At 44.6% G+C, this 71053-nt stretch overlaps 5 protein-coding genes, 1 long non-coding RNA gene, 1 other non-coding gene and 1 pseudogene across 9 annotated transcripts; 5 read left to right on the forward strand and 3 right to left on the reverse strand.

Annotated features, from left to right (window-relative positions):
• Positions 1-2202: 2202 nt before the first annotated feature.
• Positions 2203-3958, forward strand: LOC133911080 (3-ketoacyl-CoA synthase 12-like). The gene has a single exon (XM_062353298.1). The coding sequence runs from the start codon at positions 2291-2293 to the stop codon at positions 3674-3676; it is 1386 nt and encodes a 461-aa protein (XP_062209282.1). The 5' UTR covers positions 2203-2290; the 3' UTR covers positions 3677-3958.
• A 3102-nt stretch (positions 3959-7060) lies between these two features.
• Positions 7061-7132, reverse strand: TRNAW-CCA (transfer RNA tryptophan (anticodon CCA)). The gene has a single exon. It is a non-coding gene; the product is annotated as a tRNA-Trp (tRNA).
• A 12632-nt stretch (positions 7133-19764) lies between these two features.
• LOC133912607 (formin-like protein 5) lies at positions 19765-24711 on the reverse strand. The gene is made up of 7 exons (XM_062355440.1): positions 24407-24711; positions 24235-24310; positions 22316-23689; positions 21388-21585; positions 21135-21286; positions 20157-20663; positions 19765-20065 (listed from the first exon to the last, which is right to left on the reverse strand). The coding sequence occupies exons 3-6, from the start codon at positions 23682-23684 to the stop codon at positions 20202-20204; spliced, it is 2181 nt and encodes a 726-aa protein (XP_062211424.1). The 5' UTR covers positions 23685-23689; positions 24235-24310; positions 24407-24711; the 3' UTR covers positions 19765-20065; positions 20157-20201.
• Positions 24712-27287: 2576 nt separating this feature from the next.
• LOC133912608 (uncharacterized) lies at positions 27288-30170 on the reverse strand. The gene is made up of 2 exons (XM_062355441.1): positions 29890-30170; positions 27288-27613 (listed from the first exon to the last, which is right to left on the reverse strand). Exons 1-2 carry the CDS (start codon positions 30004-30006, stop codon positions 27479-27481), a joined length of 252 nt encoding a protein of 83 aa, XP_062211425.1. The 5' UTR covers positions 30007-30170; the 3' UTR covers positions 27288-27478.
• Positions 30171-30863: 693 nt separating this feature from the next.
• On the forward strand, positions 30864-31647 carry LOC133910588 (uncharacterized). The gene is made up of 2 exons (XM_062352933.1): positions 30864-31123; positions 31206-31647. Exons 1-2 carry the CDS (start codon positions 30864-30866, stop codon positions 31645-31647), a joined length of 702 nt encoding a protein of 233 aa, XP_062208917.1.
• A 6790-nt stretch (positions 31648-38437) lies between these two features.
• On the forward strand, positions 38438-41257 carry LOC133912609 (non-specific lipid transfer protein-like 1). Its single transcript, XM_062355442.1, has 3 exons — positions 38438-38975; positions 39279-39302; positions 40885-41257. The coding sequence occupies exons 1-3, from the start codon at positions 38618-38620 to the stop codon at positions 41031-41033; spliced, it is 531 nt and encodes a 176-aa protein (XP_062211426.1). The 5' UTR covers positions 38438-38617; the 3' UTR covers positions 41034-41257.
• A 786-nt stretch (positions 41258-42043) lies between these two features.
• LOC133912610 (uncharacterized) lies at positions 42044-44702 on the forward strand. 3 transcript variants are annotated; one of them, XR_009908833.1, is made up of 5 exons: positions 42044-42418; positions 42510-42597; positions 42704-42879; positions 43489-43563; positions 43658-44702. It is a non-coding gene; the product is annotated as an uncharacterized LOC133912610 (long non-coding RNA). The 3 variants fall into 3 exon arrangements; XR_009908832.1 differs by having other exon boundaries at positions 42045-42418; positions 44590-44698; XR_009908831.1 differs by having other exon boundaries at positions 42048-42418; positions 43489-44702.
• A 23339-nt stretch (positions 44703-68041) lies between these two features.
• LOC133910589 (uncharacterized WD repeat-containing protein C2A9.03-like) lies at positions 68042-69329 on the forward strand (annotated as a pseudogene).
• Positions 69330-71053: the final 1724 nt, after the last annotated feature.

Genomic DNA, 71053 nt, shown 5'->3' on the forward strand with positions numbered 1-71053 from the left:
CGTAAATAAGATAAAGAGAGCAAACTTGGTATAAGAGATTTTTATCACGTGATATCAGTGGCACACAAGCCACCTCTAGTCTACGTTGTAGCTCCACAAAGAATATGCTCTCGGTCGTCAAGACATTTCCGGTCATAGCTCTTGATCTACCAAGCTACCAAGACAAGACCTCAAGCACGATGAGCAACCAAGCCACCAAGACGAGGTCTCACCACTAACATCTCTTCTTGTCACTTATACGCCGTCTTCACTTCGAAGTTTTAGCCACCAAGGCAAGGACCTTCGCATCCCCGTACACGCTTTTTGCTGCTGCTCCACACCAAGTCAGAGCATTTTTATGAAGAAGCCAAAGTGGAGTTAAAGCACCAGATGATCTGGTGCGGTGCTAATGCTAACGCTAGGGTTTCCAGTTTGGCGGCAAAATTTGAAATAGGCATCAGATGGTCTGGTGTTGGCTACTTGTGTCCACCGGACTATTTCCAGCAGAGAAGGATCCAAACTGAATCCTGGTGAGTTGTACTCACTGGACAGTCCGGTGATGAGCTGTGTGAATACCAGAGAGTGCAACGGACATTTTCTTGCAGAGAGCAATTTTTCAGAACATGGGGGACTTTTGTGCACAGGTTGTCCGGTGGTGGACAGTGTGCACACCGGAGTATATCACCGGACTAATTCTTACAGAGAGCAAATTTTCAGTGCGAAGAAAGAGCTACACTCACCGGATGGTCTGGTATTTAGACGGTGAATACATTGGAGCATCTGGTGTTCACGATTTCTGCATGATGTGTTTTCATTTGAGGATTTTTGTTTTGAGCTAACCTGCAGATGGTTTTAGAGTGGGAGAAATATATTTGCTTATTTCATTGTTTGAAGGTGATGGTTGCAACTTGGTGGTCGACGACGGGATGATCGAGGACAAGCAGGAGGCTTGGTACCGGACGATCAAGGAGGCTGGGCAGAGTCAAGAGTGATCCTAGTGATACACGTGGAGGTCAAGCAAAATATGGATGAAGAAGAATAAAGATGACGTGTTGACAAAGTTAAGTGAAATGGATATCGATGCAAGTGATAAGGCGGTCCAAGGGATCGGGAGCGGGAGAGGCTTGCAGTGATCAGGATTGCAAGATGAAGTACACATGTCGACATCAGAGCGCTTGCTGAAGGTGTAAGCTAGTAGCGAGTCACGCTTTGATAAGCGTGTAGAGGGTTTCACAGTTGGGCCTCAAAACCGTAGAAGGATTGGAGGAGCATGTGGCACCATCGTGAAGCTTCCGTTGATGCGAAACTAAGTCGTGAAGACATCACGGTCATTCGATGGACGAAGCGAGAAATAGACCAAAATACTCTCGATGGTAGGTAGAAGTGTACTACAAGATAGCAGTATTTTGTAACAAGCTCGGAAATTTAGAGGTTAGAGGTCAAGTTTCTAAGCCTATAAATAGAGGCGTAGGACTATGAGAGAGGGTGAACTAGACACTTGAGCCCCTTGTACCGTCCATTTGAGAGCATAGTTTTAAGATTTTAAAGGAGAGAAAGATGAGTGCTTAGCCTATATAATAAATGAAAGTTTTTGGGAGAAAATTTCATGTAATCTGTCTAAAATAGGGCTGACCTCTCTGAGTAATGATGTTTATGTTTCTTACATATGCTTGAATTCCTCACCTTAGTCTCTCTCTATTGGTTCCCTTGCAAGTTTGCAAGTTTTCCTCTCTTTTTTGTGATTTTTTTATTAATTTTCGTTTTTGCCTTTGAGTTATGATTTTTGAACCTTGAGAAATTGTTTTTTTGGTTGTTAGAGGCATAAATGTTCATATACTTATGTATTTGAGAGAGTCTTGAATATTCTTGTCTCTAGACTATCAACTTGGAGAATTGCTTCTTTTGATGATTGTCGTTTTGCATTGTTCTTCATTAAAGTTTCAAACTTTTGTACACTACGATATATAAAATAGTCTTAAATAGAGCATATAATTCATATTCTATCTGTAGAGTCATGCTGTTTTGAAAGTTTTTTTCTCGCTATGTCTCTCTAAGTTATATGCTTCTATTTATATATTTTTTTAAAACATTGATTGAATCAGAAATATACTATCTATTTTCTAAGAAATTTAAAAAACATATATTCACCTCTTTAATCATCTATCCCAGTCCTACTTATAGTCGTATACACACCCCGGCCCACGCTGGTGTAAGCATGCAAGTAACACACCACCCAAGCACTAGCAGACCAACGTGCATCACACTGGCTTGACACTACGTGCTTAGTAGCTAGATCGAGCAAGATCCATCGATGGAGCTGCTTCCTCTGCTCACGGTGTTCCTCCTGGTGCACGCCGTGGCCATCCTGGCCTGGACAGCCGCCGCGCGCCGCCGGCAATCACGGTGCTACCTCCTGGACTATGTCTGCCACAAGCCGTCCGGCGAGCGCAAGGTGTCCACGGAGATAGCCGGGAACGTGATCGAGCGCAACAAGCGACTCGGCCTCCCCGACTACCGCTTCCTCCTCCGCGTCATCGTCCGCTCCGGCATCGGCGAGGAGACCTACTGCCCGCGCAACATCCTCGAGCACCGCGAGGACTCCCCGACCCACCAAGACGCGCTCGACGAGATGGACGCCTTCTTCGACGAAGCCATCGCCGAGCTCTTCGCCAAGAGCGGCTTCGGCCCCCAAGACGTCGACGTGCTCGTTTTCAACGTCTCCATGTTATCCCCGGCGCCGTCACTCGCCTCGAGGATCGTGCGCCGCTACGGCATGCGCAAGGACGTCGCGGCGTACAACCTCACCGGGATGGGGTGCAGCGCCGGGCTGATCTCGCTGGACCTCGCGCGGAAGGCGCTGAGGACGCGGCCGCGCGCGCTGGCGCTCGTGGTGTCGTCAGAATCGATCGCGCCCAACTGGTACTCCGGCACCGACAAGTCCATGATGCTGGCCAACTGCCTGTTCCGCTGCGGAGGCTCCGCAGTGCTGATCACCAACGACCCGGCGCTCCGGGGGCGTGCCAAGATGGAGCTCCGCTGCCTGGTGCGCGCCAACATCGCCGCCAACGACGACGCGCACGCGTGCGCGCTGCAGCGCGAGGACGCGGAAGGCCGCGTCGGGATCAGCCTCAGCAAGGCCCTCCCGAAGGCCGCCGTGCGCGCCTTCGCCGTCAATCTGCGGACCCTGGCGCCGAGCATCCTCCCCGTCGCCGAGCTCGCGCGGTTCGCCGCCCGCCTCATCTCCAAGAGGCTCTTCCCACGCATGCACGCCAGCAAGAAGACCGACGGCGCCCCCAAGATCAACTTCAAGACCGGCGTCGACCACTTCTGCCTGCACCCCGGCGGCACGGCCGTGATCGAGGCGGTGAAGCAGAACCTGGGCCTGGACGACGACGACGTGGAGCCGGCGCGGATGACGCTGCACAGGTGGGGGAACACGTCGGCGAGCAGCCTGTGGTACGTGCTGTCGTACATGGAGGCGAAAGGGAAGCTCAAGCAAGGGGACAGGGTGCTCATGCTGACGTTCGGGTCGGGGTTCAAGTGCAACAGCTGCGTGTGGGAGGTGACGGGCGACATGGCCGACAAGGGCGCGTGGGCCGACTGCATCGACGCCTACCCGCCGGAGAGCCTGGCTAACCCGTACATGGACAAGTTCGGCTGGATCAACGACGTCGACGGCGACACCTTGGTGATCTAATTGCTACTTGGTATACATATACCTGCATGCTACTCAAATTGGAAACACCGAAATGGAAACGGTTACTCTAAATTACACTTGTGCAGCACGTACTTAAGTAGTAGTGCACTTAGTTTCTGCAGATTTTACAATTAAAGATGCGTGCGTGGTTTTCTTCTGAAGATATCTATAGGTTGGAGTCAGCAGCACCATGTTTATGGGTATGGGTTTGTTATGTGATGCGGTCCACCATATCACAAATGTTTGGAAAAAGTGTAATTTACCCCTGAAATTCTATTCTTTTTTGCCATTTCACCCCTTCAACTATGGTACCTAGCTAGAGACTAACCTTGTGAAGTTTCACTCAGCAACTATCTACAGAATAACCCAACGGTTGATCAGCAATTTTAAGAGCGTTTGATGGAAACCTAACGGTTGGCATCTTCTGCCTCCTCCCTGGCCACTTTGTGCTGCATCGTCAATAGGAGTGAAAACCGCTCGGAAACGGCCAGAACAGGGTTCTAATGTATTTGAATCATTTTTATTGTTAAAAATAGATTCGAATACGGATAGTTCAGATACGTATATGATCACAGATAATATCGAAAGTGAATATAAAATGAATATGGATTGAAAACGAATACGGCCGGTGAATATTTAGTGGAACCTGAAAGACTACTCATATTGTATATAAGACTATAAAAAAACAAAGAGCATATTCATATTAGAAAGTTACTACACAATAGCTAAGATAATATAGTTCATATACTTGGTCACTTAGATAAAAAATAACATAATTTAGTTCTTCACAAATTCACACGTTATGCTTGATATAAGTTCACATAGACACACAATATTTAGACTTAATACATATTTAAACTTAGTTCATCGTAAACTTAAAAAAAGACTAAAGCTAACATATACATAAATGGAAAGGAGGGTCTTCTTTAGACGAGCCTACCGTCCTATGGACAGCGCCCCAACGCCATCGTCAGGTAGGATGGAAACCGGTAGACAACCACATCCATGCCCCTTGATCAACGTCCTATATGGTGGCTAACGATCGAGATAGAAACATCTTATTTAAAAAAGTAAACATATTGTCCTTCCAACAGGTGACACATTTAAAAATAAAAAATAATTTATTCTCTTTCTCTCAAAATTCAAAACACTATCAAAGTTATCATGAAAAATTCTGAACAATTTTGGTGACGTAGTGAATATTATGATTTAGCTCAAAAAAATTCAGATAAAAATATGATCGGTACAGTGAGAAACAAAAAAGACAAATTTTATTATACACAGTGAGAAACAGAACTGTGATGTAGCTAAAAAAAATTGATATAAAAATATGATCTGTACAGTGAGAAAAAAAGAGACAAATTTCATTATATACAGTCATGTGTACAATAAAATTTGTCTTTTTTTGTTTCTCACTGTACGGATCATATTTTTATCTGAATTTTTTGAGATATTATAAGATCATCTACAACATATATATTTTTAGAATTTTTCATAATTATTTTAATAATGTTTTGAATTTTTTTAGCATTAGAATGTTGTTTTAGCCCTAGGTTTTGGATAATATGCGAACTCAGGAAGTCTGGATATCCGATGCCGATGCCGATGCCGATACCGATACCGATTTCGTCGGAAACTGTTACACCAATTTTGTTAGAGATTCCAAAAAGATTATCCGATTCCAAGCCGAAAATTTTCAATGCAAGTTAAAAACAAACTACCGGTTTCTAGTTCCAAACTAGATCGGCTAGAAACTATCCCAGCCGTTTTCATCTCACTCGTCAGCACTACAAGGAGTACCAACGCCCCACGATCTCCCACTAATGTAGCCACCTCATGCGACCCATTGCACCTTCGCCTCGTTCCAAATCAAACTCTGGACATTTAAACCTAGTCATCAAATACATTTACAGGCATGGGTTGCCATGGTCCCTACTATCTTCCGTCCCTGAGTAATTCAAAAACTTGATTGGATTCCCAAATTTTTGTGCGATACATTCATGTTCACAAAACCAGAATTCCATACTCCTGTCGTTGGAGAAAGAAGAAGAGAGTGAGAAAGGTGGATAAGCCCCTATCTAGTTCCTGTGCGACCGGCACTGCATGTTTCCTGGGCGTGGAGATTCAACGCCATCCATGTTCGCAAGTTGCGGCTAATCCAGCAGCATAGCACCTGCAGACGGTACACGCTAGCTAGCTTGAACACTACGTCTGCCACCCGGACTGAAAACTAAGTGTCGGTCCGACCTGCCCCGGCGGCCGGCTGCTGTTGGTTTTGATCTCGACCCTAATTCTCCTTAACGTTTCCTAACTAACAATCGAATCCTAAGGGGAGCTCGTTTCTCACATACGCACCGTGATTAGGGGTGTAACCAACGTATTGGTTATGGTCTTACCTCGTGCAGCATCATATAAACAGACGTGAGGGAGTTCGGCTGGAATTACGATCCATCTCACGAAGTCAGCCGCCTCTCCTCATATCTTAACCCCAATCCGATCCTTAAGGGTGCTGCCAACGAGGTGAAGACCGTCGCCTCTTCATCCACTACGTGCTGGTGATCAACTACATCAGGCCGAAGCCTCTTCACCACGCCGGCGACCACTTCACCCTCATCTGATGGCATCACCGAACGCAGATAAACACCTCACGCTTCCGCACTTAAGAAGTTTGATCTTAAAGTTAGTAATTATGTTGATTAAGTGAAGAATTGAGGTCTAACAGCTGCCTCACGATCCACGCAAGTCTCCGGGCTGCACGCGCATGCATGGAGCCCGCCAGGTGCATTGAAGGCGGTGGTGGAGCTGTGGGAGAAGGGAAAGGGAGACGCCCGGCCGGGGCAGCGCGCAACTTGCAGCGCCGACAAGGATGTGCATGTGCACCGTAAGTAGGGTAGGGTAGGGTAGGGAGACGCACGCAGGCACATGCGAAGGTATCGTATCCTTCGCCTCGCCGGCCGGTCAATTGGTTGCTCGTCGTCGTCGCGGCGCGTCGATCGAGCTGTGTTGTTTAAAGCGAGACAGGGAGTTGTAGGCATGCATGTGCAGAGGAAAACAGAGTAGTAGTATGGTCTGTCTAAAAGACCAGTAGTAGGTTTATAAACGTTCTCGTCTACTTGCATCCTCAATGTCTTGATGTCTTTATAAGAGGTTAGAAAACAGATTAGTTGCATGCGGAGACCGGACAGCAACATGATCCATCACGACTCCCTTTAGGTGTCGCTACAGTCTCGCACACAGCCAGCAAGCAGGCACGCACTGTCTGGGCGCCTGGTTGTGTTTCTGATGGCGCTCAAGCTGAAAACGCGAGGAGGAGCATGCCAGAATGACAAAACTAAAATAAAATTACGGGGCCAAAAAAGGAATCCGGATTAGGATCGGGGGTATTGAACCCGACGTGAATCGAACACGCAACCTTCTGATCTGGAGTCAGACGCGCTACCATTGCGCCACGGATCCGGCTGTGATCGTCAAGGTCCCGAATACTTGCTGTACTTTTGTACACCTGAGATTCTCGGTACTCTCTATTAATAAGCGTAGCGGTGTCCACGAACCGGAAACTGCCAATAACATGAACATGGTGCGGTAGGTAGCACACAAGTTGAGCTCGTGTGATTGCTACGTTTGGCCGCAGATGACCAGATCCAGCTTAAAAATCAACATGAGAGACAGCAAGGTACGGGGCACACAGTGTGGCCACGAGCACGAGTCAGATGGAGCAGCACGCATGCATGCAACCATGCACACACGAGGAGCATGGTCAACTCTCCTGTAAAACCACCCTCCTGGGCCTCCACGCACCAGCACAGCGTATGTCTTCATCGCGTTATGTTTGATGATCGACTTCGATCAGTTTCTCGTAGTTCCAATGCCAACGTAGTACACCTCAGGTAATCAGGTTTGGCCCGATCTATACTTGCAGCACATACATAGACAAGAAGTATATGTATTTTATTCCTTCAGCATGTAGAGGCGATATGTCTCAACTGCCGCATTGAATATCTGGACAACCGATCGAGTCACCACTCACCAGTGACATGCTACTCCTGAGGGGTGACGGCTCACCGTTCTGAAATAAGTATTGTTTTAAATATTGACATAGTCTTAAAATACATTTTTGATAACTAATTTTTGTTATAATATATTGATAAAATATACTATTATAAAAGTATTTTTTAGACAAGTTTTTCTGTATTATTTTTTAAATATCCAAATTCAATATATAAAAGATAATTTATAGCTAAAATTTGAAACAGTTGAGTATATCAACGTAACCTAAAACGACATTAATTTTGGACCGGAGAGTAGTATACCTGATAACCAATTGACAAAACACTACTGCTTACTTATATCGATCGTAAGGAACAAGAACTTATGTTGACCATACAAAATAATCATTTTCTACGATTGCTGAGTCATACTAACCTGGTTGACAGATCGATCGGGTGATTAGCCGCCGTATTCAATGTCCTGGTGGTTGGAACGAACGCAGAATGTTGAATGTTGTCAGCTTCAAAAGTCAAGGCAATCAGGATCATCCAGGCCCAAGTTATAGTACAATATATTATGGAGTAGTACTGTATTCGATCGTGTGAGTCAGTAAGTAATTCGTATCTCGCTACCTGCATATGTGAGATCATGTATGATAAAAAAATTGATTAATGTTGAAATTGGTAATAGTAAAGTATTTATAATGATCCTAAAATGATATTCATGTGTTGTTATGATATTGTATGGATTGATGTGAGTCTAGTTTGAAGAAACTTGTAGTTAGAATTAGTTGTTTATTTTGTTTGTGTGTAGGTGTGTCTTGAGACCAACGTAATCAGTGATAGGACTAAGACTAGATTTAAGGTGGAACTAAGATTAAGACGGTCTGAGGACATGCAAGCCGTTCGGGCTACAAATGATACATGTGAAGATAATTATAACATGAGATGTTTAGATTATGGTGTGATAGAGATAGAGTGCACTATAAAAAATGGTCCTGTGAGGAGGTGCACTATAAACTTGTGTTTAGAATTAGTTGTTTATTTTGTTTGTGTGTAGGTGTGTCTTGAGACCAACATCATCAGTGATAGGACTAAGACTAGATTTAAGGTGGAACTAAGATTAAGGCGGTCTGAGGACACGCAAGCCGTTCGGGCTACAAATGATACATGTGAAGATAATTATAACATAAGATGTTTAGATTATGGTGTGATAGAGATAGAGTGCGATATAATATGGTCCTGTGATCAGCCCTTACTTGTCACGGGACGCCGATACATAACATGTCTAATTGTATTTATTGGTGTCTACTCAAGTGTTTTTCTTTTCGAAGCACCTCCTCCAGCGAACAAAGTCATGACCGGCACAGATGGGCAATGCCTTATCTCGTAGCATTAATTGCTATGGAGTAGGGTGTTACGGACCAATTTGCGCCACTAATGGATGGGACAGGATCTGCAGAATGACCGGGCAAGTGGATGATTTTGCAGGTAGACTCACAAAACGTAGGGACGGGATGGCTTGGCAGATGAACTCGCGGTGTTCCATGGATGGGACGGATAAGCAGAGCTCTCAGGGCAATTTGAGTTCACCCGGTTCTCCATGATAATGAGCTAAGAGTAGAATATTGTAAGTTCTCCTTCTTTCTAGTATATAAAGAGAGGAGGACCCGGTTTTGTAAAGGGGGAAGAAACAGTAGTCAAGAAAACTCATCTGTAACCAATTCACAAAACATTGATAACAAAATATATAGGACGTAGTGCTGTTATCCTTAGGGATGCATGAACCTAGATAATCCCCGTGTTGTTTAGTTCATCACAAATACACACTACATGAAAAAAAACTCATGGGTGATGGGTAATTACCCTCATGGGTGACGGGTCTCGCACCTGTCACTCTAAACGCGACACTGATGACTAGTTATTCGTGACGGATAAGGACTCATCACCAATGATATCATCAGTGATGGGTCATACCATTACCTATCACCTATGAGTGTCTGTCATGTGCTCGGAGGAATACATAAGTGACGGGTAAGATAGTTACTCGTCACTTATGTGTATGTTATCCTATGAGAATGTCCTATTTTCAGGTTGCATCCTGGAGCGTAGCCAGGATTTTGCAGTTGTCTTCTCCCTGCAAATAACAGCAACACATCCAAATTTATATCGACGAACACGCATATAACAACTCGCTTCATCACATAATCGCAAAGCTTACAAAGTTCCAATCAATTTATTATAGAATCACAAATATTACAAAGTTCTGATCAACTCATATTACATATATAAGACCTCATAACCCAGGAATTCTATAGTGGAACTCACCGTATGGGCTTATGACTTCAGCCACCAAGAACTCTGCGATTCGTCGTCGAAAAAAAGATTCAGCCACCAAGAACTCTGCGATTCGTCGTCGAAAAAAAGAGCGTCAAATTCTTGAATAATTTAACATGTAACCAATTACTCGCGTCGCTAGTTCTTGTGTCGATTGTTCTATGGCATTGGCGTCAAGGAGACGCCGGAGGTGGCAGATACAGGGTTAGCGATCCCTGAGAGACATTCTGCTCTTTCTCCTCTTAGGCTTCTCGATCGATTCTTCCTCATCAGAAGAAATAGTGATGACTCCTTGGGGAACCATGGCGAGGGGCCTTGGGGTGAGAAATCATATCTCTTCACTTTCTGGACCGAGCTTGGGAGACGACGGTGGAGTGGAGGTCATGGCTTTAAGCACTACGAGTTCTACTGGGTGTGTAGGGAGAAAGGAGGAAGATGGGGTGAAAAACAAACGGCCTTGAGTCCCCTCTATTTATAGCGGTGGGAATGGGTCGCATTGTACACACAGAGTCATCAAGATCAGACATCGTTGGGCGTGATAGCAAGGCCGCCTCAGTTGCGCGGCATGTCCGGCAAAAGTTGAGGCGTCACTGCAGCATTATGACATGTCTAATCTCTATAAAGAGAAGTGCATAGTCGTGATGGCGCGTCAAATCAAGAGTTGCGGTGAAAACAAGCACAAGGGGGAGTGGGATTTCAATGCTCACCTACCCACCGGTTCGACGTCACTCAATGATTGTGGAATAAGTCACAGTCGTAAGCTCGGGGGTCAGCGCTCTCGAGCGTGTGCTCGAGAGTAATGTGTCGATGCTTAAGCCCTTTTTCCATCTTGATTATCATATCGACCAGAAAGTTAGGGGCTACATCACACGTTTTTTGATGCTTATGCTCTACTCTCCACTCGATTCAATCATTGAGTAGAGAGCCAGGGGCTACATCATATAACTTCAATTTGATGCTTTTGCTTCACTCTTTGTCTCTGATGATCGCACCATTCAGAGAGCCTGAAGCCATTGTAACACCCTGGTTTTTATAATTTCATAAAATATTCCTAGAATTAAATAGGGTTTAAATAAATAGAATAGGTTAAAAACCTATTTTCTAAAGTAAATTTATTTTGGCCATAGGTTATATCATGTGTTAGGCATTAGGGTTTTATTGTGTGAAAAATGAATTTTGAAAACATTGAGGCACGCCATTTAGATTTTTCAAAAAGTTTGAAAGTGTTTTGTAAAAGAAAAATCTCCTCCTTCTTGTGCCTAATCTTCTTTCTTCTTTTCTTTTTTCTTCCTTTTCCAGGCGGCCATCCTTTTCCTCTCCCGGGCCAGCCCGTCCTCCCCTCCTCCTTCTCTTCCTCGCCTGGGCCATTCCCAGTCCCATTCTCACGTCCGCCTCGCCACCTGGGCCAGCCAAAGGCTAGGCCCAGCAGCCAGCTGCCGCCTGCCTTCTGCCTCCCGGTTGGTGCACCTGGTGAAAGCCATCTTCGCCAGTGCATTGTGCCCCACATGGCCACCTCCTTCCTTGCACTGTGTCGAGTTGAGTTCAAGATGAACACGACTATCGCCGCTACTTTCCCTGAGCTTGAATCCCAATAACCCCCAACCTTATCTAACTCTTGCACGCATTTCTCCTGCCTATATAAGTCCATGCCCCCCCTCCTTTCGAGCTGTTTTGGCCCCAAACTGAGCCAGTGACTCCCATTGCCATTACTGTTGGTTGAGCTCACCGCCGGTTGTTCCTATCGCCCTTTGCCCCGCCCGAGTCACATGCGAGCTTTGTCGACATCCACTGAGTGTGTCGGTGTGCTTGTCTTTGCGTTGCAGCCACCGGAGCATCTTCCCCACTGAGAACCTGTGCACCGCCACCGTCACTCTAGCCATTGACCTCCCTCCCACACCGTGCCGCCCAAGGTATGCCATCAAACGTGTTCGATGTAGCCTCATCATCGTTTTATGCCACTGTCGGTGACATGGGAACCAGGGATCCCCGAGTCCCGAGGCCGGAACAGCAGAGTGCCACGTGGTGCCCTCCCTCGGGGGTTATCTCCCCGAGGTCCGAGAAGACCAAGTTCCGGAAGAGGGTGCTCGGGGCCATGAATAGTGGTCCCCGAGTGCCCGAGTTCCCCGATGATCCGACAAGACTAAGTACCGGAAAGAGGGTGCTCGGGGCCATACATAGTGGTCCCCGAGCACCCAAGTCCCCCGATGACAAGAAAAGCCAAGTTCCGGGAGAGAGTGCTCGGGGCTGCGAACAGTAGCCCCCGAGCACTCAGTTCCCCGAGGGCCTGAGAAGTCCTTCGCCGGTGGTCCCCACAGAATCCCTGCGGTGAGGTGTCAACTGGTGAGAGGTCCGATGCTGCATTTAAGAGGGCGCGTGGCATGTCACTTCCAACTGCTCCGCCCATGCTTGCTGACAGTCCCTGCCACAGCCTGGCAGGGAGGCGTGGGGACATTTAATGCACGGTTTCCATCGCGTGTCATCCGGCGCGCCTCGGGATAACGTCATAGAGCTCAAGGCACCCCGCCTGCCACCCTGCTGTGTCAGACCTGCTCTGACCAGGCGGGCACGCCGGGCTGCTCGGTGGCTGCCCGGTGGGCCCTCCCCGCGGCACCCGTTGAAAAGCGGCATGATGACAAATAAGATCGGAAGGGGGCGCGTTTTCAACCCTCCCCGTCACCTCGCGTAGCTGCCCATGATGGTTGCTTTCTATTTATGGTGCCTTGGAACTCGCGCCATCCTTTCTGGGCACGCTACCGCCCCGACGGGTATATAAGCGGGGCGGGCTCCCTGGAGAAAGGCAGTTGAGATCGAGACAACAGAGGACAAGTCTAGGAGCCTTGACGAACACCAAAGCACAGAAGACAGATCAATCGAAGAACTAGGAGCACGAAGCTCTAGACTTAGACAAATATTCTTGTAACACAACAGATCCTCAGAGAGACATTCTCAGAGCATTTATAGTGTACACACAGGAGTAGGGTGTTACGTTCAGTGCGCCCCGAACCTGTCTAAAAATCCCTTGAGCATTTACTCCTTCCTGCATCCGATCATTCTACCTTCACCTGCATCTCATTTACTCCCATTTATTTCATCTACGAAGCGGATTCAGAATCATCCCCCCGGTCGAATCTCAAAGGGGTCCCTCCGGATCCCCGCTTGAGGAGTTCACCCTCCAACATCCACTCTCCATCGTCTTCCGTGCATGGCGATGAGGTTTTCACCTCTCTCCGGCGAGTCCGCCGCTGCCAATCCCCTTCCGCTGTCGTGACCAAGCCTACTACCGCCGGTCGCCCCTCCCTGGCTACCCTTTTCTTCCCCAGCCATTGGATCTAAAATGTCCGATCCAGATTAGATCCAACATAACTCGTCACCATCCAATCAAATGTCACCACGTGGCTACATAATCCCAGTCAGCTGGTCTGCCACGTCATCGTCCACATCAACCACCACATCAACCAATGCGCCGACGTGTCAAGCTACATCAGCAAGCCCTTTACCTAGTCAATTTTTCTATTTAGTTTAATTCAGGAAAAGTGGCAATTGTGCACTTTAGCCCTTGGACTTTTCTATATTTACCTAAAAGCCCTATCTTATTACAGTTTATTCCTTAAACTTTCCAATATTTACAAATAGGTCCCTTTGTTTCTACACAATGGCCATGTCCTCTCTGTTTTTATTCAAAATAGGTTCTTTCCTTTTTTGAGATTTAACCCTAAACTTGTTTTTAGCGTAACTTTCTTGTTTTAGCTCCGATTTAGACTATTTTCACGCTCACGTGCTCATAGTAGTGTGTACTCTCTTTTAGTACCTTTTTTATAGATGTTAGCTATTGTTTGGTATACTATTCTTAGATAGTTTTGTTTTGTGTGTTTCCTGTGTGTTTCGAGAGCAAATGAGGAGCAGTTTGAGAATCTCCAGGACCAAGTCTTTGAAGAGTCTGAGCAGCAAGTTTAAAGAGGCAAGTGTCCTTGAACATTCTGATCCCAGTTTTTCAAATGCATTCTTTAATTCAAATATGCATGTTGTTAATTTTGAATTTTATTTACTTATAGCACCCTATTCCATATATTCCTTGTCGCCTAGTTGTTAGTAGTGGTTACGATGGGTAGCTTATGCTTAGCTTTGCACAAAGGTATGGATAGTTTATTGGTTAAATATGACTAATGAATTATGCAACTATGAGTTGGGAAATTCTGGTAATGGTATAGCAATATGGAATCTTAGGCCTTGAGCAAAGAGTGTTAGTGATGGTGGTTATAGTTATGTTGTTGGTTTGGCATTTGCTCAAGTGATCTAAGTAAGGATCGGTTCATGGAGCGACAACATAAGAAGTATCGTATCAACCACGAGGCCAGATATGAGACAGGCATGGCCTATTAATTAGTGGATCATCAACATAGAATGAAGCACTAGTGGTGTAGTGGAAGGGAAGAATGAAACTTTCTAGAGCTACAGGCATAAGAGGGGGCTTCTGGGTGGTCTGATGCCACTTTAACAATAGAAAAACCTTAGCGGGCTTATTCTTGTTGGGAGGATGCTTTGTACGGCTTTGTAGTAATTTTCCATGTGACACACCATAGGCGTGTGTTAAGTGTCTTGCAAACACAGTAACAGAAATCATGACTCATGGGGAAAGTTAGACAACCCCTACATAGTGTAAAATCTAATATATCAACTATGCTCACGGTTATGAGAGACATTTATTCTCACATGATTTGTTGGATGGGTTTGATTCAGTTTGGTTGGTTGGTGTGTTTACCTGTGATAGGTATCAAGTTGGTTTGTTTGGGAACCTGATGTGGTTTTCAGATAGTTAGGAAACATATGAAGATATTTTTAGGAGATGAAAGTCTAATGATGAATCACTTAGTTAAATAGGATGCTTTTATAACTCTATGTTAGCATAGTTGGTATTTATACAAATTTAACATGTTATAGTATGTTCCTTTATTTAAGCTTGCATGTTATTTATTTCTCACACATGCGGAGTACAACATATACTCTCACTTGCTATTTCCATCCAAATGTACATCAAACGTTGCTCAGGCAATAAAAGAGAACTAGACCACTACATCGATGAAGATGAAAATTGCTAGGCCTAGGCTGGTGGACCTCCGGTCAATTTTCTGTGGAAGATGGGAGCTTCACTTTGTTTTACTAGTGTGCTTTAATTAAAGACTTTAGGGTCTTTCTATCTTGTTTAAGTTAAATGTTGTAATGATGGCACTGTGTGTGATACACTGGTGAAGTCGCTGCATGTATGAAACTTGATCGTGACATACATGTAGTTTACGTCTAGTTTTGTTCCTTTATAAAATCGGGTGTGACAGTCACATTGTGTGAATACTTATGCTCCATCTTTTACTCGAATTCAGTCATTGGGCGAAGAGACAGGGGCCACGTCAAGTATATTTTGATGCTACGGCTTTACTCTCTACTTTGATTATCACATCAAGCAGAGAGTCATGGGCTACATCGCATACTTTCGATGCTACGGCTTTACTCTTCACTTGATTATGTCATCGAGTAGATAGTCGAGAGCTATAACAATATATATCTTCAATGGTACAGGTATGTCCTTTTTCTACTCTTAGATCGAGTAATCTTCTCCTCGACCATAGAGTCGAGGGCTACATAATAATACCATACTTTTCCTAAATTTTATATGTTTTTTCCAAAAGTTTATCTGGCTTTGCATTGACTGCTTTGGATAAGATCCAGTAGAGGCATATGTCGAGTTGATGATGGACAACTGCATCTAATAAAGCATATAAGAGATTGTTAGACATTTCGCTCTTAACGGCTAAAAAGGGTTCTAAAGTTCTAGTTGATCCCATGTGTGCCCTCTGTTGAGTTCATGTCCGAACACTGGTTAAACACGCAAGTCAGTGAAAGTTTGCAAAAGGCCATCATGTTTTATGTTTCTAGTTTTATGCTAGTCTTTTCATTATTATTACGGTCTTCTCAAGTGTTCACTCGAGGGCTGCACATTTAATGGCTTGTTTAGTTAAGCTTTTAGATATCACTCCTTTGGATCAAGATTGCATCTACTCGTGTTAACTCTATTTCATCGATCAGGAAATAGTGATAATAGCATGTTAGATAGGAAAAATATCAGAAATGTTTCATGGCAATCATCAGACAAAGGCATACCAAAAAGCTTACTAATCAACTAAGGAGAAAGTTTCGGTGATATCCATTTACAAGAACGCCATTTGAAATTCCCCTCAAGAGTTTTTATGGTCCTAGAAACATCATCATGATAAGAAACTTCGAGCATGTCATAATCATCCTGGTTGTAAGCTGAGTTCATTCGATGGGAGCTGAGAATTCGACCAAGGTTGGTAACTTCGGGTACTGATGGTACAGCTTTGGAGGTCATGCCCAGCAAAATTGATCTTTATTTCGCCCAAGAAACAACCTCCCATTCTAGTGGCTCCCAAATATCATTACTGAACGCGTGGAGGGAGACCAGCGTCAATGCATTGTTCTCAGCTGGATTATCAATTTGTTCGCCAACCTTCAGGAAAAAGTGTGAGATTAGACCAGGAGCAGTCGAGAACCATTCATACCAGGTTGACAGATCTCAAACTCAGGCATCGATTGTTCCAATGTCGTCACAACTCCCAATGGATCCTCTGAAGCCACTCCATCCAGAAAATCCGAAATACGCCACCAAAACCTGCCTCTAGAGATCTCAAACCACCGTGGTTGTCCGTTGATAAGATAAATGTGCACTCCTTTTGCCATATGAAGATGAAAGCATGACATCCTTGACACAATGATGATGAATAATTTTTCATCCTTGCACACTGCAAACCCCTCCAAGTTCACTCAGAACGCATCATAGGAAAGCGATGGGAGATCACAGAACCATCAGGTCACCGGGTTAATTACCCTACCTTTGATCTGACGTCCTTGCTCGATGATGATCAAGAGTCTGTTCGAGGCCTTGATCATCTCCCAGCTATCGCCGACTAAACCCCAGAGACAAAGATTGAAAACTGCTTCACTTCCCAGGTGATGGACCTCCACCAAGCCATCCCCGTGCACGAACGGTCCTTGCAGGATCTAGCGAGCGAATTCTGCCATCCTACACACTTCACGTCTAGAGGTGCAGACACAATTGAAGAAGGCAAAATCTTCTGGATGTCGTAGCTTGTTGGAGATAATGTTAAGCACCCCTAAGGGCAAAGTCACCCAATTGGGGGTTTCCGCCATGAGATCCAAGCAGAAAGGTGAAGTTTTTTAGTAGAATGCAAACAATAGTGGATGAGTTTGAGGGGCAAAACTGCAGAGGGAGCAATGGGGATAAGACAATGGAGCTCTCCCCTCAGATAATTAAATAGGTCTTGCTTCAAGGTGAGATTCAGAAATCTTTTCCGCTTCGGACAAAAATTGTGGCGTTTTGATCGGCGTGAAAGATAGAATGATGGTGACGTGCAAATCTCTGCACGCTCATCTGTATTCTACGAGCACTAAATGCTCCTATACCCGTTGTTTCAAACTTTGAAAGGTTTTTTAACTCTACTCAAAGACGAATGTCAAAATTTTGATATTATTGGACCTTATCGAGTCTCGAGTATAGATAACAGCAGGGTGCTCGATCCAAAAGTGTTTCCACTTGATACTCGATATAGAGCATCCTCTTGCTCGATTCTTTCGACTACGAATTTGATTTACCTTACTTGACCAAGCTTGGACTTAGCGGCACTCGAGTGGGCGCTTGCAGAAATCTTCTCTACTGAGTAGAGTTAAGGGGCTACTGTAGAATATCTAATTATAGAGTATATACGTATAAGGAGTATACCATATACGAATATGGTATACCGTATGCATACCTAACAACTCTGGATATTACGAAACCGAAATTTACGATACCTGATACTCTCATAACCTAGAAGGTGTATATTAGGAAGGCCTCGATTGCTTATCCAACTCGAGAAGACTAGTATCTATAACAGATTTATCTACTTGTACGATAAGAAGTACTCTCTATCGACTACGGATGAATATGAAGTGATACATCACCCCTATATAAGGCGTGGACCCAGATCCCCAGAAGAGGCTCTTTTTTGGCTACTCGAGGTAAGCATCAAGACCTTAACGTAGGAGGAACTCGGTGATTTTAACACTAAATTAGATTAGATCTAATATACTCTTTATAATAGGTTAGTCATATTATCTGTACTCGGGTGAATATATATATACATAATCATCCACACATGATGTATTATTACTTCAATCGGAGGCACGCATCTATATACATTGTGAGTATCTCGCTTTAGGTTCGATTTCTAATCCACGAAGATCAGGTACATTGTTAGAACAAATTCTCGACAAACACATAGGTTTCAGTTTCACTCACAAAATTAAAGATTCCTCGTTCGTCATAACGTATGCAAAACAAAACATCTCTATTCTTTAGCTATCTCCTCCCAAGGTTCTACCAAAATACATCCAAGTTCCACCGATGATTCATACAACCAAGAACTAAAACCGCACATGCATGCATTAATCGATATATATATATATGTCCATCGATATGATATATTGTACGACGAGGAAAGCATATAATAAGCATTGCATGAGCTCTACTGATCGCTGGGGCAGATGGCCTCGAACACGGGCAGCCTCCGCCGGCTGCGCGGGCCGTAGAGCACCATGTGGACCGTGACCCCCAGCTTCGACTGGGGCGGCAACTGCTCGAACATGCTCAGCAGCATCGACGACGTCGCCCACTGGTCATCACAGCTCCCCGGCACCGGCACCGGCACCGGCCGGGGCGGAGGCGGAGGCGGAGAAGAAGTAAACGGCCCGGGTGCTGCCGCGCTGGTCGGCTCGACCTGCTGCTGCTGCTGCTCGCGGAGGACACCATTGGTGGCGGCGCCCCGAGCGGACGAGACAGCTCCACGGTGGGCCTCGTGGTCCTCCTCCATGCCTGGATTGATCAAAAAGTGGTAGCTGCGAGCGCTCGGATATTATAAGATTAACAATTGATCATGAGAAGTCAACGAGGACAGCCGTGCGCCGCGTGTATTTATTTATAGCAGATATTGTAGATGCATGTGGAGCTCGACCGGAATAGTCGAGCTGGTACGGTATTCAAATTAGAGATCACAAGTCGATATATCGGACTCGTACGTATCCGTGCAGTGCCTGGACTCCGTCCGTCGTGGTGTCGTTGATATGATCAGGGGTGCGTACTGTCCCGTGCACGTACGTACGTGTTGGTCGTGACATGGTTGGACTCCGATCCTCGCATGACATGCTTGGCGAAGCCACGGATCCTCGGTACTAAAAAGACATTAAAAGAATAGTCACTGACATATGAGCTGCTCCCTCACCTAACCCACATGTCCCGACGCTTGGAAGACACGAACCTCCAACCTTCATTTTGGATGGGACATCTTGTCGAGCAGCAGTTGGTTAAGCTTCTACCGTACTATGATGGCGAAGGAGTGGAGAGGCGTAGAGCTTCCTGTCCAGATTAATTAAGCTGTTGAAAGACGACTCGAGGGTACAACTTGCTGTCTTCCAAGGCTCAGCTGGTCGAAATGCAACGCGATGTAGATGAACAGAGTACCCAATTTGATGATTCAGACTAGAACTGAACCGTTGCCGTACATGTAGGTACAAGGTAGAACAAGACACGGAATTGAACTTGCTCGAGTTAAATGCAACAAAACAGAAGAAAAATAACACTCGTTTCGCAAAAAATGCACAACTTCAGGGAACGTGAGGTTCCAGAGAGGCATGGCGAAGGACACAGGAACAGGCATGAAGTTAAAACCAATATCTCAACAGTACCTGAACGGCTAAATTAAAGCAAGTATCACAGCCACTCAAAGTTAACTCAAGTTACACTCACCTGAACTCAAAATGGGCAAAGTAAAAAAAATTTGTAGGAAATACAAGCTGCTGCTTCTACACTAGTCTTTTTCACATAATAAACCTACAAGTACTCTCTGCAGCCAAGTATCGAACAGCAGTCACCAACGCCTGTTATTTCAAATGTACTGCAGCAGTGACACCTATCAGCTTACGACCACAGCATGCCATGTCCCTGTAGGAGGAAAATAGAATGAGATCTCACCACTATTCTGATAAAAAAAAAACTTTAGTAGAACACCAAAAGAGAACATAGACATGCATACCACAACAACTCCCGGACTAGCGACAAAAAAGGAGGCTAATATCTCCTATTCCTTTTTGCCTTTGCCCTGTGCGGCGAGCTTGGCTGCCACCTCCTCTTCGGATAAAGGCAGATAGTAAATCCTAGGAGAGGATTGTGTCTTCTTGAAGAGATCATCCAGTGTCACAACAGGAGGTTCCGGCTTCTTGGGAGTGGGTGGAAGCATCTCCTTTGCTGACCCTGGATCAGATGTAGGGGGCTTAGCAAGGGGCGGCGGTGGTGGCAATTGCTCCCTTGGTGTAACAGCCTGGCGCGGCACACTTTGATTAGCCTGAGCTTGTTGAACGGGAAGCGTCCTTGAAGCAGCAGCTGGGCTAATAGGAGCTGCTGGCGGGGGAGGGGGTTCAACCTTGAGCTTCACCTCTTGAGGATCAACAAATTCAGCAACCAAATGATTCCCATTGTTTGGGGGCCACTGTAGGTTGTAGACAGCATTCCTAGTGGCCACAGCTTCATCCACCGAGGAGAACTGCAAATTAGAAGTGAAAAATGAGGCAAAGTCAGGGTAACAATATAGTCAGATTATACAGACAAAGAAACAAACATCACAAAAGAAATGCTTTCAACTATGAGTCAGCTAGAAGTACTACATTCTTATGCTCACATTCGCTGTTGGCATTGTGCATCAAAAACTAAAAGAGACTAATTAGTTATCAATACAGTTTTGATTCACTAAGGCCAGACTAAAATGCAAGTAGTCCAGGATCAGGATCTTGATGGCAACAATGAACTGATTCGTCAAAATATGCTTAGCATAATTTATTACTTATTGCACATCATTGGCTTGAATGGAGTTAAAAATATTATTCACCCTATGCATGCTGAATCTATTTTGGCAATGTTGCATAAATGAGGTTGATGAGTGTTGTTTTGCATTTCAAGATGACTCAATAAGCAACAAAGATAAGAGCACAATCTTGGAACTGCAAAGAGAACATACTGTAACATAGCAATGGGTCTTGATATGATCCATCCAGAAGGTCTGCACTGATCCAGTTTTACCAAGAAGCTCTTGCACAGCTTTCAGAGTAAATGGGCGTACAAATCGGTCAATTCTCAAGGAAGTTGTTGCAGGTTTCTGGGTCGGTGGCACTGGAACACAAAAGCAAAGAAAAAATATTAGGTTCACAGATATTTATTGATGAAGCAAATAGACATGGGAACAGAGGATCAGCAAGGAGCCAAGGACTCACCAATCCGCTCCTTCGGAGAATCTCCACTAGCCATTGAATCAGACCTCCCAAAAGAACGTTTTAAAGCAGGTTGAAAAACATCCTTAGGAGCATCAGAACCAGTTTGATTTAATGTTTGTCTCTCTGGAACTTTGCCACTGTCTGCAGTCCATCGGCGCAGTCGTTTGATCGGTTCAGTGCTTGCAACAGTTTCTTCAGCTGTGTATTCAACCAGGAGTTAAAACATAACTTGGAGACCTTGTACATTTAATTCGACAATCACCAAATGATTATGGGATCACTACTTCACTTGCAAATTCAATGACTATATCCAAACTTTAGGTAAAACGATGACCAATTGATCATATGCTCATTACATTGCATGCACAAAGCAAAACTTATGAAGGATGATAAAAAGATTAAAGTAACAAGGAAAAGAAATACAAACACTACAATAACTTAAGTTTGATGCAAGCTATACAAGTAGATCAAATTATCTGTCTTTGAAGGCTTTAATTGGAGAATTTAACAAGAGTACTGAAAGGAAAATGTGTTTAAGTAATACCAAATTCCTCCTAGAGAAAAGGAATGTGCTTGCAAAAAAAGTAAATTTGGAAATAAGCTTTTTCCTAGCAGAGGATCTGATGGTGTCCAACAAAGTATAGCTTAAAACCTCCAATGGAAGCATAAAGGTTCCTCATGGCTGCAAAGCCACTGCAAATCAAAGCAAGGTCACCAAGCCGGTATAAATACATGTGCAAAATTTGTACGCGGTCAGAATTGCAAGGATCGTATGACTCAAGTTGAGAACTTTATGCCAGAAATATAATGTATGCACAAGAAATATGTGTTGAAGGCACTCGAGGCAGAATAAAAGACTGGAAGATATTTTAAAGATACTTCACGATTGAACAAAGTAGAAGGGAATTGTAAAAGAGAAAAAACAAACCTTCAAGTTTCCTCTTTTCTGCTGAAGCTGCTGGCTTCTCTTCAGCTATAACTTCCTTGGTATCAACAGAGGAAGCCTCAACAACAGAAGCAGGGAGGGTCACCTCTTTCACATCTTCTGAACTAAGCTCAGTCTTTCCCATGAGATCATCAGATTTCATATTGGACTCAACTTGCTTAACCTCCATGACATCCTCATCCATTGACTCATCACCTGAACTCCTGTCTAAATTTAATTTCTCTGGAGAACCAACCTCAGGACTATCTTTCTTGTATGAGCCCACATTAGCTGTGGAATCTATGTCTTCCAAAGATGACTGGTTCTTAACCAGCTCGTTGTCATCATCCAGTGGCTGCAAATCTCCACCTAAGGAAGAAATGCCAGATGATGGTTTGACCATCTCCGGCTTAACCTCTAGTTCTAAATCAAAATTATTAGCATTCATGTTATCTTCTATATTATTCTTTTTGTTAGTTGATATATCATCACTAGAAATCGAGTCACACTTAATTTGAGACCCTAAATCTGGGCTAACCTCAGGTACCTGATTATTTGGTTTCGATAGGATGATCTTGCAGTCCTCGTTCACGAGCTTAGAATTTTTGCACTCTTCATCATACATTGAAGAATTGCCACCCAAATCATTGTTAGGTGCCGATTTCTCTCCATCATTGCTTATTGGTGCAGCAGCGACAACATCAGTATCCATAGGATCAGCATCTGATGTGAAGGCATCCACAGGTGCTGATGCTGAATCCTGTTTTTGAATTTTGCTTGCTTCAGTGACATCAGACTTGATTTCAGAAGGGGTCAGGTCCGACTTCACATCAGTACTGATCACATCATTGACAATGATTGTCTCATTGGTGTGAACCTCTGAGGTCTTCTCGAGAACGGGCTCAACATTGCTTTCTGCATGCGGTTGTAATTCCTGAAATGCCGAATTTTCTCCAGCAATTGATTCCAGTACTTCTCCTTTGGCTGTTGCGGTCTCACTTAAGGAAGCTTCAACATCAACACTGGGGACCCCTCCAACAGCAGAAATCGTGAATCCCTGATTAACTTCAGTGAGAGGAACTTCAACTTGCTGAGTCACATGAACCACAGTTTCCTGACTAACTTCTGTGATAGTAACTGTAGTTTCCTGAGGAACATTTTCTTCAGGCAGCTGATCATCAGCTACATTCGCCCCCAAATCTTCAGCAGCTTCGTCAGCTGGTTCCTCACTCTGAATGGAGTCAAAGAGGCGCCTCACAAGTTCATCTTTCAAACCTTTAACAGGGAGCCTCCTCTTACGGAGTTCATCCTTCAGATCAGTAACTCTCCACTGATCAATCGGTCGGTTGTTTAGCACAGGATATGATGACATTTTAACTGCCAACAAAAGAAAACAATGAAATCAAAGTCTCAGTAATAGAATTGCTTCTCGTGGAGCACTAAACAGTAAGGGCACTATAGAACTCTCTATAATTAATGGGTTGCTAGCCCTCAATTAATTTTACAGTTGAACATACGCTAAGGTAAGGCCCTAGCAAAAAAACAAGATCTTGACAATGTGTCTTGAGGAAACATAACTATTCATTCCATAACAGCGAGAACGTTCTTGCCTTCTGATATTTATTAAACAAAACAATGGTCATAATACATAATAATAGGACGCAACTGTCAGCCGCAACAAAGCAGAGAGAAATTATAAAAGTTAGATAACGGATTCTAACAGCAAGATATTTCACTATAAGGGGCACCAAAACCATCTCATTAACGTATAATTCCATGAGGAAACCACATAAGTTAAAGAAATCAAAGAATCCATCCACATATCGCAGACCTGACCGTACACCACTCTAAATCCATCACCATCTCACAAATCGCGCTAATACGCGGAGAGTAAAATAGAAGGGCACTGGAGTAGCGCTAACCTGACAATCCTTGCGCCGAGAGACCCCACGGGACAGACGGCGCACCACCCTTCACCGAGACGCCAAAACCCTAGCCCTAGAATCACGCACCCGTCAGATCAAAACCGAACCACAACAAAACCTACCAAAAAAAATCGCAAAACACGCGAGGGAAAGAGTCGATTCCACGCACCGGCCGCCGCGAATCCTCCGAGGTCACGCGCTCCTGAAATAAACAACCAAAAGAGCACCAACAAAATTCCCAAAAAAAAATCTCGAAAGAAATACAGATGGATGGCGGAGGGGAAGATGGGAGGCTAGATTCGAGGGGAGTGGAAGGAGAATCAGGCGAGATTATCGGGGGGTTGGGAGCTGCTCGCCTCCCCCACGGCTGTGTTCGAGCGCTAGGGTTTGGGACGCGGCGCGGTTCGTGTGCGGCCAAGGCGAGGCCAGCAGGAGAGGATGATGCGGTTTGGTTGCGGCGCAGGGGGAGGGGGAGGGGTTGGATCTTTGGTTGCGGCGGGGGCTCATGCCACTGGCACGCGGGGCCCCCATGGAAGGCCGCCTTCCAACTTGGATGGGAATGAGAACTACGCTTTCGTGATTAGGAGACGCATTACCTCTCGCACGTGTCGAGCTATGTTCTTTTTAAGGTTTGTATGTATTGCCATGTAGAACCCTATGGATGCAAAAGAATAGTGCGGATTTTTTTTCCTTTTTGATGCATAGGGAACGTATTCTGTACCGGCCATCAATTCAGTACGTTGGATCGGAGGGTGACAGATGCGATTTAGGCTTCCCACCTTCGCCAAAAAATATGTCCTGAATTTTGGAACCCAGAATCATACTATGTTTGATTTACTTGTCCAATTATCAGTGACAAGTATGCACTGTTATAGGATTGACAAACATCAATACAATTTCTTGTTACAACATCCAAGTATTATTTTTACTTAAAAAATACGTAGTGATTCTCGTATCAGTTAGGACGTCCTACCTTAAGTTCGGCGAATTATTCTAAACTTTGCAGAAATTACATATCTCGTACCACTCAATCTCTACTATTCCACTCGCATGTGTTTCGCTCCCGAAAATCCTGCTCCCGCGTTTTGCCTCTGGCTCGGGCCCCCGCTTGCCTAGCGCGCTACGCGTCATGCAGGTCGGCTGTCTCCCGCAGCTCCTAGCTGACACCCACATATGGACGGACCCAATGACTAGTATAATATAATTTACAGAGTTTAGCAAGAGCAGTTTAAAATAGAGATAGCATCCAGCTAGTGTGCCTCGGCACACCATAAAAGGTGATCGACTTGATTACACGTAGGAAGGAAAACCATAATAGTTCTCGTGACTTGTGAGGTAATTAAGGTAGTGTTTGATTGAAGAGTGAAGTGGGATGAGATGATTTTATTTATATATTTAAGGATAAGATGATTTTATTCATATATAGATATTTGATTAGTGGGTGAGATGTAACAAGTTTATTTTAGTACCTCAAACCTACTGTCAATGTCACGTTCGAAGTAGGATGACTGCGTTCTATTTTTTTTTAAACAGTTCCGTCTCGAATCTTTGAAGAATATTCTATAATTCTGAAATATTTCATCTCACTACTTTTCATCTATATATCCCGTCTCACGAACTAAACACTACCTAACATCGCGAGGTGCTGCATCATCATGTACTCAGCAAGACTTTTAGTATTTCTCAAATTTTTAGTACATGCATGGATGTTCAATGGATAGCTCCACAAGTTTATTTTAGCAGAAAGCCGCAATTTATTTACAATAAGAATGAGACATAACGTGCAACTGGATTTGATAAAAGCATTGTAACAAATTAAAAGTAAACGCATAAATAAATCATGACTCTCCAATAGCCATATTCATCGCAAACCAGCAACTATAGACATGGCCCAAATAATATAAAAGTTAGCAAACATTAACCAGTGGATTCCCAGTAATGAAAAGACGATAACAAGTGAGATGGCCCTAAAGCTTGCTCATGTCTGTGAGCACATCATCATCTAATACGAATATATTGATACATCTTTTGTGCACAAAATATGCTAATAATTTAACTGATTGTTGATCAAAATTTACGAAGTTTGATTTTTTTAATGCTTATACATCCAAGGGCTTCTACCCCTTCCGCAGAAAAAAAAACGAAAAAAAAGGAAAACTAACTCAGCTAGCTAGAGCCGATTACATTTTTTCAGCCCAGGAATCTGAAGCAGGCCTCTGTTTGAAGCTTTGGAAAGAGTTGGATTTTCACTTATCAAATCCATAGTGGAGCCAAACAGACCGGGTCAAGAATAAAAAACCAATTCCGCCCAGATGACGGGTTCCAAACAGATGGATTTGAGCACGAATCATCGTCTCCTTGCAATGTATTGTAAGACTCAGAAGGGAGAAGAGGTGTCAACGCCGGGTCTCAACTCGGGATTCTTTCTTCGTCTTCTGTGTTGTGCCAATGTGGTGGGAGGGAGTTGTTTCTTATGCGTATTTCCCACCGGAAGCTCTTCCTGCCACCATTTGACGAGGGTCCATCCTATTCCTCCAAGGAAAGACATTGTTGAGGCATTTCATCGAGCATGTGTTGCGCGCGTGGAGGACGAAGAGCTCGGTGTGCCTGCGCCACCACGCACCCACCACCACCATCGCGAGCAACCCCTCCTCAATCGCTGCCCATCCCCGGCGCGCTGTTGTGCACTCACTTGCCACTGCCGCCGCAACCGCCGACGCTTTGGGGTGTGCAAGCGCAGCCCGGGAAGCGGCCAAGCGGGGAACAAAGTTGTCTTGCGTCCAACAAGGGATGCTGCAACTCCGGCTTGGTTGCCGCAAACATTTTGACATGGGGATCATCGAGCTGACCGGCCAACGTCAGTCAGGAGCTATCTAGCAGGTTACCACTGGAGATGGCCACAATCACAATTCACAACAAACCGCGGATATACTTGTACCACGGCCTAGGTGAAGAAACATTTTTCTTGTCAACTTGTCACAAACAGACGCAGTTTACAGCACGCAGGGATACACATGCAGCATTTTGTGGGAACCGAATGCCTCCCGGGAGATTCTAAAGACGACAGTTCATATAAAGCAAGACCATGGTAAATCTATCACCTTCTCTTTTTGAGTTAACAGTAACAAATATAGTGTTTTACATATTCCATCAAACAAAGCTCAAAGGGTTCGCGGAATCTCCCTGGTCGATTTCACCACGAACGAGGCCCGTGCGCTTCTGGAGGTTTGATTTATTGATTCTAGTAAATGTTATTGTCAAACACCCAGGGCTCATGCCGGAACAGCTCTCGGCCATTCATTGGCACCGCTCCTGAAGCTATGTCTGCGGCGCGCTTCTGAGCTGCTTCAGCTTTCCTTGCAGCTTCCTCTGCATCCTGAAGTGTAAAGAAACAAATATGCTGTCAAATTAACTTGTCTTCTTTCCCAAGGAAAAAAAAATATTGGCTTCACTGGTATTGATAAACCAATCGTGGAATCACAGCTTCCACTGTTCCACTAGTCACAGTTCCTCATGCTGAACAAACACAGAAATTACTAGATTGGATAACCAAGTCTTGGCCATGATGGCCCTGCCTTACTAGATTGGAAAAATCAGCACAGGCTCCTGATAAAAAATAGGTATCAGCATTTACATGATTTCATACACTTAACATGATCTATCAAGTATTTTGGTCGAATCACTAAGCACCTACTTCACAAGAATCTCTCAATATGCTATTCAGAGTATCCTAGAGTCTGGGATACCATATACATGTATGGAGTATGGGAGTACTGGAGATCGACATTACATTGAAAAGACTACAAATAGCATAGTGGAAACATGAATTAGTCAAACGACACGAGATTATTTTCTCAAGATAGATTCAAATAAATTGTCATTTTTAAAACCAGCTTTCCCAAGCACAGTCAAACAAAGATTCGTGTATCTTTACCATATGAATAAGCTTACTAGGTTAAACACAGATGTGTCATAGAGAAACTCACAAACACATGAAAATGAAGTAATAATCAAAGATGACACAACTACCGTCAAACGTTCAGGATGTCATTCCTGGGAAGTTTGACATGAGATGAGATGACCACATACCCACATGCCTAATAAACTTACTGTCTATTGCAGTTCATACTACATACACCATTTTCTTTTAACAAACTTATTATTACAATTTTTTTTACCAAAGTTATTATTATAAATAGAACAAAACAAGGGCAATGTGGTACTATTATAATCTCATCCCAACAGCTAACAATAACCGTCGTAACATGTTTTTTGGCTTTTCAAAGATAATAGAACCACAGCCATAGTATTGTAAATGAGAAACACTTCAAGTTACTCAAATTTCATAATCATGAGGGCACAAGTGTAAAATACTAAAATATAATACAGCTTCCTTGATTAAGTAGGATAAAAAAATAATCTCAAGAATGCATCCACAAGCTGAAACTAAAAAACAACTTATAGTCATTGCAAATTTTAAGAAAAGCTTTTTATGTATCAAAGAACAGAATATAAGATGCAATGCAAACTTTCGAATAACATAATCATCAAACAGGGAAGTCTACCAGTAAAAGAAAAGAGCTGAGCAATGCAGTTCTCCCTGAACCTGAACACCTCCTGTAAACAATTATGTGACATCTTGAAATGTCCACCGTCAACATTTTAAATTTTGGCTATCAATATCTTTCTGAGTTTTCAATTTGTGTATATTTGTCTTGGAAAATACATCTGTCTGATATGTGTAGATTTGTCTTGAAAAATACATATTAGCTAGAAATCAGTTGTCGATAGCGTGTGACTGTACCTTTTACTGTAGGAAGTAAATGGTATTCATCAACAAACAGAATATATGTCATAACTTCACAAGTAACTATGCATGACAATCTAATGTGCAAAAAAGCACAAATTAGAGCACTACTGTTCTCTAAGAATGCCAATCAATAATCCAAAAGCACAACCAATGACAGATCCATAATAATGCCCTAGGCAATAGATAAGAATCTTATGACAAAGCTACAATTTAACAACATTCTGTAAATTTCCGAATTCTAAGTCAACAAGATAATTCAAAGCTCAAAACTGTTGCAACATTTTGCCAAAAGTTGATATATAGCCCTAGCCCAAAAAAATGGATAAAGAGGATCAAATTACTATAGAAAAAAATAGTTGCCAGGAAGACGATAATCCATTGACTATGAACTCCAAATGTTATAATTTTGCACCAAGCCATCTAGACGATCGAGTTCATCATGATGGAAAAGGCATAACATCCAATCAATGACAACAATATGCCAAGAATCCCCAACCCATAAATCCAATTCTGAATCTTACTCTAAGTGCCACTGTAAAGACTAACAAGTTAAATTTAGGACAAGAAGGAGCTAAGTGTAGCTAGACAACAGCAACATAAAAAAAGGGGTACAAAACTCACATCTTCACTGCCAACAATTGAATCCAGAGATGAGCTATACAAATCACCAATAGTTACACAGCTTAGCAAAGGGAAAACCCCGAAAGCACACACCTTTACAATTAGATACTCGCTTAATGGACTGGGAATTACAACGAAGCAAGAAAATCGCAGCCCTAAATTGATGGCGCGCGTTAGAGTTTAGACAAACTTTCTAGTTGGGGGAAAGGGGAAGAAAGGACCTTGCGCTGCTTCCAGGAGAGGAACTGCGCTGCGGTGATTGGCTGCACCCTCGCCGCAGTTCCTGGCTCGCCGGCGGCGCGCTGCGGCGGCGGAATACCCTCGGCTTCTGCTCCCATCGCGAAAATCTGCGAAATTCTGGGGAAAAGGGTGGCGACTTGGATACGGAGAAACTGAATATAAAACGGATCGGGTTGAAAGTGTGCCGGGCGCGCTTGATCAAATCAAACCCGAACCCGCTCTATTCTGTACGTTTACTACTTGGAAAACGGGACTGTTTTGCGCATGTGCCTTTCGGCTCTTCGCGTAATTTGATCGTCACCGCAATTTAGTATGCTTCACTTGCAATTTAGTATTCACGTTGGATTTACATCGCCATTGCTAAGTAGTGGCATGGTGCTGCAATATAGTTAATCCTCTTCTTATAATTTTGCCACACCTTCTCAAACAAAGCAAGCACTTGTAATATTGCCGCGCTAAAGGCATCTTCAACAGAATCTTTAAAATTTTATCCTCTAAAATACTATTACAGCATCCTCTATCACTATTGCAGCATCTCTCATTTCCTTCATCTCCAACAGAATCTCCTTATTTCATCATATATCTTCTCTTTCCTATATTATAATATTTTACGTCCAACCGACATAACCGTCGTCGCACCATCCCGTTTCACTGGTTCTGCTACGGTCTAACGTTATTGTTACGAAATAATTTAATTTGTCATGGTGTATATGTAAATGTGGTCGGCATTTTTTCGATATTTACAATTTTAGACCCGTAAAATAGCACTATGCTGACATTCAATTGTGATATCTTGCACTAGAAGAAAGCTTGCAAAGCAAGGAAGAAGCCAGCTTGCGGCTGAAGCCTTCGAAGTAGTGGCTTGTAGGGGAAGGCTAAGTAGTGTCTTCCTTTGGAAGGTTCGGCCAGACACTATATATAGGAGGAAGAGGACCTCTCATTTGCAAGCCACGAAATGGATCATCGTGCAGCCTGGAAGCAGTACATGAGAGAGCTATGTTTGTCCAATGATTCTTCCGATGAGGAAGACAATTTGGTCCTAGCGACTCTTACCGTATGGCATGCGAACGTCGAAGCTTCTCGCAGAGGGCCGTGGGGCGAGTCCATCCCCGGCCACCGGCGCATACACAGGAATCGGATGGAGGGCCACAATCGGTTGTACAACGACTACTTTGCAGAATCCTCGGTGTACCCCGACTACATATTTCATCACAGGTAACATTGTACATTGGGGTTTCCGTTTCAAAGTGGTACGTATCTACGATGTGTGAAGTAGTAATGGTCGGTTGTCGTGCAGGTTCAGGATGAAACATGACCTCTACTACAAGATTGTGAAGGAGGTTGAGGACCATGACCTGTGGTTCCAGCAAAGGAGGAACGCTGCAGGAGAGCTTGGGCTGCCATCCTTGCAAAAAGTAACTACAGCTTTCCGTATGTTAGCATATGATGCTCCTGCAGATTCTCTCGACGAGTGCCTTCGGCTAGGGGAGAGCACCATCATTGAGAGCATGAGGCGGTTCGTGCGTGCTATTGTCGAGGTGTTCGGTGACGAGTACCTCCGTGCTCCGAACGAGGAGGACATTGCTCTATTGCTGGATATGAACCAGCGCCGAGGGTTCCCCGGGATGCTTGGAAGCATTGATTGCATGCATTGGAAGTGGAAGAACTGTCCCACGGCATGGTCCGGTTCTTTCAGGGGCCATGTCAATGCACCGAATATAATTCTAGAGGCCGTGTAACTGCTTCCATGACCACCTGTAGCTGGTAAATCTCCTTATCTTTCCGGTTGCTACTCTTGTGCCAAAGGAGGTTGGGTCCCGAAGATGTCATCCTGGGTGGGCAGCACAACATCATCCTAAGGAATCTCATCTTCGTCACCCCGAAGAAATGGGGCGTACTCCATAGTGTCCCTGCAATGCGTGACAAACGCGATGAAATACAAGAACCCAGCCCATTAGTTCACAAAGACAGTACCCATTCAAAGTTAACCAACATTAGATTCGAGTATCGGAGTACAAACCACCAACTAGTTCGGCCACTACACTCCACAATGCTTTACCACATACCCTACAACAGAATACATGATGCACTTCACTGAAGACGCCAAGACCTATCGGATTCTACGGACATGGACTCCACTGAATCTCCGCACAGAAGGTCATTGGGGCTCCAATCCACAGGAACAACGTCATCGTCATCAACGTCCTGTGAACCGGACCCTTCATCTTCTACATTACAGCCCTGCAAGACTTGTTTGCCCTCGCCTCCGGTCCGCAACGCATCTTCAACTTGGAAGACGAGCTGCTCCAAGTCCCCCGCAATGTTGTCTACCTGAAGCAGAGCTCGGTTCAGGTCTACATCAGCGGGGGTGTTCTCCGTACTCAAATTGTCCTTCACCATGTTCTTCAACTCGGCTGCCATTTGTTGGACATGGTCCTGCATTTTTGAGACAAGAGCGGCAAGCAAAGCAGCGTCCATCTACAACCAAGGACAGGGATGCCTAAACTGAGAAACTAATATTCACTGGAAACCAAGGATATGTTATGTACATGTCGTTGTCAAAGATCAGTACAGGTTGATGAGCAACTAATTTGCCGGCTTATTTGCAAAAACCCGATCCCCCACTAAAGGTAACAGGTAAACACGACAGTTTATCATCCTAGGAAGAAGGAACCATATTGCTTCCTCTACATAACCAAATTTGCTTCAAACATGTACACAATTAAGGGCATCCAGTTCATGACCTAACACAATGTGGCAACTATATTGATCTTCCAATGCATTACAACTTCCTATCATAACCAAACCGTGTACACACATCTACATTACAGCAACTGGCACAATTTCCCTCCTAGGCAAACAACATTCCTATGGACCCAAACTTTGCCGACAAGCAATCCTACCAGCCATACAAAGACCATAGCTCAATATTACAGCCATACAAAGCTCAATTGCAATTCCTACAAACTAAACAAACACTGCAGCATGATTTGAATACATTGATCATGGACATCTAGGTTCAGTTGGTGCTGATTCAGTCGAAGTGGCATACAACAATCCTATCAAAACAACTGTGCCAGAAAAGAATCCTACATTGTATTGGACAGAGATGCATCTCCTGAAAATATAGGCATACAAAGACCATAGCCATGCCAACTATCTAAACATTTGCTGCAATTAAACACATTGTTCATATACACATACATTCAATTCGAGAGTAGATTGTTCAGTACCTACAGGCCTCAGCAAAGTTCATGCCTACATTCCTGTTATCAAACTCTATGCACCTAGGTTACCCTACAACATTCAGTCATAGTTTTTTTCATGTTTTGCAAACCTACAAGCTGCACTCACATAGACTACAAGCTGGTACAATCACCTTGCCACAATTTTGTCAACTAGTTCATCACATTCCTTCGAACCCCAACTCCACACTAATTGACAATCCATTTGACAACCCACTGAGGAACTATATTTCAGCTCAAAGATTGGATATTCAACAAGCATCATGCACTGATAATTGTAGATCTACCAAATAAATAAGGCTCATTCCTATCAAACCAAAATCTCAATCTCTGGTTCTTGAAGCCGGAACAGACATTTGGGCATACACTACCAACTACATGGATCTAGGATGCCAAATCGCTAAGTCACTCCGGCCGGCGAGCAGCCCACGCTCACAAAGCAACCAATCCCTTAATCAGTCCCGCCGCCGAGCAGCCCACGCTCCGGCCGTCGACCACACCCATACATGGATCTGAGACTGGAGTACGTACCACAAGCTTGGTGACGACCTCGCTCCGACTACTGCCGCCGAGCACACGGACGGTGGGGAAGATTCCAGCGTCGTCGCCGGATCTGCGTTGCACCGGTCGTCCGCCGCGAGGGACGATGCGGAGTCTCCCGGGTACCCGGATGGTGCTCGCTTCCACTGGAGTCCGAAGCCGCCCGACACCGCCGCAAGGGCTTGCCAGCTCCACTTCCGTCGCTCCATGGGAGCAACCGCCACTTCTCCACTCCGCTCGCGCACAGGGATGAGGACACCGCATCGCTCCGTAACTTTGCCGACGCCGCGCACCTCCCCGCATCCCTGTTCCACTCGATACCGCGTCTGTTGGAGTCGCTTGCGGCCGACTTCGGTTGTAAAACTGACGCTACAGTTCTTTGCGGCGCGGAAACGACCTCTGTTGGAGTCGGTCTAAAGCACGCAACTCCAAACAAAGTAATAAGCCTCCAACAACGTTCTCTTTCGTTCTCATTTGCATCTTCTGTGACTCTAATCTTTTTTTCGTGCCGCTGTTTCTATGCCATTGGCCTCTTCAATAGTGGCCTCTAGTTGTGCAGCTACTTATATGCCCCGCAACTATGCCTATAAGCTCTTGTGGTGGCGGCGATATATAAACTCAGGTCTATATATAACTGACTCTTGTACACATATTCGATAAATATCTTAACAAATTATGAATATACATGCCACTTGAAGCTATTGTTGGAATAATTTCCCGCTACAGAACCAATGAGGTTCATTTTAGTAAAGATAGGAGGAATCTGTCTCTCTTGATCTCTTGGGTTATTTATATAGGTGAGGGGGAGAGATAGAATTTCCTCTCTAGTGAGAAATAAATATTACAAGTAGACCCTTAGGTCTTTATATGTGCTTCTTTATTACATAGGCTTCTTTGTAGGCCTGAGTCTTTCCCCCAACAGTAGCTCTTTAGCTGTAAGCTTCAATGGGATAGCGAGGTGAACATCTACTAGAAAAAGGCTCGGACTCATGGTTATAATGTACGTCTCGCTACAAACTCCATCCCAAAAACCTAGTGGGAAAAAAGGGTATGGAGAAAAGAGCACGTACATGGTACTATTTTTTCTTTACATGACTACTAGAACTAGATACATTCTTATATATACGCCTCGTCTCACTCGACGAAGGGGGTCTTCAGCGGAGGTAGATCTTTCTCCAGAGCCGAAGTCGAAGGTACATCTTTGTCATGTTCAGCGAAGGCTGAAGATTTTAGTGCTTGACGAAGGCTATTGCCGAGGCCTCAGCAGACACGGCTTCAACTTTGTTGACAAAGTAGAGGCCAAAGGCTGCTGCCATGGCTCAGATGTCGAAGGCTGTTGTCATGGTTCGCCGTAGTTAATGATGTTCATGCTCCTACTCACGTGCACCGGCCAAACTCTTGGGACCCAGGACGAGATTTTAACCCGGGTAACCTCGTAGCCCCTCTTGACCGGTGTTCATGAGTGGTGAAAGATGCCACATGGTCGACATAGTCGAAGTTGGCGTGGGCAAAGTCATCATGATATAGTCGTACTTGTCAAGGCCGAAGCTCCTCTGGTCGACGTAGTCAAAGTCAACGGAGTCGAAGTAGTCTCGGCCGAAGCCCCTCAAGTCGACGTAGTTGGAGTCGATGGAGGTGTAGTCGATGTGGCCAAAACACCTCTCGTCGACGTAGTCATAGTCGACGGAGGCGTAGACGACGTGGCCGAAGCCCCTCTAATTGACGTAATTGTAGTCGATGGAGTCAAAGAAGTCGTGGCCAAAGCCCCTCACGTCAACGTACAAGTCGACGAAGGTGAAGCCGCCATCACCTAAGCCCCTCCGTCGAAGCTGAGTAGGATTAAACACTCAAGTAGGATTGCAGTGTATGTACCCGATGGCGACATGAGATGCAAAAGCCCCCATGATGTCGATGTAGTAGGCGATGACGAAGACGAAGTAGTCGAAGTTGATCTCAATGTAGCAGACATCAATGATGGTGGCAATGTAGACAAAGTAGCACACGATGATGTAGAGGAACTATATCGTGAGCAGTCGCGATGAGCGCTTCCCAAAAACCTTATTCGTCCTCTCTCGGTGCAGGATCCTAGGAGCGACGAGTTCTGGAGACCTGATCTCCCATTCGTCGGTGCATGCCGGCGCAACGGGATGAAGTAGTCTACGTGCGACAACGCAGCAGAAAGAAATTTGCAAAGCCCTAATTGCGAAAATCCAACTCGCGTCTCTATTTTGTGCAGCAGTTGACATATATACATAGAGGGAGAGTCGCACGGTTGAGATGCACAACGATCGGAGATGGTTATACCGTCACGATCAGAGTCTTAACCGACACAATTTTCATATATTTATCTGTTTGCCTATACAGTAAAAAGGAATAAAACTACAAAAGGAAGTAGGACCTGTGCAAGCAACTAGACCCGATTTCAATGAACCATTCACACAGGTGTCATGCGCCTGTGGCCACTGCTCCCGCCTTGGCTATGACCCGGCCCAGGGAGGCGAGTAAGTGCGCGCGTGGTCCTCTCATCCATACTTGCTAAGTGGATGGAGGAGAGAAACCCTTTTAAGTTGGTCTCCATCCACATCCACTAGTGAGGTGGGACTAAAGAAATACATCTCTCTCACATGGTTGGACCTTTAAGATTTAATTATACAAATATAATGTGCTAACCCCATATACTCTAACAATCCCCCACCAAATCTCAAAGTTCCACGAAAATTTGCCTTTTTCTCAATACTGTTGGATATACTAGTGTTTCAATGGAGACTATTAAGTTGAACATCCACATAGAAATCAAGCTACACTCATTCACAACTTGGATAATGGACTAAGTCTTGAATTGCAAGTCTTGTGCAAATAAGTTTCACTTGAAGACAACTTATATTTGACTGCTAGTAGGCTACCCCACGGATAGAGCATATAAGTCATACTTCGTGGTTTCTTTATGAGTTTATTAGAGATCACCCAAGTCTCATAAACTGTATGACCGACAGTTAGACTCATATAGATGTGTTATTTCAAGAATGTCCTATACATTAGCATCTTCGCTAATTAAAGCCAATAGACCACATTAAGGTAATAATCAACTTACCTTACAGATTTTGAGAGTTATGCATCTTTACTCGAGTGGGTTGTGTGTTATTCTCGTTCAGTTAACCAATCGATTGTTCTTCCTAGGTCATAATTTACAAGATCTCAGATCATATAGGTTAGGTTACCACTATTGTATAACTCGTATAAGTCTCATACTCATCTTCTTCGATGCATTATCTATCATATTTTATGATAGTCCCTTTGTAAATTGATCTGCCAAGTCTTTACTTGTTTGGATATAATCCAACGCTATCACTCCGAAGTTCCTTAATTTTTTGACATATTTCAATCTTCTCTTTACATGTCTTGAGGATTTCATATTGTCTTTAGAACTGTTCACTTTGGCAATAACTGTTTGATTATCACATTTCATAAGGATAGCCGATATCGTTTTCTCGACCACTAACAAATCCATTAAGAGCTCACGTAGCTATTCTGCCTCAACAGTGGCTATGTCTAACACTGTGAGTTCTACTTCTATGGTTGACCTTGTTAATATGGCATGTTTGAAAAACTTTCATGAGACAACAGCACCACTAAGAGTGAATACATATCTACTTGTGGCCTTGATCTCATCAATATCGGATATCCAATTTGAATCACTATAATTCTCCAGTATTGATGGATACATAATATAGTGAAGTCTAAAATTCATAGTACCTAGCAAGTAGTGCATTACTCGATCAAGCACATATCAATGATCATCACTTGGATTAGAAGGAAACCATCTCAATTTGTTTATAGTAAATGAGATGATAAATCTTGTAGAACTAGCTAGGTACATGAGTGATCAGATCAAACACTCGAGTAGGATTGTAGTGTACATACCTGATGGTGACGTGAGATGTAGAAGCCCCTGTGATGTCTATGCAGTACACAATGATGAAGATGAAGTAGTCGAAGTTGATCTCGATGTAGCAGTCGGCGATGATGGTGGCAATGTAGATGAAGTAGCACACGATGACGTAAAGGAAACAGATTGTGAACAGTTGTGACGAGCGCTTCGTAAAAATCTTATTCGTCCTTTCCCGTGCAGGATCCCACGATTGACAAGTTCTGGAGACCTGCTCTTTCGTTCGTCGGTGCACGCCGGCGTAACGGGATGGAGTAGTCTACGTGCGATGGTGCATCAGAGAGAAATTGACAAAACACTAATTGCGATTATGCAACTCGCGCCTCTATTTTGGTTGGCAAATATATAGAGGGAGAGTCACATGGTTGAGATGTACCACGATCAGAGATGGTTATACCGTCACGATCGATGTTTTGACCGACACGATTTGCATATTTTGTCCGTTGCCCACGTAAAAAAAGGAATAAAATCGTAAAAAGAAGTTGGACCTGCGTAAGCACCTAGACTATATTTCAACAGACCATTCACACATGTGCCGTGTGGCCACACCCTCCACCTCCACCCTGGTCCAGCGAGGCGAGCGCATATGTGCGTTTTCGTGTCCTCTTATTCACACATGATAAGTAGGTGGAGGAAAAAAAAACTCTTTTAAGTTGATCTCCATACACATCCGTATCAAAGTGGGACTAAAAAATATATTTCTCTCATATATTTAGACATTTAAAATTTATTTAAAATTATAAAAATATAATAGACTAAACTATATATGTTAACACTTAATGTATAGATATGAAGAGTACAATAAAGAGTGTCTTATGAAGATAGTCTCAGCCACGCACAACCCATCTCCGTAAAGGCTGCCAGCCCAAGTCTCCGCCTCTGACGGTTTGACCTCTCCACTCAGGCACTCCCCGCGTCGTACCATCTTACACACCCCACCACCACTCCGCTCCACTCCCTCTCCCACTCACCGCAGCCATGGCCCTCACTGCCCGCGCCACCACCTCCACCGCCGCCGTGGCGTGCCTCCTCCTCGCGCTCGCTGCCTCCGCCGCCGGGGCGGGCTCCCCTGCCCCGGCGCCGGCGGTGGACTGCCTCGCGGCGGCCGCGGGCCTGAGCGACTGCCTCGACTACGTCACGCCGGGCAGCACGTCGCGCAGGCCGAACAAGGCGTGCTGCGGGGAGGTGAAGGCCGCCGTGGCCAACCCCACCGTCGTGGACTGCGTCTGCTCCGCCTTCAGCTCCAAGAACCTCCCCATACCGATCGACATGGCCCGCGTGCTCGCGCTCCCGGGCGCATGCGGCGCGTCCAACGCCGCCTTCAGCAAGTGCCACAGTGAGCGCCGCCCCTAAGCTCCCCTACTTCTCCCTGCCCTTTCTTTGCCTGGATTTGGTTAAAATTGTAGTGTATCTTTCTGTAGCAACTTACTTTCATACCTAATTCCAGAAAATTTCCCCTCAAGAAACCACGCCTAGGCCCTGTATTTGGTCTTATTTAACCGTTTCTTCGATTTCTCTTAAGAGGTTATAGTGTAGAGGTTCAGAGTCCGTAGTTCATCAGTTTGGTTTGGTGCTCCTCTGCTACTCTAAGCAATTTTGATTTGATCTAACATTTTATTTCTGCTTTGCTTGCTTGCAGTTGCCGCGGGACCTCCTACCGAAGGTGACACTTTCTTCACACCATCTTTGCACTGCATTGTTCTGTTTTGGTGTCATGACGTCCATCTGATCTCGGTATTTGGGCATGCCTTTATATCATGGATGAAGTGTAGTAGCATCTGATTTTTTTCTTGGAAGTTTTTCCCCTTAGGTTTGTTTAGATCTTGAAGTACGCACAAAATAAAGCTTTTGCTTGTAGTGAACCTAAACCCAAAAAACAACTGAATTTTAGTCGTTACAGAACACAAAACAGATCCAATCCTAACAAAGAATTAGTTGTCTTTCTACTAAAAAAGGTTGAGCTGTAACACACACGAAACAAAAGGCATTGTTCTTTCACATGAGTGGTGTTCCTTTTGGCTCACAGGAATGGCATAAATGGGTCCGCTACAGTGTTTTTGTCCGCAAACAAAGTATTCTATCCTCAGCTTTTGCATTACCTTTGTATCTTTGCGAGTGATTGCATTGCATGTGAGCTACCAAACGATTTAGACAGAGGCATATGAGTTGAAAGAAACTTTTAGGATCCAGCCACATGTTGCTAAAGACAAGCGATTTGGCAAATTTAAGGGTTGTTTATCGGTTCCGTTAACTTGTATGTTAGTTAGTGATTACCATCTTAACCACTGTCTACTTATGTTTGGGCCGTAGAAATTAACCCTTAGGCTACTTCATTAGACCAATTTTTTATAGGTGATCAGGACCTAACTCCGCAGAATCACTAATAGAAGACGAGCAGGATTACAGTTTTATAAAGCTGCTCCATCTCTGTAACAGTATATTGATCCATTGTAGCACTATAGATTCTTAGGTTAGCATTCCAACCTGGAACATTTTGTTGATCACGGTGCAAAAGGGCCATTATTGAATTCCTGGAGATCTGTAACAGTTGTTGTCACTGTAGTCACGGGCAGAGACTAAGTGTCAAGTCACGGGAGCACTCTAGGTTGCAATCAAAGTAGAGAGCCAAAATTTCGCTGGACCACCTTGTAGAGAACATTATCTCAGGTTTCCTAGGCCCCCCGTGGAACATTTTGACTAGATCCGTGAACAAACTTGTGATGTCGATTTATGAAATCATGCCGAAGTGATGAAGGCAACCATTGGACTGGATGGCCCATCTTGCCAGAGTCCAGATATTTCCGTTCAGTTGCATGCCTGGTGTCTGCTCCCTTCCCCAGTTGTTCACTTCTCCTTTGGGTTCGCTTTGCTCTCCTAGTTTTATCATGTGACCAGATTGGAACCTAGGAAACTGATAGTTTTGCGGTTTCACATCGTGTTCCTTTTGCTCCGAAGCAGTAGGAGGTATGTACAAACAAGTACTACTGAGCAGCTATTATGGTTGTTGAAATAACAAGAAAAATATGGATGAAAGATGATGGATGAGGCTGTCGTGAAACTATGCAAAAAATTGACGGATGTTTTAATAATATCAGCAACTTTGTCTCGTTTTCTCTGAATCTGGAGAAATGTTAGATTTTATCGTCAAGTTGTGTACAAACTATGTTTACCATAATTGTCTTCCCTTATGTAATCTCTCTTCAGTCTTGGAAGTAGCTGGTTCTGATCATCTCTTGTTACTGCAGCGCCTTCACCGTCTGCGGGGGCCCCAACAAGCGGCGGCGCCACTGCAGCCCCACCAGTACCTGCCGCTGCGGCGAGTTCTCCGATCACCGCGACCGCTCTTATAGCCACCGTGGCGGCTCCGCTGCTTGCCTACCGTTACCTCTTCTGAGGATTTCTAGCTCGCATGCTATGCTGCTGTCCTGGCTGAGTGACCTTCGTGATAATTAGTTTGTTGCGCTGTGCCGTAATTCAGTTATCCTGTTCTTCAGAGTGGGCTTTGATATACTGTTTCCTGAGCTGTTTTTAACCTCACTTCGCTTGCTTTTTTGTTGCCTGAATTCTGATGTTAAGCAGCAGTTCCAATTATATTATCACCGTGTGTTCTAATTTTCATTGTTTGGGCTCGTGAAGTGATGTGTAAGCAGATTGGCAGGGGATCTTTACCTTTTTGGCCCTAGGGTGAGACGAACAAGGTGGCAGATAGCCTGACACGTGCTGTAGCATCTGCTACTGCTTGCGCAGTGAAAAGGCTTCACAGGAGCACAACGATATCTTTACAATCTAAACGAGCCCTCCGGGGCTAAAAGAAAAGGAGAATCTAAACGAGCCCTCTCGTGAAGGAATTTTAGGTTGTGAAGTGAATCTGTTGGACATCGTCGGCCCTGGTCGTCGTCGGTTTGGACCTCTCTTCATTGGATCTCTTCGTTCCTGCAGCTATCCTCGTTTGTCGCAATTCCTCTCTCCCCCTGGACACCCGCAGCACCACTCATCCCTCACCGGCGGCGTTGTGTCCAGCCCCTACATTAGTCTCACGCTCTAGGTTGCCTCGATCTGTTCTAGAGCCGCATCGTCCAGCTTCAGCAGCTACCCCGATACCACGTCGCATCGCCTCCATCTCAAACAGGAAATCGATCATATATCCTTAAGTTGATTATCCTTTGATAATATGTTTGAAGTTGATCATTTTTTTAATCATATGTTCTATAAAGATTAGTTTATAACAAAATATTATATTGGATAAGAGAAGTGAAGAATAAACTTGTTACAAACTTGTCCTTATAAAATATATTATTAAAGAATAATTAACTTTAAACATATATTATTAAAGATTGATCCACTTTGTTACGTATAATCAAATTCCCATCCCAAGCAGCCACCCCGATGCCGTGCGCCTCGCCGCCACCACAGGCTCCGCTCCACGCGCCCTCACCGTCTTCGGCACCACCACCTCGCCAATGGCGGAACTTGACAAGGAATTGAGGAGGGGCCAGTAGAAAGAATGATTAGTGTATACTTAACAATTAAGTAGTAAAATTAATATTTTCTTCAACAAAATTTTGAAGTAAGGGGCAAGGCTCCTGTTGACCCTAAGGAAGCTCCGCCACTGACCTCGTCCTCGCCGTCACCAGCGCCTTCGCTCTGCGTGTCCGGACCACGCGACGGGAAAGGCACACATTCCTCTCCTGATTCTCACTCGTCGCCGCCCTGCGTATGCGAGTCGCACCGCAAGAGGCGGTCCTCCTCCGCCGGCGTAAGCGTGGGAACCAGTGCCAGGTACTCCTCCGTTTGATGCCGCCCACCTAATCCACCCCTCCTCTTTTCTTGATTGGTTTCTTGATCCTGTCCGAATGGCGCGTTCCTGCAGGAAGAGGAGGCCTTGGAGACAGCGCCAAGCCGAATCCCACCGGTGGTTCTCTCGCTCGATCATGAAGAGAAGCCAGACAATACGGCAGGTTGGTAACTCCTCCCTTGCTTTCATCCTTGGTTTGATTTCTTGGACAAATTCTTGGTCTATCTATTTGGGCGTTCTCAATCTGGCGTTGATTTGGGGATCTGTAGATGGAAAGAAGGACGTGAAGGAGAAGGAGGACAAGTATGTCGTCGTGGGGGAGAAGGAGGCGTCCTGATCTGTGATTGCATGCTTGATGATATTGAAGAGTGATTCGCGAGATGTATTTTTCACAGATTTGCCTGAATATCTGCTTTGAGCCGAGTGCTACGCCTTGTGGACACAGGTAATTTTGAATTGTGCTTTTCAGAAAAGAGGTTGCTTGAATTCAGAAAATATGTATGCGAAAGGGAACGAAGCACAAACTTTTGCTTAGTTTTGTGTGTTTGTGCAAACATATGGTGTTATTCGCTGTCTGGAATTAACATAGTTTGCTCCTTGCCTTTGCTATGGCAATGCCAGTAGTGATTTCTTCAGTTATTGGAAGTGCACTTCAACTAATTTGCCTGGAACTATGTACATTCTTGCTGGTTAGTGTAGAACTTTGTTAATTACACGAATAAATGGACCAGATAAATGCTTGTTTGCAATGTAAGTGTGCTTTTTTAGCGCATTCGTGTATATAGAATACTGAAATACTAGGGTTTCCGGTCAGTTAATCTGGACTTGAGAAGGGCATGTTTTTTATGCTATACTCATACATTCTTCCCAAAAATCAAGTTTTGCTCCAATTTCTAAGGTTGTGTATAGAAAACATTGAATTGAATATCACTTTCTTGAAATTCAATTGTGACAAGAAATGTTGGAGGAACATGTGGATTGGAGTATTCAATTATTGTTTTGTCTATTATGCAAAATTCCTGACTCTCGTAGTACTTGTGCCTCCACTTCACAGCTTCTGCATGAAATGCTTAAAACATGCTGCAGCCAAATGTGGAAAACACTGTCCTAAATGCCGGCAATTAATCAGGTAAATCTCAGCCTGCAAGCCTTTCCACTTCCCCCAAAGAAGTTGGATGGTAAATATGCTCCATAGCCTTGACTAAATGGTTGTTACTCTGCAGCAATCCAAGATCGTGCACTATCAACATGGTTTAGTTTTGCTTGCTAATTCCTGCATTACCACTATATAGTCCACCTTGACTTGTGTGGACTTATTTCTGAGGCTGCTAATTATTCCCTTTAGGATACCCAACTTGCATGCATATCCCTCTCTTCACCCCCATTTTCTAATGTGGAGTTGGACAACCAACAAGCCCTATATTTGACAGTTGGATTCCATGTAATCAATCCAATCCACTTCAGTGTTCACCAAATGATGATGATGTATACCTCAAACAGTGATCCACACTCATGTCAAGCGCAGACATATGTTTACAGTGAATATAAATGCACAAAATTAAGCTACCTGTCATGCAATATATATTTGTTTATCAAGGTTTATCAATTTTTGGATTTGCTGATCTGCTATAGTTGTGCGACCGTTTCTTTCTAAGCCCGAAATTTCAAAGCTTTATATAAGCAGTTTTGCTATGTTTCAAGTACTTTAAACCTACTTAATTTCCAATCACCTTTCTAGGTCTTTGGATCAACATCGAACTACTTATGGGTTGAGGCTGTTAGTGTTGGTCCAAGAGCTTAGAACAGTGTCTGAAAAATAAGTTGGGGCCAAGCACTTGAAAAATAGTCACACCCTTCTACAATTAATATAATGCAATGAGTTATATAACTAACAATTGTGATCAAGCTGCTGCCTATGTAAGTTTCAACAAATAGGAAGAGAATCCAAATAGTTTTTATTTGCCTATTTGTGTACCATAAAGTAACCACTCCTATGGCTCCCAGTCAATATGGCTTGTCTAACCTTGTCATACCTGTTTCTTTATATGCCTTCTTTAAAGGACAATTTGCGGTTTCCAATTGAGTATGGTTATCTATCTGCTGTGTAGTCATACACCTGTGCTTCTGCATGCTTCTATTCATGTGAAATTTGCAGGCTGCTGAAGCAGGACAGAGGTTTGCAATATGCAGGCACTTGTGACCATGCTGATCCCTATGTATACATAGTATGTGTAACTGGAACTGCATTTTTAAATTTCAAATATATCCATGGTTCAAATATACCTGTTATCTATCTGCTGTGTAGTCATACACCTGTGCTTATGTAGAGTCCAAATCAAGGATGTGCGACACCCAGAAATCGAACTCGGGTGGGCTCAGCCACATCCTCGTGTCTTGCCGCTGAGCTCCGTGCTCGTTTGCTTATTTTATACCGACCCCCTTACCCGGACCTATCTTGAGGTCAAATCGGGTATGTGCGAACTGGGAAACGAATTTGGGTGGGCTTGATCACATCCTTCTGCCTTGCCGTCGAGCTCCGTGCTCGTTCGCAATGGCCTCTTCCTCTTGATCACAGAAAACAAAGACTCTGCTTGTTGTTCTTTCTATTCCACGGAGCTGAAGGCGAGCCGCCGTCCAGCAATGGTCATTGATCGCAAGCCAGGCGAAAAGCTCGAACTTGAGTGACGCCCAGGCTCCCCCACAGTAAATTGCTGCAGGCCCAGTTGATTGATCCGTTGAAGAATACCAAACAGGCTGACTGCGAGCTGTATTCACCATTGGCACCGCCACACAACTTGATCCTGAGTTCCAGCTCAGAGAGAGATGTCATGGACAGCTGACCAAACCGAGAGATATCCCACGATGGCTTGGATGGACAGGGCACCGTGATTGTCTGACACCCATCGTCGGTTGTGCAACTCTTCAGCCACTATCCGCTGCCGACAAATTCGCATCTGGATGTAAGCGGCCAAGTTGGGGGCCAGCTGCTTCACAGATGACAGAACTACCATCCAACCAGTTGTCTAGCCAAAAGAGAGTAGATGCACCATTCCCAAGGACCATGAAAGTGGATGTGTTGAACATTGCTCGGGCTTGTGTGCAATCTGCACGAACGAGCCCATCCATGGTTTCTCCGGGCTTGCTCGTTGCAACCAGAACCAACGTAGCCTTAAAGCTGAGTTCAGGAGCTGCAAATTGTGGATGCCAAGTCCTCCCAGTTGCTGGTTGGCACACTCATTCCCATGCCATCGGACATTAACCACCGCACACTTCCTCTGCTCCAGTCCATAGAAAGGCCCTGTACAGTTTTTCGATGCATCAGAAGACCCGTTTCAGCAGGTCGAGAGCAATCAAGTGATAAATGGATATGGAAGTGAGCACCGTTTACACCAGCACAATCCGGCCACTAGGTGCCAAAAGGTTCCCCTTCCACGTTGGGACTCTTCTTGCAACTTTGTCCTCTAAAGATTGTAATCCGGCCTGCTTTAGTTTGCTCTGCGCCAACGGCAAGCCCAGGTATTTACAAGGCAAAGCTTGTAGCTGACAGGGAAGTGCTGACACGAGACTTTGGATTGTCTCCTCGGTACAACGGATCGGCAAGATGGCACTCTTGAGAAAATTGGTACGTAGACCAGAGGCTGCACAGCAAGATCTCTCTGACTGCCTGTATTTCTGCAGCCACCGGGAACAGGAAGATTACCATGTCGTCGGTATAGATGGACGCGTGATGGTTAATTCCGAGGCGCTTAATGTTTTGGAAAAGTGGACGTTCTTCTGCTTTGGAGATTATTGCATTCGAAACATCCCTAATGATAATAAATAGCATCGGCGAGGGAGAATCGCCTTGTCGCAATCCACGGCCGTGCCAAATTGCCTCGCCGGGACAACCATTGACTAGCATCCGAGTGCTCAATGCTGCCAGGATAGTGGTTATCCACTGACAAAAGGCCGGACCAAACCCACGATGCCGCAAAACTTCTAGAAGGAAAGGCCAAGAGATAGAATGGAAAGCACAGGCAATGTCCAACTTCAACATCAATGATTCTCTCTTCTTTTGATGAACAGCTCTAACCGAGTGTTGCACCAGAAGAAAATTATCAAGGATGCAACAGGATTTGATGAAGGCACATTGATTGATCACCACAAGGTCATTGAGTTTTGGTGCAAGCCGAGCGGCCAAAAGTTTGGAGAACAATTTCGTGAAACTATGGAGTGAGCTGATAGGTCAAAAGTCTTTTATATTCGCCGAGTTCTTCTTGGGGAGTAGAGTGATGTAGGTTTGATTGAGTAGCCCAAGGTCTAGATGCGTCGTCGGCCACTGAACTTGGGAAACCGAAACATAAAGAAATTATTATTCTGCGTTTTTATTTGATTGATGTAGGTTTGATTGTGGGCTCCGAGCGCACAATCTTCCTCTTACACGTGTATGGAGCATATGTAAAGATAACTTTATCTAAACATTTTATTGATATTTTTTCTTAAATTTAAAAAAATTCAAAAATTTTAAGTTAAACTTTTCCTGTTAACTTTTTTTTAAAATTTTTGAGCTAAATTTCTGAGAAAAAAGTTTTCAAAAAGAAAAAGAAGTGCTGTCGAAAGGGGTGTGAGTTACCTACTTAGATGCACACACGGCAAAATGAAAATTCAATTGTTTCTATCCTATTTTCACTATATATGCACCCCTATAATCTAAAATCATGCACCCATAGACCTAGACGTTCAAATGACAAGCTCAGCAGCTAGCTAACAGACCAATCCATAAAATGATACACCCCCTCCATTTTTCCAATAGCTAGGCCACTGATTAGCATGACCCTTCCCTTTTCCGGGGGAGCATGATATTTCAAATTAAGACGACCTTGGACAGGAAAATGTCATAGGCTCGTGTTGCTTTTCGAAGTCTTTTTAGGTCTTGTTTGGATAGATGGTAGCTTTAAAGGTTCTGGTTAGCTAAGAAAGCGGCTATAATTACTGAATTTTAATTACTAATTTTTATAATAAGTTTTTAGTTTTTTATACACCAAAAACCACAAAAACTTATCTCAACCTGTTTTTCACCTTCTAATTTTCATTTCATCTGCAAATACTTCCTTAGTCTGGCTAAAAAGAAAAAAACAAATAAAAACCAACCATCTAAATAGCTTCTGATATTTTTAAGAGAGAAACTATAAAATAAATAAGGAGTGGAGACACGTTTGTCCGAGGCTAGTGCCACTTTTCCGCGGACCTACGGACCACTTTCCAGCGCTGCTGCCAAAGGAGGACATGTCTCCCCATGACGTGGCTGCCGTGGAGTGGATGGGTCGTCACGAGATCTGAGCCCCACGTCAAACTACCCTTCCCACGTCAACATCTCAGTTTGGACGCCCCGGGAACAACGCAGCGCGCGGAGCGGCGGGCTGCATGGCCGCGAAGCCGAGGATCTGTCTGCAGCCTCGAATTCCGAGCCACAGGCGCCACCGCCAATCTGCAGACCATCCTCCAGGCCGGAGTCGCCACTTCCTTTCGCTGGGCCACCGCCACCATTGCCCGAGCTACCGTCAGTAGCGCCATGCTCATACAAGCCACTGGGCGGACTGGTGTCGCTCGTGTAGTCGTGTGACCATTGTGGCCACTGCACCGTCGTTGGAGCGGGCGCCATCTGGGGTCATGTCCGACCACTGTGACGGTGAGAAACGCCTCATCAGCTCCTTGTGAACAGAAACCAAGTACCTAAGACAATCATTGTCAGGGCGATCACGAACCACTCGCCGGACCACCGAGAGCATGGCAAGGATGTTGCCCTCGTCCGGTTCGGGGATCGTTAGCCACTTCTCCGCCGGGATCGACTGCATTTCAGCCGTCCAAGCCGTGAGACGGACCACAGACATGCCAGTGCGAGACGCCGACGACAAACATACCTCCTCGACCCAACAGCAAGGGGCGAGAAGCGTCTCCACTGTGGGAAGCTGCCATGCATGCGCCGGAATACCACAGAGCTCAAGGTTCACCTTCGTAGTAAGCGGCAGGGAGAGAGCCTGCCCATGTCTCATCCATGGCTTGACAAAGACGAAGAAATTGCTCGCCATGATCCTTCCAGGACCGACCACCTGATCCCGAAGGGCCACCGAGGAGAAGGTAATCAGACAATCCTCAGGATAGAACTGCCGAACCGAAAACTCCGTTGAAGGGATGCCATGCTGAGCAAAGATCGCGTTGGTCACGTCCGACGCAAAAACGGCTGGACGCGTACCACCGATATGAGAAAGTGGATGGAGGCCCTGATTGGTCAAACTGCAATTACGAACAGAATCCGCACTAAAAATGACAGGTTACTTGGATATGAGCAAGTGGATGGAGGCCCTGATTGGTCAAACTGCAATTACGAACAGAATCCGCACTAAAAATGACAGCTTACTTGGATATGAGCAAGTGGATGGAGGCCCTGATTGGTCAAACTGCAATTACGAACAGAATCCGCACTAAAAATGACAGGTTACTTGTTAATTTCACAAAATAAAAAAGCAAAGACTAGGTGCACAACTCTGGGTAAGAGAATTGACGGTAAAAATCCAAAATTAAGCAATAAACATTACCGTATTTATCAAAATAGATAATATATTATCGTATTTGTAAATCTAGCACTTATATTCGATATTTCAAACATTGAAAAATCGATTCTGGTACCTAAGGCACCGAAAACGATGAGTCTGACTGTATTTGACACCAAACGTGCCAAATACAGTACACAATGCTGTATTTGGCACCTCAGGCCTGAATACAGGCTGGGCGTGGTGCTTGTGTCACGTCGTGTCATGTCGTTTCGCTTTTGTCGGTTTTTTAAACCCACATGCTGTTGTCCCACGTTAATTAGTTAGCTCTCGCGTTACCGTGTTTCACTATAAGATGAGAGTGCGCTGGTAAGGAGCCGCAACATGAGAGAAGAGGAGAAGTGTGAGCAAAGGAAGAGAGGAGAGGAGAAGCAGCGCGAGGTGAGGAGTAGCAGCGGCGCGAGAAGAGGAGAATCAGTTTGAGACCTACTTGAATTATGTATTTAATTAATACTTCTAGCAATAATAGTAATTAGAGTAAGTAGATTATTTAATCCGTTCAATTACATTTATTTAATTATTTACTTAGTTTGATTATATGAATATGATTATTTACTTAGTTAGTGTAATAGTAATTAACGTGAATTTGTATAATAGTAATTTTTTGCTTAGTCAGAGTAAGTAGATTGTATAATAGTAATTAGCATGAATTTGATTAGAAAGTGTAATTAGATTATTTATTTAGTTTAATAACATGATGGTCTAGTTATGATATTTTTTGCTAGTGGTGGTGTAGGGTGATGGCCTTGTGCATGTATGCTCTCTATAGGTGTAAGTAGTGTCGGTGTAATGAAAGAAAAGAGAAAAATGAAGGATAAAAGAAAGGAAAAAGGAAAAAAATAAATTTAAGAAAGATTAAAAAACTTGGGTTAGACAGAAAGATTCGATTAAAATCAAAATACACTGAAAAATTGACAAATTAAATTTTTTATTTAATAGTGGTTTGCGTCTGTTTAATTAGTATTTTAATTCAATCCAATAAAATAGTGGTGCGCAGAAGAACTTCTACCCTTAGTTAAAGAAAAAAAGCAGTTATGAAGTCAAATAGAGCAATGTTTTTATTGTCTTCTACTCATCGTAGACTTGTCCCTTATTTCCTTCAACTCGCTCAATAGAAATAAATCTATGATTAGGTTAATAGTGTATTGTTAAATGTGAGTACTGAAATTTTACTATAAACTATAGTTATAGTAGTATTCACCGTAAAAATGAGATGATCACCCGGGTTGAGAGCGGCATGCTGATGCTTCTGACCTCTAGAAGAGTAAATATGGTATAAAGAAATCTAGCAAACCTAGCTTTCAAAATAGTTTTGAAGTAAATTTATAATGAGATTGAATATTTGATCAATATGACTTTCATGTTAGTTTAATTAACATTTTAATCAATATTAAATATTAATTATTTCATTTGAATTCAATATTGATGATTTAATTAGTATTATTAATTACTTAAATATTTAGCATTGTTAAGTATTGTACTATTTAATATTTATTGTTAATTAATTTATTTTTTATCCAGGGGTGTAATTAGTTGTGTATCGTACATACATCTAAGTAGTTATTTTATTAGATGTACTTTTGTTTAGCAGATACGGTATGACTTTCTATATTTATTAAAGATACATCCAAGTAGTTATTTTATTAGATATACTTTTGTTTAGTAGATACAATATGACTTTCCATATTTATTATAGAGAACGTCCTGCAGTTTTGTATAGGAGGTTCGTAACAATTCAAAACTGTCAATATATATAGAGTTCGGTTGAGGTACCTAATGATGTAGATAGCCTGAAATCACATGTTATAAGCCTTTTACGTGTGAACCAACAATTGTGTACTGTTATTCTGGAGGGTGTGCGGCCACAACTTATTTCAAACAACTTGGTCATTGTCCATAAGTTGTTTGAGATAAGAAGGAACAATGCATGGACTTTGTACTCACATAAGGTATTGGAGGAGAACTTTGATATGGGGGTGTACGTAAACATAGTGCCATGACTGGTGGAAGGTGATGCAATGACTATCGTGAAAGGATCAGGCCAGCAGGTGATGCATAAAGAGGATGGAGGGCATGTCGGGGAGGGAAGTTCTGGTAGAGAGGGAGCTAGAGTGGACCCTTCTGAGGTAGATGCATGATGCATGAATGATGAAGCCGGTGGTAGCAGGGATGAAGAAGCTGCTAACAATGATGACCTGGTATTGGCACTTCCAGTACTTTTGTGGTGCTGGGTTGCTGGATTGTGTCGTCATTGAGTATAACACCTTATCCAACTGGGGATACCAGAATAGCGACATCCAGGCCAGGCAACAATTTCTTAATAGGGGGAGGTCATCCACTTTATTAGCAATTATGCTGTAATGACAAGAAGGGACCACAAATACACCCGATCTAACCCTATAAAGTATGACCTCGCCCAAATTTTTCTTACTTCGTATGAGCACATAAGCCAAAATATAAGAACTATTTTGTGATCAGTAAACACACCCCACATACATGCAACGAAGAGGTTATTTGGCACTTATGAGATCATCCATATTTCAGACGGGGATTTCTCAGTAAAATTCTATCTCCGAAACAAGATGGACTCTTTCAAATGGACCCTTATAGCGGTCTATGGTCCAGCTCAAAATGAACTAAATTTTTTTTTTCTAGAAGAGCTGTTAATACCTGCCGTGATAACCCTTACCCTTTGTTGATTGGAGGGGACTTTAACATTCTAAGGTATAGATGGGAAAAAACAATGACAAATTCTCTAACTAATGGCCATCCCTGTTCAACACCGTAATATACAACTTGGATTTAAGGGAAATTGAAATGTTAGGTAGGCAATACACCTGGGCAAACAACCATCAAAACCCCACTTTTGATGAGCTTGATCGTGTGTTAATGTCCACAGAATGGGAACTAAGATACCCATTGGTCTCCGTTCAAGCCTTGCAAAAAACGAAAGTATCAGATCACACCCCTATTATCCTTGATACCGGAGACTCGATCCCTTAAGTTGGTCATAGGCCCTTTAAGCTAGAGCTAGGATGGCTAGCTCGTGAAGGGTTTGCCATCCTAGTAAAGGAGGTATGGCACCAACCAAGTAAAGGATGAACATCAATTCAAAAGTGGACAAACAAACTTAGTTTTTTGAGACGTCATCTCAGAGGATGGACTGCTCACACCAGTGGTAACTATAAGCAACAAATGAAAGAACTCATGATGCAATTGATGCCCTTGATATAGCATCAGAGTCACATGACTTAAATGAATCCAAGATTAGTCTAAAGAACCAAGCTAATGAAAAGTTGGTCAAACTCCTACGTGAAGATGAGACAAAGTGGTACCAATGAGCGAAGGTAAACCAAATCTTGCATGGAGATAATAATACACACTATTTTCAGATGATAGCAAATGGAAACATAGAAAACAAAAAAATTTCTGCCTAGAGCAGGATGAAAGAAAAATTGAGGTTGAAACTCAATTAAATAAATAAATAACAAAATACTACAAAGAACTTTTCGGCCCACCTGAGATGAACAACTTCACTATGAGTGAGTCAGGAATCAAAGATATATCACAGGTATCCGAAGCTAAAAATGAAATTCTTACAACCCCCTTTACAAAAAAGGAGGTTCAGGATGCCGTGTTCCAAATGGAACATAACAAAGCCTCCTGCCCTGATGGCTTCCCGGTGAAATTTTACATTACTTTTTGGGATGTTATCAAGGACAAATTGATGATATTGTTCCAAGAGCTACACTCTGGAAATTTACCGCTACACAACCTCAACTTGGGGAAATTATTCTCCTTCCAAAAATTAAAGAAGCTTGTCACATCCGACAATATAGGCCATTTTGCCTACTAAATGTTAGCTTCAAAATTTTCACAGAAGTGGCTACTAATCACATAAATAGCATAAGGGACTAGATCACCCGTCCCACACAAACGACTTTTATGCGAGGCTGTAATATCCTAGAGGGGGTAGTGATTCTTCACAAAACTATTCATGAACTCCATTGAAAGAAGCTAAATGGGGTAATACTTAAAATTGATTTTGAAAAAGCATATGACAAAGTCAAGTGGCATTTTCCTCTACAGAGTCTCCGGATGAAAGGTTTCTCATCGAAATGGTGCTCAAGGGTGGAACAATTCATCACTGGAGGAAGTGTAGCAATCAAAGTAAAAGAATCGTTTGATAGATACTTACAAACTAAAAAAGGTCTATGCCAAGGAGATCCCCTTTCTCCAATCTTATTTAACATTGTCACGAACATGTTAGCAACCCTGATTGAGAGAACAAAGAACTCAAATCAGGTAAGGGGTATAGTGCCTCACCTAGTTCAGGATGGACTATCTATCCTCCAATATGCTGACGATACAATCCTCTTCATAGAATATGATCTGAAAAAGGCCAAAAACCTAAAACTATTGCTATGTGTGTAGGACCGAGATAGGTTACTAAAGGGGGTGTGAATAGACACCTTACAAATTTCTTGCAAAATAGATGACCTACTCCTAATTCATCTAACGCTCCTCAAAAACGCACAAATGAAAACGTAAACTTTAGAGAGACAAAGTGAGAAAGAAAGTTCCAAGGAAACACAACTCCACGAATAGAATATGAACCATAGGCTCTATTCAAGACCATTCTATGTGTCTTTGAGCATAAAAGCTTGAAACTTGAACGAAGAACAAAGCAAAAAGACAGACACCAAAAGAAGCAACTCTCCAAGTTGATAGTCTAAAGGCAAGCGGATTCAAGACCCTCTCAAATACATGAGTATATGAATATTTATGACTCTAGCAACAAGAAGAACAACTTTCGCAGGTTGAAAAATCACAACTCAAAGGCAAAAACGAAAATCAACAAGAAAATCAAAGAACTTGCACCGAAGGCAATGGAACCGAAAGGAGGAGAGTAGAAGGAGATGAACACAAGCTCATGCAAGAAAATAAACTCCATTAAGCATAGAGGTCAGTCCTATTTTCGATAAATTACAAAGTTATTTCTCTCACAAAAGCTCTAACCTATTACAAAGACTAAGTTTGTCCTCTCCTCTCCTCTCCTCCAAAACTTATCACTAGGCTTTCAAATGGCTGGCTCAAAGCTCTTTCACAGCTCTACCCCTCTATTTATAGCCTTTGGAAGCTTCCTTGGCCCTTAATTTTCCTTTTTCTCAAAATATCCTTCACTATTAGTGTACTCCTACCTACTACTGAGGCATTTTGGTCCAGATTTCGCTCCTTCCATCAAACGGCCATGACTTCTTCAAGACTTAGCTTCACCTCAATGCAAGCTTCACGATGATTCCACGTAACCCTCCAGTCCTCCAGCGATTTTGTGGCCAAACCACAAAACCCTAGCATGCTTCTCAATACATGGCTAGCCGCCACTTGCTTTGCCTTAAGAAAGCGCTCCAATGTTGACACCATGTACTCTGTCTTACGATCTTGACCGTCGACAAGTCTGTCCCTTTCCCAATCCCTCGGGCTATTTTGTCACTTGCATCGGCATCCCCTTCACTTGATTTTGTCAACACATCGTCTTCATACTTATCCATCCATCCTTTGCTTGACCTCCACGTGTACCACTAGGATCACCCTTGACTCCGTCCAGCCTCCTTGATCATCCGACACCAAGCCTCCCACTTGGCCCCAATCATCTCACTATCGACCGCCAAGTCCCATCCATCACCTGCACACCATGAAACATGCAAACATGGTTCTCCCACTCCAAACCATCTCCAGGTTAGCTCAAAATAAAATTCCTCAAATGAAAGTACATCCTATAGAAATTATGAACACCGGATGTTCCGATGTGTTCTTCCTCTAAACACCGGACCATCCAGTGAGTCCAACTCCTTTGTGAACTGAAAAATCTCGCCCTTGCAAGAAAGGGTCCGGTGCATTGCTCTGGTGTTCACTATCTAGTCACGGGGGAACATCCGGTGCCTTCATCTCTATCAGAACACACAGTTCCAATCCCTCTGCAAGAAATGGTCCGGTGATTAGTCCAGTGTTCAACTCTGCACACACCGGACCTTCTGGTGAGTACCACTAAACTAGACTTCACAGTTTAGAAAAGCTCTGGTGTACTCTCTGGTGCTCACGCAACTCATCACTGGACTATCTGGTGAGTACCGCTCATGAGAACCCAGTTTGCATCCTTCTTTGCTGGAAAAAGTCCAGTGCACACAAGTAGCCAACACCGGATCATCCGGTGCCTATTTCAAATTTTGCCACCAAACTGAAAACCTCTGGCGTCAGCATTAACACCACACCGGATTATCCGATGAAGCCAATTTCCTAGGCATCGAATAATCTGGTGAGAACAAATCACCTGGACTCAGTGAAAATCGTTCCAATTCCATTCTCCTTCAATTCAAGTTAGTCATGAACAAGAACGAGCATCAATAAAGACATGCTAACCAAGTCCAACTCAACTCAAGCATTGTCAATGACTCATCACATATATCAACCAAGACACTTATCCACTTGGTTTCTCAATCTCCCCTTTGATGAGTCCATTGACAACACACAAGAAGATTAAACAAAGAGTTGAAGCACAAGAACCAATAAGCACATCTAAGTGATCCAAAGGCCAAAGAAAAGCAAGAACATGATCACATAGCATAAGATAGAATTGGAAAAGCCCAAAGCCAAAAAGAAGTAATCAAAGCTCATGACAAAGGATTTTCTCCCTCTTGAATCATTTTTCTCTCCCCCTTGTTGACAATGGATTAATCATGAATGCAAAAAGGGTACACATGAATGCAAAAGCTCCCCCGTTCTTAGTCAATTTCGCCAATTTTACTCCCCCTTGGGTAAAGCAAAAGATGTGCAAATGCAATGCAAACCTACCAAGCTTCATATATAAATCACAAAGCACTTGAAAGGACTAGATATGGCAAAGCACTATGAGGGGGAAACAATAGAACTCAAAGGCGCACAAAGTTTCAAAGTGATTCCATGTCACAACCACCGGGAGTATAGCAAGTTTTGATTATGTTGTTCAATTATCAAAAAGGATGTCACCCCAAAAGCATCTATAGTTTCATGATTAGTGCAAAGATTAGAGAAACTAGTGCTATGTCAAGTTCAAACTAGGCAACCAAATTCAACCTGACGGGCTATGTAAATACCCACATATCAATCCAAGTCTTAGTTTGACAAGATAAAAAAGAACACTCTTAGCACATTACAAACACAAGTTAACATAGACATTTGATCATTTAACTATCCTCAAGTGAACTTAAGCAACCTTGGGTTCACTTCTTTGGAAAACCACATGAAACCTTAAGCCACCGTATTGGATTCAATTTTTAGCTCAAAATTTGATCATTTATTTGATTAACTCAACATAGGAGTCAAGATATGCAATATTTTGCAAAGCCAAAGTAAGTTGTGCCTTTGCGATACAAAAGAGCATATGCTCTCCAAAGGGTTAAACATGGGGTAAACATTTACATAGACAAAGGTCAAAGACCCTCAATCTGCTGAACTGTACAAAGCGTCCTAGCACAAGCTTTTCACAAAACCCACCCTAATATAAGCACTGGTTAAACTAAAGCAAATACTTAAGGGTGACAAGCGATTACGTTCATATTTCAAGTTTATTCTTAGGAAATAAAGCTAGCTCAACAGATTTCATGCCATGTATAAAAAAAGAGTCTAAGCTTGCACAATTTGTCATATATTACTACACCTAGCACAAATTCATGATTAGTACAAGAAAGTGCAATGAACATATAAGTGAAGCTTAACTACTATGAATATCTTACAAAATGCGATGTAAATGCAAATGCGATAAGAGTAATATAGAGTATGTACAAAAATAACTCTTACACAATGCCATCCCTATGGCACACACCAAGCTTTCCCCTCAAAAGGCAAATCTAGTAGCATCTAAAGGTTTGTTGAAGATGTCGGCTAGCTAGTGTTGGGTATCAATGTATTTCAAGTCAATGTCTCCATTCTCATTGTAATCTCTCAAGAAGTGAAATATCACATTTATGTGTTTGGTACTGAAATGCTGGACTGTGTTATTGGCTAGGCTTATGGCACTGGTGTTGTCACACAAAAGTGACACACTCTTGAAATCTAACCCAAAGTCCCTTAAGGTAGCAACCATCCACAAAATATGTGAGCAATAGCTAGCGGCAGCTACATATTAAGCTTCAATAATAGATTGTGCAACGATAGACTGCTTACGAGAAGACCAACACACAAGAGGAGTACCGAAGAAATGATAAATATCAGAGATACTCTTCCTATCAATTCTACAACCAGCAAAATCTGCATCCAAAAAGCCTCGAAGAGAAAGCAAAGAGGAAGTAGAGAACCAAAGTTCAAACTCGAGAGTGTGCTTGAGATACCTTAGAATGCACTTCACCGTTTGACAGTGAGACGTCTGTGGTAAAGCCTAGAAACAAGCGCACAAGCATATGACAAAGTGTATGTCTAGTCTTGTAGCCATTAGGAAGAGGGAGCTAATCATACTCCTGAACTCCCATCGGTCCACTGCCTCGTCATCTTTATATGCATCAAGCATGATCGAGGTACCCATCGGTGTAGCCAAGGGCTTCGCATCGCTCATGTCAAACTTCTTTAGTAGATCCTTGGTGTACTTAATCTGGTGGACGAATGTACCTTACTAGAATTGCTTGATTTGAAGTCCAAGGAAGAAGTTGAGCTCACCTATCATCAACATTTCAAACTCCCTGCTCATAGTTTTTGCAAATTTGACCACAAGTGCATAAGAGGAGCCACAAAAAATGATATCATCTACATAAATTTGAACAAATAGGAAATCTTTGCCGTGCCTAAGAGTGAACAAAGTTTTATCGATCGATCCTATCACATCCCTATGCTCTAGCAAGAAGGACCTAAACCTATCATAGCAAGCCCTAGGTGCTTGCTTGAGCCCATACAAAGCTTTCTGAAGCTTATATACTTTATGTGGGTATTTAGGGTGCTCAAATCCTAGGGGTTGCTTGATATAGACCTCTTTCTAAATGAAACTATTTAGGAACACACTCTTGACATCCATTTGATATGACTTGAAACCTTTAGATGCCGCAAATGTAAGAAGAATCCTAATGGAACTTAGATATGGGTGCAAAGGTCTCTCCAAAGTCTATCTGATCCTCTCTATTTGAGTGAAATCCTGAGCCACTAGTCTAGCCTTGTTTCTCATTACCGATCCATCCTCCCCCGTTTTTTTGAAAACCCATTTTATGCATATGGTGTGTACATTAGGAGGTGGTTCTACAAGGATCCGAACTTGGTTCTCTCAAAATTTTTGAACTCTTTATGCATGACATTGACCCAATTTGAATGGGGCTCAAAAGAAGCAGCAAATGCAAAATCAGTAGAGTGAGCATGAGATGTGGACTTTGACCTCGTTACCCTCTCATCAAGATCTTGATCATTGTGTGTGGAGGGTGTTGCTGCTGAATGTGTTGAGGGACCTCACACCTTGAGAGAATCTCCCTCTCAAATATAGTTGATGCAAGCTCGAGAGCAGCTGAAGTGGATGTAGAGGCTATAGGACCCTCTGCTGTAGTAGAAGAAATAGGAGCCAGCTCCGAAACAGGTATAGTTGAGGGAAGTAGTGGATCATCCTTGTCCTCACCGAGAGCTGGAAGGTTGCCATCTACAAAGATGCACTCGCTCATCTTCTGATCACCTTCACACTCAAAGACAGAACTAGCACATGGGGTTGACTCATCAAAAGTCACTGTTGGGGGTCGTTATTAAGGACCCCCGACGGCCCCTTGGCTTAATTAGCTCAGCCTCCCAAAGGTTGAGCCTATTTTCGCCTTCTGAAGCCCCAGCCTTTTGAAGCCCAGCCTCCCGAAGGTTCGGTCTCCGAAGCTTCGGCCTCCTGAAGCCTCCCCCTTCCGAAGCCCCGGCCTTTCGGAGCTCAGCCTCCCGAAGGCCTGGTCCCCGAGGCTTCGGCCTCCCGCTGCCCGGGCCGGCTTCCTGAAGGTTACTAGGTGAGTCATCAGGCATCAGGAAAAATCTGCCAAAAGGGAAGAACCAGTCGTACTTTATCTGCAAGGAAGTGACCGGCATTAAATGCCTAGGTCTAGCTAACCTACATGGCGGATAGGCAAAGACCGCTCCAGTATCTTGAACACAGAAGTCTTCGTGCTGGAGAGGCATTCCGTCCGTCATCATTTGGACCTAGCAAACCTAAAATGATGGATAGGCAAAGACCACTCCGGCATCTCGAAGGTAGTGCCTTCATATCGGACAGGCATAACACCCCCCGTCATTTCTAAGGCCAGGCCACCCTTGGCATGGCGAGGGGATAAAAAGCCCAACAAAACTGAGTCTATCACCCAACCCTTCCGATGCCCCTCGAAGTCTCGCACCCCGTGGCCGCCAGACAACCACAGGATGCGAAGGGGCTGGGACAAGGGGCACATGCAAAACATCGGCGTGATCAATCATAAAAAAGGGAGAGGAAAAAGAACATACAAAAGTCTTTTTATATAGTTAACCACTGTACATCGAATCTATACCCAACAAATTGGCTAGCCTACTACACCCCCTGTACCACTATGGGAAGACGAGGGTGTCCGATCGCCACGCCTCCCGGACACACCACGGGACCTGGAGAGTCGTCCAAGACAACTGCGCACGAGAGACTGACGCGAGCCACCTCCACCAAAGGGGCTGCTGCCCAAAACAGAGACTCGACCCCGGGAAGACGAAAGATCTGCCGGGAAGGGATATGAGTCGAAGGTCGAGAAGTCCAGCTCTTCCCCCTACCCCACCAACGAGGCCTCCACGGTCAGTGCCTCCACCTTCACCTCACCCATGATAGACTCGAGAATTTTCGAAGGCACCCTTCCGTCAGAACCTTGGGGAAGGACGAAGCTTCATAAGAAGTGTGAGCCGGCAACCTCCCAGGCCGTTCGAGCTACACACCGGTCATCTCTTACGGTAAAGCATACATTTGGAGCAGACACCGGGGGATCCTCTGGTTCGACCTTAACCAAAACGTCGGCAGCCACCTCCGGCCTTGGGCCGCCGTACCTATACACGCAGAGCAAACTCCGGTTAAAACTCAAAGGCTCAAACGTCCCAGAAATAACACAGGTAAAACACAGGAAGACAAGCGCAGTTTCCATCAAATAAAGGAAAGATTATATACATAAAGCAGAAGGAAGCGGTCAACATACTAGAACTTAGCCCCCCTCCCCGGGAAAGAAAAGAATACAAACACAGCCGTGATAGAGCTACACCTCCAGGGCATCCACGCTTGGCTCCGAAGGGGCAACAACGCCAGACAAAGCTCCCCCAGAGGGCCGCGAAGCGCCCGTGGACTCCGAGTGAAGCACCAGGCCTCCCAACGAAGAACTCGGGCGAAGGCCCCCCAAGGCACCCGGAGTCCCTTGACCGGCCATAAAGCGCAACGTCACGCTCCGGCCATGCTTCACCCGGCGACGGAAGCTCTCCAATGCTGCACCAATCTCCACTGGAGGTGCCTCTGGCTGGAAGGCCTTGACCATGGAGTCCGGCACCTACCGCTCCAGTGCTTCGAAGGGACTAACCCCTGCTTGGTGCAGCAGGGTTAGCTGAAGTGCAGCAGTCACACGAGCGCTGGACCTCGCATAGGCCTCCGCGACCCTAACCATAACCTTCGCGGTAGACCGAAGACAGAAGAGCGGCATGACCAACACCTCCGAGTCAGAGGGCAGTGGCGGACACCAAGCACCTAGGCCGCTCAAGGCATTAGAGGTAATCCGGGCCACCTCCGACGCTAGCACCGTTAACTATTGGCACTCCAAACGTAGTGCCCCCTCTGATACTCGAACCTCCTCTAGCTCTCATCGCATATCTACCACTGCCACCCGAAGGGTGTCAACGTCACTCTCCGTGGACACATGGGCTACGTTGGCTGCATCGGCAATCTCCTTCGCCTCCCGGAGGTCTTCGGCAGCCTTCCGCACCTCAGCCTCCGCACGCTCATGAAGCATCATCTCCTCATGAAGACGGCCCTCTGCGGACACCGCCCGTTTTCAGGCCTCTTCCAAAGCCTGGCGTCTACCACCTCCCAGCGCCCTCGTCAAAATTACTTGCTACAAAGCACTACACAAAAGATGGAAAAAGACAAGATAAGCTACCCAGGACCCAACACCGGGCCCGGCGATCAAAACTAACACTACCGACTTGAAGGGCCGCCACCGCCAATTGCGCCTCCAGCTCCTCCAGGGGACGCTGGGCCAACGCTCGCTCGACCTCCCCACTCCAAAGTAGAGAGTAGGCTGCAGCGAAAGCCCTTGACACCTCTGGGTGCAGCACGAAGTCGTCCGGGGTCAGGATCCCAAGGCCAGGGCCCCTCTCAATCGCTCCGAAGGGACTCCCGGCGGAGGGCACGGCGCCTCGGGCACCAGCCGCTGCGGGTGGGCCACCAGCCGACTCCGAGCGCCGCAGGAACAAAGCCACGTCCCCCGAGACGGCCCTCGAAGACCACTTCGGAGGAGTCCGCGATCTCCGCTAGGCCTCCAAGGCCTCGAGGGTTGGAGTCAAGGTCACATCCACCTCAAAGGTCACTACAAAAAAAGAAATACAAATTAAGATCCCAGCGCACGACCAAAAGGGTATGACTAACAAAGCAAACCACACCTGGTTCCCTCGAACCTCTTACAAGAGGACTCGTAGCATCTTCAGCATCCGAGTCAACAAGGCTGAAGTCGAAGTCCACGGATGCTGAAGGCTACTGGGCCTGGAGCATCCTCGTATGGATGGGGGGGGGGGGCGCACGCGCTCGTTTTCCAGCAGCCCTAGGCTCTAGAGGATCCCGCCATGACGGAGCCCCCACGCCAAGGTAAAAGCAGGCACGATTGTATCGCTCCCAACTCTGTGCCAGGGCCACCTGCCGTTCTCGGTCCGCAATAGTAGGGGGGCCTAGGATCACCTCCGCGATCTCTGTCGCGCGCTCCAGCGGGAGGCAGCTCTCTGAAAGAAAAAAGACGGCTCACATCGACAGATCAAGAACCCAACTACAAAAGAAACTCACCAACGCTGATGGACGGACCGGAATACACCTTCGGCTACTCTTCCGCACCTTGCTCAAAAATGCAGTTACAGCCCGTTTGGAGGGGCCGGACATGCAATATGGTGAACTCCTCCACGAGGTCACGCATGCTCATCTTCTCGGCCACCCTTCGGAAAAGGGCAAGCCGTGAGGTGAACTGGTCGTCCGTAATCCCCGTCTCCGGCTCTGGAATATACGCGATATCCCGATTCATGGAGCGAAGGAGCAATTCAGGGCCGACGCTGTAGTAAAACCACCACCGCAACCAACCGGTATACCACTGGCCGTTGATGGCCTTCGCCGGGAAGGCATCGCGATACTGCGGCCGTATCTGGAAGTTGATACTCCCAAAACTGAGGGGCCTCTTCATCCCCTTGACCTTGATCAACTTCGGCTGGCAGCTGGCAAAGTGGAGGGCCGCGAAGAAATCCGTCCTCCCTTCACACCCCTCCGCCCGCATGGCCCACTCAAAGGTGGCCAGGCAGGCAATGGCATTGGCGTGGAGCTGCGGGAGCTCCACGTAGAAGTGGCGGAGCACCTCTTCAAGAAACGACACCGAAGGAAAACCTAGGCCCGCCTCGAAGAAGGCTTCAAACACCATGACCTCATGGGCCAGAGGCTTCGGGACCTCCTTGCCCAGCGAAGGCCGAGCGATGGCTCGGGAGGGGATCTTCCTCTCCCTAACCATCCGGTCGAGCTCCTTGTCATCGATGACAGACGATCCCAACACGGTGGTTTGCCGAGAGTGGCTTTGGTAGGCACACCAGAGCTCTACTCCTGACGGCGGCCCCATCAGCAACGGGGAAGCCGATGACACCTTAGGGTCCCCCGCCGCTGCTACTCCAGCCATCTCCCCTGCCGCCCGAGTTTTGACTTCACTCGGGGTACTTAGGTCAGCCATATGAACCGTAAGAGGATGGCGAAAGGCGCTGAATTACGAGAGAGAGGGGAGTAGAGATCAAGGAACAACTCATGCAAGGCAAGAAGCCCCGAAGACAAAGGCAGATGAGAACGAGGAGTCGGCATAAGGGTTGCTCTGGGCAATCCCCCTCCTGCTACAAATAGGGAACAACTTGCCCCCTCCAGGCGGCGGGCGCATGCACCGTCCTTTCGCCTGCCAGGACGAAATCATGGGGGAGGGAAAATGACTCCCTTGCCCCCCCCCCAACGACAAGACTACACGCGTCTCACGCTCCGCTAGATAGGGCAGGACTACACCTCTCCCCAGGGCGTATTCAATGCCCCCTGTCGCCAATGTCATCCAACATGCCGTTCCGTCACCCGGGTCAAATTGTCCTGGGCAAGCCAAGCGATTCTCGAACCACGAGCCATCAACCACAAGCCAGGGACCGTCGAGGGCCCTGCTCCGAAGGAACTATGGGCCCGACCGCTCTGTTGGCCGCCCCCGCAAGGGGCTACTATTGGGGGTTGTTATTAAGGACCCCCAACGGCCCCTTGGCTTAATTAGCTCAGCCTCCCAAAGGCTGAGCCTATTTCCGCCTTCCGAAGCCCCAACCTTCCAAAGCCCAGCCTCCCAAAGGTTCGGTCTCTGAAGCTTCGGTCTCCGAAGCTTCGGCCTCCCGATGCCTCCCCCTTTCGAAGCTCTGACCTTCTGGAGCTCAGCCTCCCGAAGGCCCGGTCCTCGAGGCTTTGGCCTCCCGCTGCTCGGGTCGGCTTCCCGGAGGTTACTGGGTGAGTCATCAGGCCTCAGGAAAAATCTACCAAAAGGGAAGAACTAGTCGTACTTTGCCTGCGAAAAAGTGACCAGCATTAAATGCCTAGGCTAGTGGACGCTGCTCTGACACCCCTGCACCATGGTACCTATCTTGACACCCCTGGCGGTGCAGCACCAGACCACAATTGGCGACTGGCTCGCCCCCTTCAGGGGGCAGGCACCACGATAATTACCACGGTGGATATTTATCTCCCGACAGGATAGAAGGTAGTCATCCAGGATAAGGTTCAGTAATTTGGCCGGATCCTGGATATTTGTACATTATGATGACTTGTACGCCAAGCTATGCATGAACTGATAAATAGGAGGCCATGGTCCTCTGGTCAGCAGGACGGACACAGAACACGCATCACAACGAACATGTGATTCTCCCCCCTCATCGATCCATTTTTCCTACCATCAATACATTCGTGGTGTTCCTTCCTCATAAACTTTGTCTCGAAACTTGAGTCTCCTCCTCAGAAGAAACTCTCACCGTACTTGCTGGGGTAAGACGAACTCTTGTCCCAACAGTCACATTACAAGATTCCATGATGGTGTTAGTGTCAAGATTGTAAACCCTGTAAGTATGACTATGAAGAGAATACCCCAAGAAAATGTCATCAGAAGAGCGCGACTCGAACTTGCTAAGATTGTCATGCTTCAAGATGAAGCACCAATAACCAAAAATTCTCAAACGTGAAACCTTCGGCTTCCTTCCAAAACGCAATTCATGAGAAGTCAAATTCAAGATCGAGCGCAAGAAAATTTGATTGGTGATGTAGCATGTTGTGCTTATGACCTCAGCCTAAAACTTCCTATGAGTCCTATTCTCATCGAGCATCGTCATAGCCATCTCCACCAAAGTCTTGTTCTTTCTCTTAACTACGCCATTTTACTAAGGAACGCGTGGGGCAAAAAATTGAAGCTCGATGCCATGTTCAAGATCGAAAGCATCAAAAAGATAGTTCTTGAACTCGGTTCCATTATCACTACGAATTGATTTCAATGCACCAGGGAGTTTCTTGAATAATCTCAAGGCCAAGCTCCGAAAGTGTAAGCACACTTCATCCTTACTCACAAGAAAAAAAACCCAAGAGTAGCTGGTCATAGGAAACAATACCTCAGAAGGATCAAGCTCGGGTTCACTGTTATTGTCATTGTCACCCGCTATGAAGCAAAGGCCGGTGAAAGTCCTTGGCCTTCTTCTTGTTCTTCACTTGCGGTTCCTCCTCCTCCGAGCTCTCCTCTTCACTTGATAAGGTGTCGATATTACTAAGCATCGCTACAAATGCCCTAGAAGCTGCCTTGGCTGCCTTCTTAGCCATCTTGTCACGATTCTTCTTGAAGAAGTGCTTCTTGTTCTGCTTCTTATGCTTATTATAGTCATGGTCGATGTCTTCCCTCTTCTTGAGCTTGGGGCAGTCCGCCTTAAAGTGGGTGGTGTCATCACACTCAAAGCAGGCTCGAGAGCCACCCCTCCTTTGATCTCGGTGGTTGTTGTTGAAGCGGGTGAACTTCTTCACAATGAGGGCAAGGTACTCATCATCAAGTACCTCCACCTGCTCCTCTGTGATAGAAACAAGGGATGACAAAGCAAATCCACCAGATAAAGTATTAGCACAAGAAACACTACCTCCAGACTGGTTGCCACTGCTAAGTCCAGAAACCAACGCCATGTTCTAAGACAGGGAGATTTCGAGACCAATCCGAGCCGCCTTGGCTATCTCGATGGACTTGAGCTTGCTGAAGAGTTCATCATAAGTTAACGTGTCGTAACTTGGTGACTCTTCAATGCTCAAGATCTTCAGTTCCCATATCCTATGATCGAAAGCATAAAGAAGCTTGATCGCTCTCTCATGGTCAGAGTAGGATGAAACACCAGTGGATCTAAGGTTGCTCACAATTCCATCAAAATGAGCAAACATAGCATTCAAAGATTCACCAGCCCTTGCACAAACATTTGGTATTCTTGGTTGTATGTGCTTTGGCGTATGACCTTAATCTAATTAGTGCTTTCATAGAAGACACTCAGAGTAGTCCAGATCTCCCAGGCAGTACGCAGGTGCTAGACCCTATCAAACTCATTCCGACTCAGTTAGTGAACAAAATATTTCTGTCTTTATTGTTGGCCTCATACTATTCGCTTTGAACCTGAGTCATGCGAGCAGCAGAGATCCTGTAGTTAGAATAAACTATTTCCCATATTGCATTTCCTTAGCTTATAAGATAAGCCTCTATGCGCATCTTCAAGTATGAAAAGTCTCGTCCATCAAATAATAGAATCTTCCCATTTCTCTGCATGTCACATATGGATCACAAAGCTGGTTAAGGTTAACTAGTGATCAAACCGACTCTGATACAAATTGTAGGACCGAGATAGGCGGCTAGGGGGTGAATAGGTTCCTTACAAATTTCTTGCGAAATAGATGACCTACTCCTAGTTCACCCAACGCTCCTAAAAAAATGCACAAATAAAAGCATAAACTTTAGAGAGATAAAGCGAAAAAGAAAGTTCCAAGTCAACATGACTCCACGAATGATTATTCAGATGTGCTAAGGGAGAGATACCTTTGAGCTATCAGTAAATTCTAATTTACTATTGCAAATTTTGAAATTTAGATTGGAAAGGAGTAGAGGAAAGATTCGAAAAGAGGCTGAGTAGCTGGATGGGCAAGTATCTATCGTCGGGATGTAGGTTGGTCTTTCTAAACTCAATTCTTAGTAGCCTACCAACTTACATGACATCTTTTTTCCTAATACCTCAAGGGGTACTCAAAAGACTAGATTACTTTTGTTCCAGATTCTTCTGGCAAAGTGACAGTTATAAAAAGAAGTATCACTTGATGAAATGGAGTGTCCTATGCCAACCTAAAGATCGGGGAGGTTTAGAGATACAAGATCTTAATGTCCAAAATAACACCCTTCTATGCAAATGGTTATATAAATTGGTGGCCGAAAAGGGTCTCTGGCAAAACCTTATTAGAAATAAGTACTTGGGATCAAAACCCATATCGCAAGTCAGCTAGGAGGTTGGGGATTCCCATTTATGAGCAAGATTGATGAAGGTGAAGCGACTTTTTCTTCGCTTTGGTGCCTTCAATGTTAAAGATGGCTCACAATTCATATTTTGGGAAGATATATGGCTAGGTAATTCTCATTTGAGCAACCAATATTCTTGTTTATATAACATAGGTTGAAACAAACAAGATACGGTAGCCAATGTTTTACAATCCTATCCACCAAAGTGGATAGCATGGGACGATTTGCTCCCTCGCCTTATCAACATTAATCTTATTCAAGAGTCAGATAAATTCTGATGGAATTTGAATAAATCTTGTAAATTGGTAGTTAATTCACTTTACTAGGCACTTATAACTAATGATGAACCAAGAAGGAACGAAAAATTATGAAAACTAAGGTTACCATTAAAAATAAAAAATTTCTTTGATACCTCTGTAAATGGGTTCTTCTAACAAAATAAAATTTATTCAAAAGAAAAATAGCAAGGTAGCCAGAAGTGTTACTTTTGTCATAAGAATGTGACGATTAAACACCTCTTCTTTAACTGTTGTTTTGCAAGATTTCCATGATTTATCATCCAAGTTGCCTCTAACCTTTATCCTTGAAGAAACAAATAAAATATGTTTAGCAACTAGCTAGGTGAGATTAGTAAGCAATGGAAAGCCACAATAATAGTAGCAGCAGCATCCTTCTATTGGTCGTTATGGCTTTGTAGAAATGAGGTAGTTTTTAACAAGAGGAAGATTAATTCTCCTTTACAGGTTGTTGATACATGTACACAACTGCTCTATATATACATGGGTTGTGTTGCAACAGCAGGAGCACCAACATATGGTAGTAGTTGCATGTGCTCTTATGGAGTGGGCGGTCAAGATGATTTTTACCCGGTTTGGTTGGCTGTCTAGACTCAGAATTAGGCCCTGACATAGACCTAGGGCCGATCCCCTTGTGCTCCTTATGTCTCCTTTTTGTATTGTTTTTGTTTTTTCTCTTTTTTGCTATATGTATCCGTACTATACAGAGGACAGAAGTAAACTCTTATGTGTTTGTATTACTTTGATATAATAATAAGAGTTAATAAATCTTTCTTTATCGAAACATGAAAAGGAAACCACTGACCTGCATCAATAAGAAAGAGTGTCACTGACCTGCATCAATACATCATCACATCTTGTACATATTACAACAGTATGTTATGCATTATCTGAAACATCTAGTTCAAGTGAAGTGACCATGTCCTGAACGTCTGCAGCTGAGGAACCTCCTGTGGGCGTCTTTGAAGCATGATGTGTACTTGGTGCAGAACTACTCTGTGATGCATTGGTCTCCCCTGCTCCAGAGAGGAATAGAAGTGCTCAATGTGGCCGCGGCCAATTGGTTCCTACCGAGGTCTGCATCTTGGTGTCATGGCGCGTTACCAGCTCTAAGACTGCTCATCAATCTCTAACCTACAAATGCTACCTGCTGTGCAGAATGTGAAGGGGGCTCGGCCATTGTCGAGGGTGCAGATCAGCACCATGACGCTGAAGGACAACCTCATGGTGGCCGGCGGCTTCCAGGGAGAACTCATCTGCAAGGTATGAGGAGTGCACGCTGTTCAGAGTCGTCATTGTTTTCGGAATGCTATTAGCTTACAAGTCTCTCCCTCTTGTGTCGTCAGTATGTTTATAAACACGGCGTGGCGTTCTGCACAAACCTGACCGGCAACAACAACTCCATCACGAACGCCGTGGACATCTACCAGTTGCCGAAGTAAGCGAGCCAGATGATCATTTCAGCTTCTGAACACGAGTTAAGGACCATACGAACTGAGTTTCCGTTTCTTCTGAATTCTGATGCAGCGGCGCCACTCGGGTGATAGCGGCGAACAACGACTGCGTCGTCAGGACGTTCGACACCGATCGCTACAGCCTACTTACCCAGTTCACCTTCCCATGGTCGGTCAATGTAAGTGTCCGGTACTCTGTCGGGAGCAATCTGTGCTAACTGCTCTATGATATTGTTGGTTACAACTCTTGCACTGAATCACTGACACTGGCCATGCAGAACACGTCGGTGAGCTGCTCGCGGTCGTCGCCGACAGCTCCGACTGCCTGATCGCCGATCCCCAGTCAGGCAAGGCGATCGCGACCCTGAGTGGCCACCTGGACTACTCGTTCTCGTAGGCGTGGCACCGGGGATGCCACGTCCTGGCGACGGGCAACCAAGACGCGACGTGCCGACCGTGGAACGCGCGCAACCTGTCCCAGTCGTTCGCCGTGCTCAGGGGCAGGATCGGCGCCGTGAGGGGGCTCCGGTTCTCCCCCGACGGTCGGTTCCTTGCCGCGGCGGAAGCCGCGGACTTCGTGCACGTGTACGACGCCGCGGCCGGGTACGTCGTTGCGCAGGAGGTGGACCTGTTCGGGGAGATCGCGGGCGCGGCGTTCAGCCCGGACGGCGAGGCGCTGTTCGTGAGCGTCGCCGACCGCACCTACGGCGTGCTCGAGTTTCGCAGGCGGCGGTCGTACGACTAGCTCGACTCCTAATTCTTCTGAAGTGCGAAGTACAGTGTTGTTTTTGCCATTCCTGTACACACAAGTTAACGGGTGCAGCCTGCATTTGCTTCTATTAGAACTACGGAATGGCAGCTGCTTTTTTTTTTCTTGTTTGGGTTGAGACATTTTTTTATACATACATACACATTCATATCACCACACACATACTTGCACAATATTTACTGAAAATTAGAGACGTAGAACTTAAAAATTGATAAAGTCATCACATACATATTGACGAGTATGCCATCTATCACTGAAAAAAAATCGCATACAATAAAAAAACTTAGAGTTTAATAACTGATAAGTAGTAGGTACAATCACCTTCATTAACCACCCAAGTCTAAACTTAGTTCTAGGGTTGAGACTTTTAAGAGTGTGCTGTTGTCGTGCTGTTTGTACGTATTGTAGTTTGCTATAGAGCTTAAGATTGTAAATTGGGTTGGTAATGTACGAATTGTAAACCAGGTTTGCTAGTGGTCTAGTGTAGCAGCAGTTGATCATGTACTGTAAAATGCTCGATTCTCCTGGCAAGATGAGAATGAAAAGGTGTAAAACTCGACTGAATTTCGGGACCGTAGGCTAAGCCTCAATCGTGCTAGGTCCTCCTTGGTTGGTTTGGAGAACCATCTTCTGTATTACATGGCAAAAATACGATTTTGTATAACATATGACCGTATTTGCTGAAATAGATAATTATTTTCCGTATTTACGAATTTAGCACATGTATTCGGCGTACGGTGTGCCGAAAACGAATTTCGGAACACGGTGTGCCGAAAATGACCTGTATTCAGCACACCGTGTGCCGAATACAACAAAAAGCATATTTCGGCACACGGTGTGCCGAATACCAACTGTATTTGGCACACCGTGTGCCGAAATACGCTTTTGCGTCACGTCGTGTCACGTCGCGCTTTACTTTTTCTTTTTCTTTTCGCTTTTCCTTTTTCCTTTTTCCTTTTCGCTTTTTACTGTCTCCCACATGGCATGCCGTCCTGCATGTTTTCCTGTCTGGCTGGCTCGTTGAGCTTTAAAAGGCAGCGCAGAGGCGAGCGGCGGAGAGCACAACGGCTTGCGCTAATCTGCGTTTGGAGCTACGAGCAGAGGAGAGCAGGGAGGAGAGCCTATGGTGAGCAGAGTAGCAAATTAGCGCGAGAGCGAGCAGTCGAGCTTGAGGAGCTGCGGTGCAGCAGGACAACCTTCCTTAGTAGTAAGTACTTATATTTATGAAGTTGATTGTTCGAATAAATTGGATAAATGGTATTAAGTTGGTAAAATAGAGTAGGTATACTATTTGTATATTCTATTATCTCGCAACAGAAGCAATTATAGTGTAACATTAACTGTAATACTTAGAATAAAAAATGTAATTAGAGCAAGTATAGTATTTATTCTGTTTGAATACATTGGATAAGTGATATTAAGTTGGAAAAACAGAGTAGGTACAATATTTGCATATTTTATGATCCCGCAACAAAAGCAACTATAGTGTAATATTAATCGTAATATTTAGATTAGAAAATGTAATTAGAGCAAGTATAGTATTTATTCCGTGCTAATATATTGGCTAAAATAGAGTACGTATGTAACATACATCTATAGTTATTTGGTCATTTACGTTTGTTTAGTAGAGACGCTATGACTATCCATATTTATTATGGAGAACGTCCCGTTGTTTTGCATGGGAGACTCATGTCCATTCAGAACTGCCAGCA

The sequence above is a fragment of the Phragmites australis genome, chromosome 3 (assembly GCF_958298935.1).
Source record: "Phragmites australis chromosome 3, lpPhrAust1.1, whole genome shotgun sequence".
Lineage (NCBI taxonomy): Eukaryota > Viridiplantae > Streptophyta > Magnoliopsida > Poales > Poaceae > Phragmites > Phragmites australis.

Excerpts from the sequence above, each read along its gene's own strand:
- LOC133912609 (XM_062355442.1), top strand. The coding sequence starts at position 38,618 with ATGGCCCTCACTGCCCGCGCCACCACCTCCACCGCCGCCGTGGCGTGC. Across the intron at positions 38,976-39,278 it reads CGCCTTCAGCAAGTGCCACA|TTGCCGCGGGACCTCCTACC; the intron begins GTGAGCGCCGCC and ends GCTTGCTTGCAG. Across the intron at positions 39,303-40,884 it reads CGCGGGACCTCCTACCGAAG|CGCCTTCACCGTCTGCGGGG; the intron begins GTGACACTTTCT and ends TTGTTACTGCAG.
- LOC133910588 (XM_062352933.1), top strand. The coding sequence starts at position 30,864 with ATGGATCATCGTGCAGCCTGGAAGCAGTACATGAGAGAGCTATGTTTG. Across the intron at positions 31,124-31,205 it reads GACTACATATTTCATCACAG|GTTCAGGATGAAACATGACC; the intron begins GTAACATTGTAC and ends GTTGTCGTGCAG.
- LOC133911080 (XM_062353298.1), top strand. The coding sequence starts at position 2,291 with ATGGAGCTGCTTCCTCTGCTCACGGTGTTCCTCCTGGTGCACGCCGTG.
- LOC133912607 (XM_062355440.1), bottom strand. The coding sequence starts at position 23,684 with ATGTCATCATATCCTGTGCTAAACAACCGACCGATTGATCAGTGGAGA. Across the intron at positions 21,287-21,387 it reads TTCTCCGAAGGAGCGGATTG|TGCCACCGACCCAGAAACCT; the intron begins GTGAGTCCTTGG and ends TTTGTGTTCCAG. Across the intron at positions 20,664-21,134 it reads AGACCCATTGCTATGTTACA|TTCTCCTCGGTGGATGAAGC; the intron begins GTATGTTCTCTT and ends TCTAATTTGCAG.
- LOC133912608 (XM_062355441.1), bottom strand. The coding sequence starts at position 30,006 with ATGGGAGCAGAAGCCGAGGGTATTCCGCCGCCGCAGCGCGCCGCCGGC. Across the intron at positions 27,614-29,889 it reads TCTCCTGGAAGCAGCGCAAG|GATGCAGAGGAAGCTGCAAG; the intron begins GTCCTTTCTTCC and ends TTTACACTTCAG.